This window comes from Lampetra fluviatilis, chromosome 51 (assembly GCF_964198595.1).
Source record: "Lampetra fluviatilis chromosome 51, kcLamFluv1.1, whole genome shotgun sequence".
NCBI lineage: Eukaryota > Metazoa > Chordata > Hyperoartia > Petromyzontiformes > Petromyzontidae > Lampetra > Lampetra fluviatilis.
Window position 1 is genome coordinate 2831590 of NC_136325.1, and position 55327 is coordinate 2886916.

At 49.5% G+C, this 55327-nt stretch overlaps 2 protein-coding genes across 3 annotated transcripts; both read left to right on the forward strand.

Annotated features, from left to right (window-relative positions):
* Positions 1-7532: 7532 nt before the first annotated feature.
* LOC144948861 (cysteinyl leukotriene receptor 1-like) lies at positions 7533-26015 on the forward strand. Of its 2 annotated transcripts, none has more exons than XM_078878537.1 (3): positions 7533-7642; positions 20618-21582; positions 24921-26015. In XM_078878537.1, the coding sequence occupies exons 2-3, from the start codon at positions 20654-20656 to the stop codon at positions 25060-25062; spliced, it is 1071 nt and encodes a 356-aa protein (XP_078734663.1). In that variant the 5' UTR covers positions 7533-7642; positions 20618-20653; the 3' UTR covers positions 25063-26015. The 2 variants fall into 2 exon arrangements, with proteins under 2 accessions (XP_078734663.1, XP_078734664.1); XM_078878538.1 differs by lacking the exon at positions 7533-7642 and adding an exon at positions 14256-14499.
* Positions 26016-41800: 15785 nt separating this feature from the next.
* Positions 41801-50546, forward strand: LOC144948773 (cysteinyl leukotriene receptor 2-like). Its single transcript, XM_078878421.1, has 2 exons — positions 41801-41933; positions 49200-50546. The coding sequence occupies exon 2, from the start codon at positions 49271-49273 to the stop codon at positions 50543-50545; it is 1275 nt and encodes a 424-aa protein (XP_078734547.1). The 5' UTR covers positions 41801-41933; positions 49200-49270; the 3' UTR covers position 50546.
* Positions 50547-55327: the final 4781 nt, after the last annotated feature.

The following is a 55327-nucleotide window of genomic DNA, read 5'->3' on the forward strand; positions in this document are numbered from 1 at the left end:
CTGCTAGTCAGTCGTGGTCTACTGAGTCAAAGGCTTTCTCGAAATCTTTGAAGCAGATGTACACTTCTTTCTGATGTTCGTAGCATCGCTGTAGTAGTATCTGTAGACAGAAGATTGCTTCTCTTGTGCCTAATCCTTTGCAGAAGTAAAACTGTGTGTTCTTTAATGCATTTTCGCATGTGGAGCGTATGCGCTGTTGGATCACCTTCAGGAAGACTTGTACCAATTAGTGAGTTGTCGTATGTTGTTGCTGTCTAATAGTTTGAGTAATTCTACATGGATTGTGTCGGGCCCGCACGCTTTGCCTGGCTTAGCTGTTTTGATTGCATGTTCTACTTCTGATATTAAAATGTGTAGAGCGTCTTTCGACTTCTGTTGGTCTTTTTCTGCAGGTGTTCTCGCGGCGCCAAAGAGCTTGTATATAGTTTGCCCAGGTGTCCATTTTTTCTTGTTTATTTAGGATTAGGTTGGTTGTTGGTTGGTTGGGGAAAGACAACACGTTCTACTTAATTAAATGTACTTTTTAATACATGTTTTCTCCTACAACATCAGAGTGCAGCGCCACATTAAATACGCACTACAATGACAATTGTTTAAAGCGATTTGAAGCATGTGTTTTTTTTTTGGGGGGGCGCAGAGCTTTGTGACGTCATATTTGAGGGGGGGTCTGACTTTTTGTGACGCCGTGTGACGAATGGGTGGGGGGGTCAAAAATCGTCAAAAATCGCGTGACGTCATTTATGGACGGCCTCTGTGCGAGCAATTGCAGGGCTGCACCTTTGACTTACCATCCGCGCATTAATGCTGCATTTTTTTTGCAAGCGTTGCAGGGGCCCACTTGGCGATGTTTATTTATTTATTAAAGACGTTCTACCACGTGCTTCCTCCTCGCCACTTGCGCCATAAATCAAGCAGTGTCGTTGTACTGCTTCGATGCATGCGCGCGCACACACACGCGGCACATCGCAAAGACGCAAGCCGACCGATCCGCAGTGCTTCCTTCTCACGAGGTAAGCGCGCTTGCACCACGCGGTGGGGGGGGATGGGATTTTATTCGCTTCTCGTGGTGGACGAGGCATCACTTTGGAGAGTTTTAGGCCGTTACTCGTTTGGAGCCACTGTTGCAATCGCACCTCGCAATCGCTTCCTTTTCCTCAACACGACGAGATATTTCACGTCCGACAGTCGACGTTCTTGAAACAGCCTCCAGCCTCCTGATTATTTCCAATGGGGGGCTGTCAACGATTCCGGTTCCTTACAAGACCCGCGTAATAATATTATACAGGGCGTAATCAATCGTGAAGGTCGCGCGAGCTGTTTGACCATACTTCACCACACTGGTTAGTCCGGGTTGGTGAAGTGGGGGTGGGTTGGGTGGGTGAGCGAACCATGATTTACGCAGAATTCACTCACCATTGATCTGTGCCGTGGCCGGGAATTGAACTCGGCGTGTGCCAGGTTCAGAGTGCAGTGCGGGAACCACATCACAGCAAAAACCTGCGTATACAGACTATCGTGGGTAAAAGTTGGCATATTACGCATGTGTCCAACTGCTACAACTGTCCACGTATGTATGCAGAACCTATTTCGCATCGTACGTCACCAAGCTTGCTAATCGGCAGTGCGGGGGGTTGGACAAACTAAACACAAGAAGCAGTTTTTAAAAAATTGAGTTTGGCAATTAGAGATGATTTAAAAGTGCATTGCTCCAGTGGATTCCTAATATGTGAAAGAAGAGCGTTCCAGACGGCTGCAGAAGCGCAAAAAAACGGCCGTTGAATTTGCCGTTCCGAGTGATGCGTCGTACAAAAAAATAATAAGCGACGCCCAATTTTGTTAATTCGAGGCGGCGTCGTGGTGTTCGTCCTTCCGCTCTCCGAAACAAAACGCGCAATCGGCAAAGTCCCCGCGGCGCGCCTGGCGACCACGTGCACGCGCATGGTGACCACGCGCGTGCACGCGCACACAGACCCAGGCTGGCATTAAAAAGGGACTCCGACGCTCGCCAATCTGTTCGGATTTGCACGCGACAGATCTTCCCCCCGCCCCACGCCCAACAACAATTTGGACAAAAATGTATTTGCATTTTTTTTGGTAAGAGTTCCTCGTTCGCCAAAGTTAGATAAAACGGTGTTTGCGCCGATTGAGGAACTTCTAAAACACACAGTAGCGCACGATCCGAGGGCTTCAGCGCCGAGTCAGCAGCTGCGTAGGTTTATTATAATTAGAGTGCCGTGGAACTCCGGTTATCTGCGCCCAAGCGGAGGACGAGCATTTCCAGATCCGATCGGTAAGTTTGCCAATAATGACGTCTCTATACGACGACAAAATCCCACCATCCTGCTTTGGCTCGGTTAAATTCAACGCCGTACGTTCAAGAGGTGGTTGTCACTCCCGTATATATGGCGTGACCACAGCGAAACGATGCTAATGTGTCCGATGTTCAATGTATGAGCTGTAATAAGCAATATAGAGTTTGATTGCACACGTGTCATTGCTTGTGTTTCCTGTATATGTGTCGATTGACACCCGCTTGAAGAAAAAAAAACTGACGATCATCTCAAGGGTGTATCCGTAGAACATAATTGAGTGGGGAAAATAATGCAATAAATAAATGAACTCGGGAGGAAAAAGACGATGGGAGAGAATTCTACGGCGGGGCAGTGCGAGGTGAGAAGCAGAAAGAGAAATGTCTCTACGAGACCCTTGCAGAGGCGTAGCTAGGGGGGGGGGGCAGGGGGGTACATGTGTCCCCGGGCGCCAAGGTAAAGGGGCGCCAAAATTAGGCTTACAACGTGACATTATAACTTATTGCGGCGGGCGCGGCAGCCTGAAACTACTGCACAAATCTACACCTCAACCTAAAAGTTTATATATCCTGCCACACACAGCCTACATGTCAAGTAATTACATTTTGGTTACGCGCGCCTATTAAGAACTTACATGGAAAAACGTCCCAAACAACAGTCAGGCGCAGTCTTTCAGCCTTAGTCACTGGCCTGTTTTTTGGTGGCGGAAACTACGACGGCCTATTTTTAGTTCTTATTAGTGACACCACCACGCTCCAGGCGGCTGCAGCAGCCGGAGCAGCCCACGCACGTCAACATAGCGTGGCCTTCATTTAGCAGCATTTACTACAAGGCTCACTTATACGTGTACGTCGCTCGTACCTTATATTTGAACTGACCTAAGAGCCGAGCCATGCTCGCTGGCGGACACTAAGTGAGAGTGTTACTGTGTTAGCTAGACCACCGCGCCACGACTACAAGCCACCGGACGAGCGTCAACCTCGGCGGGTAAGTCTATGCCGTTACATGGCCGTGTACGACCGACAGTATAAGCTTATAGGCGGTGGCGTCCAAAGCGGCGACCTACTTGAACAACAAGAGGTATGTTTTATGATATTTGTTGATAAATAAATTAAAAACATTTTTTTTATATAGAATACAATTTATTATATCGATATTTTTTAATATCTGCAGCATAATCTGCCTTTAAGCGTATACATTATGTACTTTTAATCTGCATGTATAGCCTAATTATTATAATTATTAGTTATTGTAGTAGCACTATGCCAGTACCACTATGTTATTGTCTAGGCCTACACATATTTTTTCCACTTCAGTGTACTCCGTGATATAATAATATATTTATAGTTTTTGTCAACCATGTCAAAAAGAAAACGAAGTGGAGCTCAATGTCGTAAAAGAAATAAAGCTGAAATGGCATCAAAAAAGTCAAGTACATTACTGGCTAGATTTTAAAAGAAAGCCAAGAAGAAAGAAGCTGAAGCTGCAAACTCCAACTCTTTAGAATCAGAAGATGGCGGCTATCAACCACCTATTTCAGAGCATGTAAACGAGAAGGTTGAAGACATTGAGGACTCGGAGAAAAACATGGTTCAGACAGATGTTACTGTCTATGCTGAGGAAGACTCCGAAAACACTAAAGACCAGGGCGTCGTCGTTGAACAGGTTCAACATGATGATGAACTTGTTGACAGTAACGGGGAAGATGAGATAGAAGAATCTTCTGATAGAGAAGCTGAAAATACTAATTATGATGCTGTTCCTGCTGTACTAAGGTTTCACGATGTTGGCAACTTAGAATTTGATAAAACGACAAAGCTATCGAAAATATCAGCCTCTTCGCAATGAAATGATTACTCTCGGATCCTTGCCTTTTCAGCACAGAGACAATCTATCATCAGTATCCAGAGAACGTTCAATTACATCAGCATGGTTTCAACGCCGACTAGCGAAAGGAGAGGAAGTGAATCATTCGTGGCTATTATATTCATCAATCAATAAAGCTGCTTATTGTTTCTGTTGTCTATTATTTACATCATCGAGTTCAAACTCAGGAGCTTCGTTTGAGTTAACAAACGGTTTCAACAAGTGGAGAAAGTCTTCTTGGTTCTTTCGGTAAAGTCACGTAGTAGGGAAGTAATAAAATAATAAAAATAAAACATAATAAAATAATTCTCACGACGTTTCGGCCACAACGCAAGCAGCCGTCCTCAGGTGAAGAACATGTCTGTCGATAAGACAGAGTCTAAATGACACGTCTTAGGCTTGGAGTGTCTATTTAAGCTGTGAGGGAGGAGGAAGAGAGCCTTGACAAAATAATTTGCATTTGAAGAGGAATTTAGCATATTTATGGGAAATGCAGGAATGCGAATAGTGCTAATTGTGAAATGCGTGGGAGGTGGGCGGGGGGTTTTCAAAGTCATATTATGCCCATGCATTATGCAGGATTAGCAGCATCAAAAGGGAGGGGGCAGGGGCAGCACCAACAAAGGGAAGGAATGTGAATAGTATGCAGCTGCAGCAACCAAACAACCACGTAAAAAACTAAAGTATAAACTTCATAGTATCATCAGTATACTAAATATACTCTCCAATAAGCTGAGCTACTAACAGTAAGTAATACATTACAATTCTATGTCGCAAAAAATATAATATGCTTCCAGCTAAACTTTTTTCCTTTACATCAAACAGGTCTACCCCGTACTATATGCTGCCATAGACAAACCCAACATTAAATTATATACTGTATTACTAAGCATATAAATGTTATACTATTTGTTATTATACACTGTACCATTGACCGTCGTGTGAAAGATACTAAGAGGCAGCAACGAAGTATGAGAATGGGAGAGTAGCAGAGCAAAGAATCCATTCCCTGTGGAGAATACAATGCTTAATACAATGTACAAAGTAATATATAGTATCGTAATTGTATAGTGAATATATAGCAGTGTGATATACATTAGGGTGGGTAGAATAATACATAGTGTAATATAACAATGTATAAGGTGGTGTATAGTAATACAGTATATCATTTAATGTTGGGTTTGTCTATGGCAGCATATAGTACGAGGTAGACCTGTTTGATGTGAAGGAAAAAAGTTTAGCTGGAAGCATATTATATTTTTTGCGACATAGAATTGTAATGTATTACTTACTGTTAGTAGCTCAGCTTATTGGAGAGTATATTTAGTATACTGATGATACTATGAAGTTTATACTTTAGTTTTTTACGTGGTTGTTTGGTTGCTGCAGCTGCATACTATTCACATTCCTTCCCTTTGTTGGTGCTGCCCCTGCCCCCTCCCTTTTGATGCTGCTAATCCTGCATAATGCATGGGCATAATATGACTTTGAAAACCCCCCGCCCACCTCCCACGCATTTCACAATTAGCACTATTCGCATTCCTGCATTTCCCATAAATATGCTAAATTCCTCTTCAAATGCAAATTCTTTTGTCAAGGCTCTCTTCCTCCTCCCTCACAGCTTAAATAGACACTCCAAGCCTAAGATGTGTCATTTAGACTCTGTCTTATCGACAGACATGTTCTTCACCTGAGGACGGCTGCTTGCGTTGTGGCCGAAACGTCGTGAGAATTATTTTATTGTTTTATTTTTATTATTTTATTACTTCCCTACTACGTGACTTTACCGAAAGAACCAAGAAGATGAATCCCTGCAGTCACGAAAGCTTTAAATCGAAATTTAAGTGGAGAAAGCCTGAAAAACTAAATTCTCATGAAAAAAATTCTAGCCACCAGTGTACTGGCAGTCTATAATGTAGACTGTAGCCTGGTTATTAAGCTGGGTGAGTGTACTGGCAGTCTGTAATGTAGACTGAAGCCTGGTTCTTAACCTCGGTGAGCGTACTGGCAGTCTATAATGTAGACTGTAGCAATGTAATTAATAACCATTGCTACAGTCTACATGACAGACTGCCAGTACACTCACTCCGATTTAGAACCAGGCTACAGTCTACATTAGTGTTTTTTTGTTTTTAACACCAAAAGCAGCAGAGCATGTTTGTGTGTGAGTTTTGCCGCAAATTCGTTCGTTTCTTAGTCCGCTTGTCCTGTTGAGGGTTGCGGGAGGCAGCGTGTTGAGTCGTGGCGGTCCACACCTCCCTTAGCTCTGGCGACAGACTCTAGCACTACTAAGCTATACATGACTACGACAAAGATCCCCCGTATAGTCTTATCAGACTGTAGGGCCAAGTGCTGTTAGCGAGCACCTATGAAGGCCGGAACGCTACACGAGAGGGTGGGTAGCCAGCACCACGCCCGACCGCCTTTGTCTCTCCAGAGGCGATGTTTACACCGCACCAGGTACTTATTTGTGGCTGAGTCGACCTAGGGGAGGCCCATGACCGTTTCAGTCAATCGTCACTGGTGTTGGCCGTGAGCGGGGATCAAACCCTGGTCGCCGGGTTCATAGCGCAGCGCGTTAACCACGACACTACCGCTCCCCACACTACACACTACTATACACTACACGATACACTACACAATACACTATACACAGACTCTAGCTCTTCCTGGGGAACCCCAGGCGTTCCCAGGCAGTTGAGCGACAGTCCTGCCAGCCCACACACTTGTTTATGCCACAAGCGTGTGTGTGCTTACTTCAGACTTTATGTCTTGCAACAGGTATCTATAATTGGTGCTTTAACATCTTAACACTTGGTTTCATTGCCAGGAAGGGTAAAGCCTTTTTTTCACTAGAGAGAGAGAGGGAGTGGTGTAATGCAGCGTTGGTTGGCTGAGCACGGTGGTGGATGAGACGAAACGCTCACTCTGGTCGAGCGAGTAGCGAACACGCGAAGGTGAAAATCAATAACTCGAACGATTGCCACGGCGACTAATGTCATCATTAGCGCGGCAGCATTAGTAACCTTGGCAGATAATGGCTCCAACACCCCGGGTGCATCTCTCGCCAAGAGCCACGGCGAACCAGTGGCACCGAGCAGAACACCACCCCCCTCCTCCACCCCCCCCAACAACGTCGCGCATGTCACAGGCCGCGCGGGTGGGAATCTTTCCATGAAAACGGCGACGCTGCGTTGCCGCTGTCTGTCACGCAAGGGCGGGGTGGGACCTCTGCGTGTCGTGCCCTCTGTTCTCTCGGTGGGGGTGGTGGGGATGGGTGGGCAACGTCTCACGAGCAACGGGACCGCTACTTTAGCCACCACCAACCACCACTACCACCGCCCTTCCTCCAAATCCCGAGCCCGCTGTGGGAGGGGGGGGTGAACATAGTCGATCCTCAAGCTTCATTTCAGCCGCCACTCGGCCACCCACGCACGAGACCCCCACGGCGCACGAGGAGGAACACGGTACGTGGCTCGCAAAGCGGTTCAGCGCATCTCCGTCACCGCGGGCATCTCAGCAGCACAGAGGGGACCACAGTAATACGACGAATATCGAAAATGACGTAAAATCGAAGCGATTTACAGGGTAGTTGGTGGGTGGTGGAGGCGAAGGCTTCGAGGCGACGGGTATCGAGAGAGTTCGGACGACGCTGTCAGCGACGTAAGTGTGGGGTGTGGGGTGTGGGGTGTGGGGGGCACGGTTGAGGCGACGCAAATCAGGTCGTGGTAATATTAACACCAACGCGACGACGTTTTTGCGAAACGACGTAGACATATTGGGGGTAATATCGGGAATGTGTCGTTCAATATTTCAGCGCGCTCAGTTGCTTCTGTCGGTGGCAAGGGGGTACCTGTTTGTACTCGGGGCGACACGCGCTTCGCTGTTGTTATTTTCGTCGTAGTCATCGTGTTGCTGTTGTTGTTATTAGATTATGCCAAGGTTAATAATATGCGGCCCCTGCTAGGGAGACATCTGAACGTCATCTGAACGTCATCTGAACGTCCTGTTCGGCCGTCGCTGTAGTCACTCAAAGAAAAACGATCACCCCTGTATCCTCCACCACCGCTGTGTACGTGGAGCATTTCTGAACAAAGGTTAAGGCGCAGCCCTACAAATGCTCGCTCACACCCCTGTCAGCGGAAGGGCCTCCACCAGACGAAGGTTTACATAGCCCCCCCCTCCCCCCTAAGAAATTGTATTTTGGCCTACTCTTCCACCGTGGCTAGACACGCGACCAAATGACGGGGGAGCGAGGGACTAGGAAACATTCAGCCGTGAGCCGTTTCGCAAGAATGAAAGACGCGGAGGACCTTGGTGAGAAAAATAGGAAGTTGCAACAGCGAATATATTAGAACGTCGCAGGCACTTAGAAGCAACAACCTTCTGAGTAAAACAACATTCAGAGCCACGCACCATTCAAGAAACAATGGCAGCAACAAGAAAGATCCCCCCGTGTAGCCTTCACAGACTGTTGGGGCAAGTGCTGTCATCGAGCACCTTTGAAGGCCGGCACAGCACACGAGGGGGTGGGTGGCCAGCACCACGCCCGACCACCTTTGTCTCCCCAGTGGAGATGTTTACACGCCGCACCAGGAACTCACTTGAGGCCGAGTCGACCTAGGGGAGGAGGCCCAGGACCGGTTCAGATAATCGTCACCGGTGTTGGCCGTGAGCTGGAATCGAACTCGGGTCACCGGGTTCATAGCGCAGCACGCTAACCGCTGCACCACCGCAAACCCACGCAGGCAGCAGCTAACACACGAACACAGCCATCACCTCGCGCGAGGGTTGGCTAACCACGCGTGCAAGAGACGAAAAATTGTACGTTTTAAAACAAAAAAGAGGAATTAGCAAGGGCCACGGAGCGGGGGAGCAGAGATTTAAGCCGAAACCACGAAAGAGAGCTCGTTCCAAAAGGCAGGAGGGGTAAGCAACGCCAGATGATTCCCGATTCCTCATCGCAGCCTCTGGGTTAACATTGGAGGGAGATGGAGAGAGGAGCTTCAATTAAAGAGGCAAGGTGATGAGGATTTCAGTGTGGGGGGAAAAAATGTAGGTCAGAGGTGAGGATGAGTGACGCCGTCTCGGTTGGCTCCGCACCGGCGCGAAATAAGTTCAACGAACATACATCAAGTATGGAAAAATAATAGGTTTTACCCTCTCTGGCAATAAAACAGGTGTTAAGATGTTCACACAAATAGAAACCTTTTGCAAGGAATCAAGTCTGCATTAACCACACGTGCTTGTGGTGAAAAATCAGAGCATGTTTGTTTGCAATAATATATGGCATTGTCTTTGAAACGGATTTACCTACACCAGAGACAGCCTTCTTTAGGGCACAGTCCCACCACTGTCAGACCAGAGAACGCCAAAAGGTGAACGGTACAAGGACAATGCCACCATCAGAGCATGTATAGCTCGGGGTGAGCAGCTACAATGTATACATCAAGCAGAGCCAGGTTTACGTTTAAGTCCAGATCACAGTGGCGCGTTCTGCATGGGGTGACGAGTGCCAAACGAAGGGCTGAATGGAATAGAGCAGTGGTGCTTAACCTGGCGTGCCTTTTCTAGGGGTGCAAGACACGGCCATAATTTTTAAGAAGGTAAATAATCGAAACACACATTAAGCATGGGCACGCAAGTACAACTGCAGTACTTTGTTTCATCAAACCGATGTATTTATGATTGAGAACCAAAGGGGGTGCAAGGTTGCAATAAAGTTTTAAGAACCGCTGGTATAGGGGGAACCAACGTTTTTAGGAGTCTCCGAGGCCACAGTTTCAACAACAGCCACGCCGGAAGACCAATAATTTCTGGGTATTTCTGCACATGTACCAGTGACGTAACGACATGATCAGATCTCACGGTGGTTGTCAAGCGGACCCCAACTCGTAGCTGTGGCCACCGGGGGAGGGGGTGTGGGGGCAAGGCACCCCCAGCCCCCACGCTATAGTTACGCAACTGATGTGTGTACACACACGCACATTATAATAGTCCTCCGACTTCTTGGCTCTCACGCGGAGGGCATCATTTTCATGAGTTACACGAATCGTGGAAGACTTTCCAGAATCGGCAACATTCCGATCTTTGGCAATTGCGTCACGGGGAAGAGGCGTCGGTTGTCGCAATGGGCAAGTTGCAACAAGAACTGCCTCGGGAACAGCAACTTCCCTCCCTCGTTGTTCTTGCACCAGAACCAAAACAAATACAAAGACCCGTCCCCCCCGTCCCCCCGTATAGCCTCCATCAGTCTGTCGGGGCAAGTGCTGTCAGGGAGCACCTATGAAGGCCCGCGTGGCACACGAGAGGGTGGGTTGCCAACACCACGTTTTCTCCCTAGGTGGCGATGTTTACTACACACCGCACCAGGTACTTATTTGAGACCCGAGTCGACCGAGCGGAGGCCCTGAACCGGTTCAGATAATCGTCACCCGGGTAGTGTTGGCCGCGAGCGGCGATCCAACTCGGGTCGCCGGGTTTGTAGCGCAGGGCGCGAAACGCTGCACTGCCGCTCGCCACTGCAAAGCCCTGGCACCGGTTGGAAGTAGGGCCAGATTGGGACATCGATGGGGCCCTCAGCCACGTGTCACGCTTAACAGGCCCCATCGAGATCAGACAACTTGCAATGCTCACAATTCCCCCCCCCCATCCCCCAAAACGGACGCAAGTTTGAACGCGACTCACGGGACACAGAGCTCAGCTCAGAGTGACTCAAGCCAGGCTTCCAAACAAATTGGGGCCAGAATGTATTTGTTCGTAACGTAGTCTCGGTATGATGTTGCTTACAATGGTTCTTTAAAAAAGCTTTAAAATCTCAAACACTACACTCCTCCTTTCATTGCAGTTTGGTTAACGTCCATGGTTTCACAGCCCCTACGTAGATATCAGGATTCTTGGTAAAGGAACGCAATGAATAAATAAATGCATATAATTCGCCTTCTTCCCTTATCTGTCCTTCCACGTAAAAACAAACACAAGTGTATGTTTACTCATTCGATCAACCACAGCCTTGTCGGTCCAACGCACGAAAACCCTGCACCGGTTTTGATATTCGGCTCCTCATCAGCAGAGCCAGGCTCACTTCAAAACAAAGGTGGTGAACTGCCAGATGTTTATATGCAAGGACCCTCTCTGGAAGATATGGGTTCTTTTTCGATAAAAAAAAGTTTTATCTTTAGAACTGCTTTGTGTTAAGTTTGTTGTCCTTACCCCCCACAAATCCGATTAGCAAGGTTGGCTACATAATATGTGAAAGTTCAACATGTATAATTACGTCCTGGCTCGATAATAAATAAAACAACTCTGTAAACCTCTAAATAAATTAGCCACAAATTCCAAATTAATCGCGAGCAAGTCTTGATACTCAATCCGGGCCTTCTTTATCGATAAAGGACGACTGCTGCTCAGAGATAAACACCGGTTTGTGATGCAATGCTTTGCTGAAAAAATGATACATTTGGGAGAGCCATTTTTGCAATACAACAGGGGAAGTTTCAACAAAACTAGAAACTACTTTGGCAAATGGACGAGCTTAACGAAGGCTGTGAAGCTTTCACAACGCGGTTAAAGTTGTAACGCGCCAAAAACAAGGGAGGTAACGATTCCAAAAAGACAGCTCATCTGTCACGCTCAAAGCAAACTGGGCAGCATACAACAGCCTCTGAAAAAACAAAAATCACATAAACCAAGCCAAGCGTAGCAACAAAAAACCCACATCTCAAGAGTAAATAATATGGAAGAACATGTTTTTGTCGATAATGTATTGTTACGGGAGGCTTGGGAGACAGAGGTCAGGGCCCATGCGAGGGAGTCCTCCAGACCACCCTTTCCCTCCATTCACGAGTCAATTTATAAAAAAAACACGACGTGTTGGGTCACTGGTGGAGCCAGTGGGAGTGTGGGATGGCACGTGCCCCCCCCCCCCCCCAATGATCCCATCAAAATCCCTAATTTCGATCGGATCATTGGGGTTTATTAGTAATAAATCGGCATATTGCGACCCCCACTACCACTGTGTAGCATATTATTACGTGCCAGGGTCTCTATGAGATGATAGGACAATAGTCTGAGTCCATAATTGGCAATAAGTAACGACAACTCATATTCTTAAAATTAATGAAAGTAAAATAAAATATTTTATTTTACTTTCATTAATTTTAATGTTTTACCTACGTGACTTTACCGAAAAAACCTAAGAATATGAATCCTTGCAGTCACGAAAGCTTCAAATCTAGAATTAACGACAACTCAGTTACAAGTGACTCAGAATTGTGCACAGTTGCGTATACAGTACACGACTTCCCTGAAGGCAAACACCTTTAGCGAGCGCGATGCCGATCACAACGCGGTTCGAATTCGACCCTCAATCGCCGCACACGCGTCGAATAAAAGCAAGGGAGAAGTCCTTACTTACTAACAACTCCTCTATCATTTGTCATTGCTGGAGGGCTTGCCCCCTCTACCTGAAAATCTTGGCTCCGCCATCGTGTTGGGTGAGGTGCGTGGGTTATATCCGCGCTCCGAGATACGGTGCCGAGACGGGTTGGTGGTGGTCCGAGTTCACTTTTAATAGTGCTCACAACCTCAGAGGCGTAGCTAGGGGGGGGGGGGCAGGGGGGTACATATGTTCCCGGGCGCCAAGGTAAAGGGGCGCCAAAATGAGGCTTACAACGTTACATTATAACTTATTGCGGCGGGCGCGGCAGCCTGAAACTACTGCACAAATCTATACCTCAACCTAAAAGTTTATATATCCCGCCACGCACAGCCTACATGTCATGTAATTACATTTTGGTACGCGCGCCTATCAAGACCTTACATGGAAGAACGTCCCAAACAACACAGGCGCAGTCTTTCAGCCTTAGTCACTGGCTTGTTTTTTGGTGGCGGAAACTACGACGGCCTGAAACACGCTGGAGTGCACGATCAGAAGCTGTTAAAGCTATCTATGAAGGACTGGATGAACTAGTATAGGGCAGCTAGACAAATTATCGGAGGATGTAACTATGACGTCTGAAACCAGAAGTGATGGAGAACAGTTACAGGCATGCGTATTAAATTTTTACTTCATAGTTTTATTACATTTCTGGAATGTCATTCTTGGAAAAATTGATCGTGTTCAGAAGCGCTTACAGGATCCTACTATGAATTTCAAGAAAGCAGCAACTGATCTTCAATCTTTGGAGCATGAATTTGTCAAGCTTCGTGATGATTTGAGCCAAGTTGCTGTAGAAAACGCCAAAACAAGATGCACAGCCTGGGGGATCGATGTGGACAGAAGAATTAGGCGACGTCGGAAGATGCCAGGAGAACTGGCAAGAGATGCAGGACTTTCAGCAGAAGTAGAAATTGTGAGCGTTATGAAGAGCGTATTTTATCGACTTCAACAGGAGATGTCAACACGGTCTTTACGACTAAAAGACCTGAACACAAAATTTTGATTTCTGCTGGACGTCAAAACTCTTCTATCCGACACAGATGTCGATGCAATTCGTCGAAATTGCACAGATTTTGGAAATTTCTATGACACCGACATCAATGGCCACGAACTTTTTCACGGAAATTGGAGATTGCAAAATGCTGCTCAGTAACCGGAATGAAGTTCTACCAGAAACTCCTTTGGATCTTCTTGGTTTTATTGTGTTTTATGGAGACGACATTTCCGAATTTGCAAATTTCACTGCAAATTTTATTAACAATAGCAGTTTCAATTGCAAGCTGTGAGCGGTCGTTCAGCAAATTGAAACTTATTTTGTCGTTTTTGCGGCTTCAATGGGACAAGATCGTCTCAGCGATCTTGCTCTTCTTAGCGTTGAAAGAGAAACATTGGAAAAAAACAGATGTTGATTACGTGATTGACCAGTTTGCGACAGTGAAATCAAGAAAAATAAATATTTTGTAGACTATGTCAACCAGTCTACGACAGTGACTGAGTGAGCCATGTAATATAATTTCTATAAATTTGCTTCTTTAAATACAATGTTCCATTAAAATTTAAATTGTTATTCCTTATTCGATGTAATAGGAAAATGTGATTAAACGGGGGGGGGGCGCCAATTTTATAGTTCGTCCCCGGGCGCAAAATATCCTAGCTACGCCTCTGCACAACCTCCACTCCTCCCCTGGCTAGTCCAAACTAGCAAGAACCCGTGGAACTTGCGCGAGGATTTTATGAGGAATAGACCGCTACTTATCAGTAAACTTCTACAATTTCACACGCACACACAAAGACAAACATCCCCCGCATTGCCCGAACAGACTGCTGGTGGCAAGTGCTGTTAGAGAGCAGCAAAATCCGAAGGCCGGAACTGCACGCAAGGAGGTGAGTAGCTAGCACTACGCCCGGCCGCCTTTGTCTCCCCATTGGCGTTTACACACCGCACCAGGTACGCTTGAGGCTAAGTCGACCTATGGTCCTAGAGGATAATCGTCAGAGCTGTTAATGTGCACACTCACTTTCACCTGCACACAGAGACCCCCCCTATATAGTAATGACAGAATGTTGGGGCAAGTGCTATTCGTGAGTAGCACCTAATGAAGGCCGGCACGGCACACAAGAGGGTGGGTGTCCAGCACCACGCCTGACCGCATTGCCTCCCGAGTGGCGATGTTTATACGCGGCACCAGCTATTTGAGGCTAAGTCCACCTAGGGGAGACCCAGGAACGGTTCAGATAATCGCCACTGGTGGTGGCCGTGTACGGGAATGGAACTCTGCTCGGTAGGTTTGTAACGCAGCGTAGCTCTAACAGCTCCTGACGTCAAAGAAAATCAAAGATCTCCCGTGTAGCTTTAACAGACTGTTGGGGGAAATTCTATTAGCGAGCACCTATGAAGGCCGGCACAGCTCACGAGAGGGTGGCTGGCCAACACCACGCCCGGCCGCCTTCGTCACACAAGGCTGTTAGTTCTAGCGCGATGCTATGGTCACACAAGGCTGTTAGTATTTGCGCAACGCTATGGTCGCAGGAGACTGGTGCCCGGTTTCCTCCCAGGAAACGCTGGAGCAAGACACCCAAGGCAGGCACTTGGGTGACTCTGGGCCACGCCCTTGGACTCCCCATGCTTGCTGCTTGCCTCTGCCCCTCAGTTGGCTCCCCCACCAGGCTCCCAGAAAACAAAGGGGGGTGGAGTGGGAACCCTATTAGGCTCTCCCACTACCCAGATACCCTCAACTTTTATAGTGGGTCTAAAGGTTTATTTACCGTCTCCTTGACCGATTCTTCCTAACATCCCAAAGCCTCTCTGCTGGTCGTTGTCCCCTGGTTGGCCACGCGCTGTCCTCCTGGCGCGTAGCGCTACGGCGTTCCAGTTGCTGGACCCTCTGTCCCAGTGATTCCTCCTCCCTGAGTGGACTTGTGTCTCCCGTGCATGCCTCCCCGGGCTATTCACCGCTCCCAGCCCATTGATTGATAAGACCCATTACCTGTGAGGTTCAATCACCCCACACCTGTGGAGACTATGATTAGCTCTCTGCATGCAGAACCAATCCGACCAAATTATCCAGCCACTGCATGTCCAATAAACTTAATATTGAGGAAACTAGCGTTCATAACTGTTTTTTTTTCTATAATTCCAAAGCACAAAGCCATTCTGCGCCCATTCCATTGCAGCACGCACATAGATTGTCTCCCACAGCTGTGTTTATTAAGCCCGCGACATGTATAATGTATCCTTACTCCGACAAGGTGCGGGGTTGGGTAGACATTCTAGATTTGAAGCTTTCGTGACTGCAAGGATTCATACTCTTAGTTATTTCGGTAAAGTCACGTAGGTAGACATGTCAGAAAGTAGAAATCGACAATGACCCGATAAGCTAATACCAATGAGGTGATTACAAATGTTATTTTCTTATATTGTTTACTGGGATTTAAACAATGGCAGTGAATCTATCTGTTGCACTCCCACTGCGTAATTATGCAGTGGGAGTGCATTCCAGTTTCAGTTTCATTTATTAGGTATAGCCCTGTGAGCCATGCGGCTCTTCAATCGGGTGCAACCACGACAAACAAAAAGCATGAACAAGGAACATCTTAAAATGACTACGCGCAACAGAAAATTTTAAGAAAAAACAGCAAGTCTTCCAGAAAAAGCACCGTTTTTCAACGCTGTGTGCAAAAATCACAGTGGGATGCAAGCAAAACAATAACAACCATAAGACAATTTAGAGTAAAGTTATCAGTCTATCTCTGTACTACAACAAACAAATATGGCTAAACCAAAACGTCTTCGAAATCACCAAAATAAAGCTATAAAAACAATGTAACAGTGATCATAGGAACTGTGATTCTAATTTAACAATAAACGATATACATAATATGTCCGACCAAACTTTGCAGCCATAGCTGGCAGCATGAGTCACTCCATTGCCATGTGATTCCAGGAGAGTGGAGGAAAAGTAAGCATTTTTGCACACCGTATTTTTTGACACATCTATTCCTTAAAATCCTGTATTCTCACCAGTCTTTGGCCAAATTACTTTTCTGAGCAGATGCCCAAGCCTTGTCCGTAGTTTTCATGAGTTTTGTAATCAAACCATGGTGGGCGGTTGTCTTTAATTTTAAATCTAACCAACGGAGCATGTTTGTTAATGATTTGGGGAAACGTATACCTGAATGTCTCCCAGCCGTAGTCAGGTTGGGGATATCACAAACCTTGTCAATATCCGAGTGAAGCACATCATTAGTAAATGCCTGTTTGCTGAAGTGTCTCATGGAGTGCTTATCAACCAATTTAGGGGGGGCTTTGGGTCTGGCTGACGATCTCACCACAAATATGAAGGAGTGATCACTAAGATTATTACCCAGAACACCAGTAAGTGGAAAATTGTGAGGGGCATTAGTCAATAGGACATCAAGCAGAGATGACTGTCCCAGACTTTTTAGGTTGGGTCTTGTGGGGACATTTATTAATTGAAATAGGTTAAATTCATCTGCAAAATTTGTGGCCACGGCCAGCGGGCTTAGCCAATTCCAATTCAGATCACCCATTAAAATTATTTCACCTTTAGGGAGGCCCCCAAGAAGCTCTCTCAGTGCAGTCCCAGCTTCAACATCCTTACCACTAGGTGGTCTATAGCAGCACACTACCAATATCTGTTGATTTTTAGGGAGAGTGATTCTGAGAGTCAGACCTTCAAAGCAATATTTTTAACAAGGAATGAGCTGATGAACATGCAATAGTACTACGAACATATATGGCAATTCCACCTCCTTTAGACCCTCGGTCAAGCCGAAAAAGGTTGTAGCTGTCAATCGTAATCTGCAAGTCATTGACGGATGGAGTGAGAAATGTTTCTGTAAGGCAGAAAATGTCCGGGTCCAGATACGCCACTTCTAGTTTTAGTTAACTTAATTTAATCACAAGCCCTCTGATGTTGACATGTAGAACGCCAACACATTTTCTGCCAGAAAAATCTACAGAATTAAATGAGTTCTTTACATTTGGGCCAGGGTGAAGCTCAATACCTCCCAGAAATAAGAAAAGTAGAATTAATAGTTTGCACACGTATTTTCTGTGAAAGGATGAAGAGCGGCGAACTTAAAAATGGCGACATTTTTAAGAGCAGAATGAAGTTAGCAAGGAGTGCTGGGGAAGTAACAGAGATAGGGTTTAAAAGGATGCAATGATGGAGTGTAGAAGTGGCTATGAGCTGTTTCACTAGCATGTGTAGTGGCAAATGGAGCATCAAGTACGGACGAGAAATAAAGAGGGCTGCCAGTGGTTGAATTGAGTTTGGCACTAGATATGGCCGGGAGGGACAGCAGTAGGATACCCAACAGAACAGCCATCTTTAAAATAACAAAGGTCCACAACAGTTCAACACACTAGTGAAAACATACAGGTAGGCCGAGCGCGAGAAATGTCTTGCCGCACTCGTCGCACATGTACGGCTTCTCGCCCGTGTGCTTGAGTTTGTGGTGGCGGTGCGTTGCTATTTCTCTACTTTAGCGTGGATGTGACTTAACACATCACTCTTTTTTCTCTCAAGGAGCATATTCGCGAACAGGGCAATAACCTGATCAAGCAAGTGAAGGGTAAAAACCTCAAGTAGCGGGTCAAGATGGTCGAGGGCTTCCTGCAGAAGCTTCGGCTCCTTGCTGACGAGGAGCGTTTCTGAGCAAACCAGGGAGCAGCAGCTCAGGCAGAACGCAGGGAGCAGCAGCTTAGGTAGACCCAGGTAGCAGCAGCTTAGGTAGACCCAGGTAGCAGCAGCTCAGCCGGTCACTGCGTTATGGGCTTGCTATTCGCATGAATGACGCTCTATAAAAATACTGCATGTGATAGCCACAGATCTTATGAGCTGTTATTGAAGAGTCATAATGTCTTGTTCCTTTATATCCAAGTTGAGTGTAATCATGTTACCTTGATGGTTTACCCCATGAAGGCCGAGAGCATATTATGTGCTATACGCCAACACAGTAGTGATTTGAGGAAGATCTCGTCAGGCTTTCGAGAGCTTCCTCTCGTGTCGGCATGAGGCAGTTGCAGGACTGCACCTTCAGCTCTGCAACATTCATGAACAGTTAGAACCATGATAACATGACAGATAATTAATCCTCAAATTACATTTAACAAAATTATTTATAGATTAAGGGGTGACATAATCTGCAATTTTATGGATCTCGGTAAAATTGTTACGTTATTAAACACCTTCAGTGAGTAAACAAATGAAAGTTTAAACACTCAGGCATACTAATCCGGTACTAGGCGAAGCCTGTGGCAAGATAATTGATCCTCAATTTAGTTTAAAAAATACTTATAGATTAAGAGGTGACTGATAATTTCCCATCGAAGGACCTCTGTAAAATGGTTAAGTTATTAAATACCGTAGATCGGGAACCAAATTAAAGTTTAAATCTTTAGGCCATGAGGCCTACTAACCTGTCATTAGACGAAGCCTGCGGCGTGAGAATTAATCCTCAAATTAGTTAAAAATGCACTAAAAGATTTAGGGGTGACTAAAGATCTGCCATCTAACGATCTCTGTAATTGTTAAGTTATGAAACACCTTAGTTGGGTAACCAAATTAAAGTTTAAACCGTTAGGCCTAAGGCTTGAGGCCTATTAACCTTTTATAGGCAAGGCATGAATCCTCAATAACATTTAATTTACTTTTCGATTAAGAATGTTCCATGAGAACATTTATTGAACATTATTTATTACCGGAGTGTTGATGATGGGTGTTGGTGATGAATGGTAATCATGATGGGTGAAGATGGATTGTGATGGATTGCGATGATGATGATGGGTGCCAACACACAGTGTACACACACAATATTCACACGCACAATAATGTTCACGTTGTTGTTAAGCTCACGCACCCAATCGATCTCTGTTCAAGGGAGGGAGCCATAGAAATGGAATCTAAATAAACTTAAATTCTAACCCTGATCTCGCTCTCTGATGTCACCACTCTTAGACCTTGGGAGACGCAAATGTGAGTGCTTGTCCGCCCACACCGTCTGGCGTTTAACTTTGGGTGAAGTGAGCCCCTCTAGGGCAAGGCGGATCAAGGAAAGGGCTCGGTAGGGAGCGGGCATCGGGAGAAATGTGAGGCGAAAGAGAGGCGGCGGATCAGTCCGTGCGGAATTTGTAAACAGAGGGCGCGATCTTAAACAAGATTTGAGATTTGAATGGGAAGCCAATGAATGTAACATACAGTCGAGAGCAGTGGTTCTTAACCTTTACTGCAACCTTGCACCCCTTTGGTTCTCAGTTGTAAAAAAAAAATGTTAATAAATACATTAGGGTTCATCTTCTTGGTTCTTTCGGTAAAGTCACGTAGAAGGGAAGTAATAAAATAATAAAAATAAAACATAATAAAATAATTCTCACGACGTTTCGGCCACAACGCAAGCAGCTGTCCTCAGGTGAAGACCAGGTCTGTCGGGGAGACAGCATCTGAAAGAACCAAGAAGATGAATCCCTGCAGTCACGAAATCTTAAAATCGAAATACATTAGGGTTGATTAAACAAAGTAGTTTTACTTACATGCTAGTGCTTAATTTGTGTTTCAATGATTTACCTGCTTTAAAAAAAATCTGGCCATGTCTCGCTAACCCCCAGAAAGGGCAATCTCGCACCCCCAGTTTGGTGCGTGGTACACACCAGGTTAAGAACCACTTGCTGTATTCCATTCTATTCGGATTTATCTAACGCCCTTTCCAGGGCGGTTTACTACGCAAGCCGATGGTGGTACACAAAGGGGCAGAAGGGGAGCAATGGGTGGGGTGGAGCGACTGTCAGTGAGGGAGGTGACCAAAGGGATGGAGGGGCAGGGGCTGGGAGTGGAGCCCTGTGATGTTGCACGGGTTGTGAAGGAGGAATAAGGTGGAGTGTGATGGTGAATGAGCGTGACAGATGTGTGCAACGTGGGTGAGAGTCACGCTACACCTCTGTACAGCCCATCGATAACCCATCACCGCATTGTTTGTTCAGCTCTATAACTGGTAGAGAAGCAGAGGCATCGTGACGATGAACTCCAGCGCAGCTCGCAATGGGACCGGTCCCTGCTCAATGGACGACTCCTACAAGTACCCCATCTACTCGGCTGTCTACGGCATCGTCTGCATCATCGGGATGATGGGCAACACCATCGCGCTCTACGTCTTCCTGTGCCTCACGCGGACCAAGAGTGCCAGCACCATCTACCTCATCAACCTGGCCCTCGCTGACATGTTCTTCGTGCTGACGCTGCCGCTGCGCGTCGTCTACTACGTGCGCGACGGCGACTGGCCATTCGGGGACGTGATGTGCCGCATCAGCTCGTTCGCCTTCTACGCCAACCTGTACAGCAGCATCTTCTTCCTCACCGGCCTCAGCGTGACGCGCTACCTGGCCGTGGTTCACCCCGTGCGCTCGCTCAAGGCCGTCACGGCGCGGCGCGCGGTCATCGCCTGCGTGTCCATCTGGGTCTTCGTGACCCTGGTCACCTCCCCATTCCTTCTCAGCGGCCAGCACGTCACGTCGAGCGGGAGGACTTTGTGCTTCGAGAGCACGGGCAGCAGCCTGAAAATGATTTTTGCCATGAACTACTTCGCCCTGGTGGTCGGAGTCCTCATCCCGTTTGCGATCATCATCGTCTGCTACGCGGCCATCGCCCGGACGCTGATGAAGACCCCGGAAGGCCAGCGCAGGGACTCGAACGTGCGGAAGCGCGCGGTGCGCATGATCGTGCTGGTGCTGACGGTCTTCGTGGTCTGCTTCATCCCGTACCACGTGCAGCGCACGCTGCTGCTGCACCACCTGGTCAGCCGCCACAGCAGCTGCGACACGAAGCTCTACCTGCAGAAGTCGGTGGTAGCCACCGTCTGCTTCACCGCCTTCAACAGCTGCCTCGACCCGCTCATCTACTTCTTTGTCGGCGAGAAGTTCCGCCAGAAGGTTACGGATGCCATCAATAGGTAAGTACTTGCTTGGTACTCAGGCCCGACTCCAGCTCCTCTCAGATATCAGGGGCCAGTAGATTTGCTTTGTGTAGGTGTGGAGGTGGGGGGGGGGCACCGTAATATCGATTCACTGCGAAGCGATGTTGGGTGGAGCCCAACGGACATTTAGTGGGGAAGGACCCCAGTGCCTGATTAAGCTAGTGCGGGGCCTGTAGCCCTAAATAAAAAAAAACACATTAAATATTAAAACACATACATTTCAAACTTGCATAGTAAAGTAGTTGTATTTTTTTCATTTGCTATACAGCCAGATAATACAACAAATCGCTAACCTTAAACACCCAGTCATTCATAAAAGTTGAAGGCAGTATAGTACTATAATAATAGAGTGAGTGCAGAATCACCGAACCGGAATTGACATCTTTAGCGCGGGGCCCTTGAAAGTGCGAGGCCCATAGCATATGTAGCTACTTTTGCTACTAGGATCATCCGGCACTGAAGGGCCCCCACACCACCCCGCGAACACCCTCCTAGCGTCAGCCCCGTGAGTACTTCGATCATCAAGTGCCACTAACACATTGAGCAACCTAAAGCCTCCACCTGTCATGGCCTCGTGCCATCATCACTTCGGAGCTCTTCCGCACGAGGCACCTGCAGTTCCTACATATATTTGCATTGGTTCCAGCCTCGCCAGCGCTGCTTTTCATTTGCCATTTTACGGGAACCCACGTAAAGGCCCCTCATGGAGCAGTGGATTGACTGAAGGTCTGTATATTTACGGGAAGGCCTGCTGCGCCTTCTCTCCAATGCCGTGACCGATGTGATCACTTTTGGGGCTCTTGAACTAAACTGGTCCAGAATCCCCAGGATTTCGGTGAAATTGCCAAAAGCTCAGTGAGCCCAACTAAGGCACGATAGCAATATAAATATACCATCGCGATAGACGAGATCCTCTTGGAGTTTGCGTGTTTCTCTCCCCGTGGTCGCGTGGATTTTTCTCCACGTTTTGAATCAATATCACGCGTTGAGAGTATTTGGCCGCTATACATTTCCAAGTGATAAGCCACTTCATTGAGATCCTTTGTGGCCAAGTCGCTTATGAAAAATAGCTCTATAGCTCAGTGGGGCCTTACCTGGTAAAACTTTAAACATATTGTTCAGGTTGTAGTGAGTGTTGTTCGCTACAGCATCCAACATTTTGGTCCATGGGCTGGAAGATTCTTGAGGAACTAAAATCGTCGGACTTCACAACCAACCAACATGCGGTCCACCCCAAATATATAAAAATAAAAACATCAGAGAGAAAAATAGACGATTAAAGTTCGCGTTGAGTGCTCCGCAATTATAAAGACTGCCGCTGAGCACGAAGAAGGGAAGCTGGCAGGCAACACATTTTAAGTTCGGCGTCTTCAACCTGCGGTTTTGTGGATGTGGTTTGCGGAGCTTGGTTACCAGTCGGATGAATATCACGTTGACCATGCTCTCTCTAGAGCTGGAGCAGTCTCACCGTGACACTGACCATGCTCAGATCTTTGATACAGCACATCCGGCGCTAGATTCGTGGAAAATATTTTTTTATTGAAAAACAAAATTTTCTGCACAGACCACGAACTTCAATCGCTCAATAAGGGCAGCAGGCAGCAAGAAAGCGGTGGGAAATGCGGCCGCTGGCTTAAGAGTGGAAGTTAAATGTGGCCCATGAGCAACAATAAATTACGTCTGATAAGATATTTCTGATGTTCAGCAAATTTTAATCTGGCGTCTATTCTTCAGGATCTTCATAATTGTATTCCTTTAAACATGCTTTGCAGGGGTATGCCTATCCAATTCGCTCTCTCGGAAAGCACCCGGCCTTGTCAGAAGCCCAGAAGCTAAGCAGGGTAGAGCCTGGATAGCGCTTGGATGGGAGATCACTTAACCCAATCAGGTGGTGATAGGTTGCATGGCTGCGTGGTGGACAGCATTGGGCATTGCACCAAAATCAATTGCTGTACTGCACTTCTGTGCTCCCGCGTCTAAACTCCCCGCTCTGACCAGCGTGGTGAAATATTTTGCTATTTTACCAGGTAAGGCCCACTGAGCTATGTAACTCTTTTTCAGAAACGACCTGGCAATCACAAATGATAGCTCAACGAAGTGGTTTAACACTTGGAAATGTATAGCAGCCAAATACTCTAAACGCATGTTTATAAATGTGGAGGGAAAAATCGGAGGACCCGGAGAAAAATCCATGTGACCACAGACAAAGAGAGACACACACAGACTCAGGGTCAGGATCGAACCCACGACCTCCTGTATACCAGGCGAGATAGTTAGTTAACATCTCGCCATCGTAGCACCCCCAAACAAAAATAGCCATGTTCAATCCCGAGTGAGCCTCCCCAGTGGAGGATTCACAGAACGGGCTGCGCTTTGGCTCGTGCGCAGACATACACATACCACACGTCTCGACTGGCACACTCGAATGAAAAGTGTGGTCAATGTTAAGAGCATACGGGCCTGACAGCCAACCAGCTAAGTGTCCTGGAGACATGTATGTATGTATGTTGAGCTACTTTCGCACCGTGCGTAGCCAACCGTGCTAATCAAAGGTGTGGGGTAGGAAAACAAACTAAAACACAAACAGCAGTTCTAAACACATGCGTTTTTAATCTAGACATCACAGAAGTTGCGTGTGTTTATACTTGATTGCGTATTCTGTTCATAATGAAGGTTTTTGGGTTAGATCGCCTTATTTATAAATGTGTTACAAGCCTCCACCACCCGGCATGGACAATCAGTAAAAAATGTGTCACGTTGACAAAAGACAAATAGTTCACTACTTTACCCCACCAGTGTGTTGAAGAGTGGATCCACAACATTTACAATTCGAGTAAGATGTTTCACTAGAAATTACATCCAGCATCTTCGGGCGATTTGCCAGAATAGTGAAGCCATTCACCTGCTTCCGGTCTTAAATAGTTCGCGATGACGTCATCATTGTTGAACCCCATCAGGATTCGAGATCAGAGGCGGAGGTGGGGGTGGGGAGGGTTGCGACACATTTACAAATAACGCGATCTAACCCAGAAACCTTTGTTATGAATAATACTGGTCGCAGAAGCCTACGTGTTAAACTGCTCAATCTGTGTTTTCGATGTCACTTTCCCACCCATCCCCGCCACCATAACCCCAACAAACTGTCATTCCCTCTCCCCGTGTATCCGTCTGTTCATCCCGAACCCTCCATCATCCATCCGCACACGAACACACACACACGCGCCCACACGCTCACACACGCACACATCACGCTCACACACGCACACATCACACACGCACACATCACACACGCGCACGCACCTTCTCGCACCTAGGCGATCCCGACGGAGCTCCTCGAACAGCTCCCTTCGATCCAGAGATTCCCTGCAGCCCAAGAACTCGGTCAAGTTGCAGATGCAGTCGGTGGACAGATCAGCCGAGGCGACTGGCAACAGTTCTCAAGAGGTTGACGAGTGACAAATCAGCAAGGGTCTCCCGGATGGTCTTAGATTTCCTTCGCCCCCCCCCCGCAACCTCTGATTAGCACAGTTGGCTACGTACGGTGCGAAAGAAGTTTAACATACGTACATACATCGCCAACATTTTCACATATTTCTAAGAACCCCCCCCCCGCCTCCACCCCGACCCATTACCACGCAATTTTTTGGGGTAGCAAAATCATGGTATTATGGGAGATGCGGCGAATGATTTTGGAATTGTCAGTTGGGGTGGACAAGGTACGGGGGGATGTCGAGGGTAGGTGGTGGGCAGGGAGCGAGGCCAGCTCCGATGAGCACGGTTGGCGACGTACGGTGCGAAAGAAGTTCAAAATGCACACGTGCACGGGGCGATTTTTGGAGGCCCTTGTGTGCGTGTGGATATTGTCAGCGTTCAGACTCGGCACCCCAACAGCCTAACTGCCCGAATGCGTCCCTTGTAGCAACGATTGTTTTGCAGCACTGCCTTCTGGTGACCACCGCTTTGCCATGCGGTGCCCCCCCCGCCCGCTCCAACCACGAATGGCTCACAGAGCTATACCAGATAAATGAAATGAAACTGAAACCTGATTCCACATTCGTTTCTTTCAGTTTGGACCATCGTGTAGTGTATAATGTACTAGCGGGAAACACCCGGCGGTGCCCGGGGGAAAAAAATGTTGAAAAACTTCTCAAAACTTTAAAAGATAACATATACCAATGAAAAAAAACACTTTGATCATTACCTCATGAATAAAAATTAAAATAAAACCCAACGCGCGGTGGAAAAAAAACTTTTGCTCGCGCGCCAAGATTCGATTCTTTAGATCGCGCAAAGGAATCGAAGGTTGTAGATTTCTTTAGAATCGGTCTATTCCCGTTTAATCGATACCGCAAACGCTCACCAGATATCGATTCTTGCCACACACTGCATGGTCATTTCGCCCCCCCCCCCCAAAAAAAATACCAAAGTTAAATGTTATACGTTTTACATTGTGTACAGCATGGGAGCTAGCCACATGGGATACACGGCCTACGCGGAGGGTTGGGGGGGGTGCGTTACGCTTCCACATGCGCGGGTCACATGGCAGATGTGACGTCACAGCTCATTTGCCCTGCAAAAAAATATTCATTATTGAGCCCCCCCCCCCCACCAAAAATACAAAAGTCAATTTTTATAATGTTTGCATGATGTACAGTCTGGAAAGTACTCACATGGCAAATTTCAAGTTTGTTGCATGTCGGGAAGTATGCTAAACATTTTGAACAGACACATAATCACGCATTTCCCTTATATATAGAGATTGTGTATAATTTTTTTCGCTACGCCCTTCCACCGCCGATTAGATTTGGTTCGTCAGCAAAACTGGAGGAGGAATGTTTATTGCACTGTTTGTTGAACTCCTTTCGTACCGTACGTAGCCAACCGTGCTAATCGGAGGTGCGAATGTTGAAAGTGCGAGCAGACGTTAGTCACGTTTCACAAGCGACGTTTCGATGGAGAATACAACCAGCATCATCAGCTTGCTGCCATTCCTCCCGCACCTCCGATAAGCACGGCTGGCTATGTACGGTGAGAAATAAGTTCAACATACATACGTACATAAGACTCACATAGAGACCGATAGTTTGTTGTCCCAACACCCACACCTTCGATTAATTATCACGGTGGGCTTAGTACACTGCGAAAGAAGTTCAACATAGGACATAAATATAGGCGTTAATAAAAACTATGCTCTCTTGCACAGAGGTCCAACCCAAAATAAACCCATCACGAACCGTAAACCCCGGTCGTGAGAGCCTATGGATACAATTCTCCAACACGTGCTTTAGATGCACGGTGGTGGCCCCATTCAAGCACCGTCAAGACACAACCCCAGGCTTAACTTCCGAGATCGACCGTGTTCCTGGTGATTTGGTCGAGGCCTATAAAACCCGCGCACGTCTCTGCTTCCCACCATCGCCAACCCGCACTGACCAACGTGGTGAAGTATGGTCGTACTATTCCCCAAGAGCCTGTTATGGCGATCCTCATGGTGCTGATCGGGTCCTTTTTTCAATCTATATCTGATCCGGTCGGTCACATTATTTAGGCTTTTTTAATATCAGTCACCGTTTCTGTGCCGATGACAGCCAACTCTCTGTACCACTCTTGACCCGCTCGAACCTAGTAAGCGACTCCTCTACTTACGAACGAGTTAGGTTCCAGATATCTGTTCGTAAGTCCAACTTTACTCCCGTCGATTCAAAACATGTTGTACGACATATACAGTAAACACGGGGAATGGTTTTAAAAGTTGTATAATTTCCTACAGATGTAGATGCCCATTGGTTCTTCATGTTCTGCAGATGTAGATGCCACTGGTTCTTCATGTTCTCCAGATGTGCCACCACCGCCATATTTTGTGCGGCGGTTGAACTTACGATTCTCGGTCAGAACAGGCAACTGGACATACGGGCAGGTTTGTTCGTATCTCTAAAAGTTCGTAAGTCGAATGTTCGTAAGTAGAGGAGTGTCGGTACTATCGTCTTACTCGATTATGTACGTCCAGTGTGGGCCACTCAGGGTGTTTGTAAAAGAGTGTCTAGACCAGGGGTCGGCAAACCTGCGGCTCCGTATCCGCATGCGGCTCTCTAAGGACTGCTGCTGCGTGACGTCATTTATTAACGACCAACGTCTTGTATTCACATGCATTGCCGGCTCTTTAAATAACACATTCCTGCGGAGGGAGCTGGTAGGAACGTTGGGTTGCTCGGTCAATGGCCAGGGTCAACGGCGGCGTGGTGTATTCCGCAAATATGCCCGACTGTGAGGGCGAGCACAAGCCGGCGTGAGTAGGTTAAACGTTGATATAAGGGCACCACGGGGTGACCAGCCCCTCCCCACCCAGCCTCATCCCTCCCTCCCACCCCCCACCCAGCCCCACCCTCCCCACCCAGCCCCTCCCCACCCTCCCCACCCAGCCCCTCCCCACCCTCCTCTCCCCACCCAGCCCCTCCCTGCACGACGGACACAATAATCCCCTGTGGGCTGGTGTAACCAGGAGGTTCCTACCAGTATTAAGTGTATATATAAATATTTTTTACCAAATTCGAAAAAAGCCTCTTCTTATTATTTGGTTCTTTCGGTTAAGTCACGTCTAAAGATAAAATAATAAATTAAATTAAATAATAGAATACGACGTTTCGATTGCAACACAAGCAATCATCATCAGGTATAATGAAATAGCGACATAATATCTAACCAGAAAACTATAGACAGACATATTAAAATTAAATAACCTAGTAAAATATCGAAATGTAATGTAATACAACACAGAGGGTCGGTCAACACACAATTAACGCATAGCCTGGTTGATTACGTATTTCAAAGATTGCTAAGTTAGAATTTAAGTGTGAACATTCTAAAGAGGACACAGGCAGATAAAACAAGTCGCCAGAGAGAGAGAAAAAAGATAAGCTTAAAACTTCCCCGTAGAAGTGGTTCAATCTTAATTTTAGAACTTTCGTGACTGCAGGAATTATTATTTGGTTCTTTCGGTTAAGTCACGTCTAAAGATAAAATAATAAATTAAATTAAATAATAGAATACGACGTTTCGATTGCAACACAAGCAATCATCATGATTGCTTGTGTTGCAATTCCTGCAGTCACGAAAGTTCTAAAATTAAGATTGAACCACTTCTACGGGGAAGTTTTAAGCTTATCTTTTTTCTCTCTCTCTGGCGACTTGTTTTATCTGCCTGTGTCCTCTTTAGAATGTTCACACTTAAATTCTAACTTAGCAATCTTTGAAATACGTAATCAACCAGGCTATGCGTTAATTGTGTGTTGATCGACCCTCTGTGTTGTATTACATTACATTTCGATATTTTACTAGGTTATTTAATTTTAGTGTGTCTTTCTCCTGATTTTCAGGCTTGCTTGCTGTGCCATCGTACTCGCAGCACCACGTTTTCTTTTGGACCACTCATTGATATGCTAATTTTTTCTAACCCCCCTCCCTCTCTCTGCCTCCGCCCCCCCTCTGTCTATTTAAGGCCACCCCACAGAGACGATCACCCCTCTCTGTCACCTGTGTTGCTCTCGCTATGTATGTATCTTGTGATATCTGTCTGCTAATATGTCTGTCTATAGTTTTCTGGTTAGATATTATGTCGCTATTTCATTATACCTGATGATGATTGCTTGTGTTGCAATCGAAACGTCGTATTCTATTATTTAATTTAATTTATTATTTTATCTTTAGACGTGACTTAACCGAAAGAACCAAATAATAATTCCTGCAGTCACGAAAGTTCTAAAATTAAGCCTCTTCTTGTTATTTAGGTTTGCCAAACCCTAGTCTGGACGTTACGTAGGCTCCCCCTTCTGAGGGTAGCGTTGTATACGTTCGGCCGGGTGGCGTTTGTATTTTTGTTTTTACATTTTGTCCACATTTGTTTAAACCCAGCTTAGAACGTCACTTGATGTTTTACTGCGGTATTTCCTCAACCAACAATGATAGTCGATGTTCCCTCCGCATTCCTTTGATGTAAATAGTCGTTCAATGTCTATAGGGTTAAGACGCCGCTGTATACATTTCTTTATAATCACTGTGTTGACATTATGTTTCGCAGTGTGTGCCGCTAATGCTGAGTTTAATTACCTAATGTGTTGTATGCTGCATGCATTGTGATATTTGTCAGTAACCCATGATTGGGAAAAACCAACAACCTTTGTCTATCAATAACCTGTTGTGCTGTATCCAATGATTAATTTCCAGCTCTTTTGTGCCGAAGTTACTCCTGGGGGTTGTGCTGGCTCACGAAGGCTGATTAGAGCTTTGGGACTAATGGCTGAGTGTGAACACGGCTGAGGGTCCTTTAGTGGGGCTACACGACATGCACGTTGGATGATTTTAGCAAATAAATGTGCAGATGTTTGTCGTGTGCTGCGTGCGTTATTCCATATCGTGAATGTTGACAAATCGGACACTTGTATCCGACTCATGAACTGTAAACTTTTTTTTTAATTACCAGGTAAGGTCCACTGAGCTGTGTAGCTATTATTCCGAAGCGACCTGGAAATCGCAAATGATAGCTCAACGAAGTGGCTTATCGCGTGGAAATATATAACAGCAAAATACTCTAAAACGCGTGTTTCTAAATGTGGAGGGGAAAACCCAAAGTACTCGGAGAGAAATATGCACGATCACGGAGAGAGAGAGAACATGCAAACTTCAAAAATACTGCAGGCGTCAGGGTCGGGATCGAACCCACGACCTCCACTTCCTGTACACCAGGCGAGGTAGTTAACATCTCTTCACCATGGTACGCCCAGGCATATTTTATAGAGACAAGTGCTGTAGAGTTGTTTCCGCGCTATAGATAATGTCGCTCCCTAGTCTAGACACATTCGTGACCAATCGCTGGTTGGTCACCCGGAGAGAACTCACGCGTGCGAGGGGGAAACACTCTATCCCACACGGACGGAACAAGGCGAGTCCACATTTCTTGCTGGACCGCCGTCTGCTGGCGAGCCAGGGTTATGACACCTCGCCGCCAAACAACGGGAAAATGTTACAGCGTAAATTGTCAAGCAAGGGGGAATCGTTTAAATGCAACTTACCAAAGGAAATGAATGTCGTTATTGCGCCAATGGTATCAGCTTCAGTGCTCACAGTGCTTTAGAGTTGCGACAATTCCTTGGCAAGGTAACCCGCGTGATCGCAGTGTATGTGCCAGGCTAGGTGCACCACTATTCCCAATCGGCAACGGCGTGTCCATAACATGGTGGGTCACAGGACTAGCCCAGATATTTATTCTCAAGGCCAATGAATCAGAGAAACAACAGATTTCACCTTTGGTGGCTCAAGCTCCGTGGTGCCAAGGGGCCGTCCATAAATGACGTCACGCACCTAGGGGAGGGGGGGGGTCAGACATTTGTGACGATATGTGACGAGGGGGGGGGGGGGTTAAGAAATGTGACGTCACATCAAAATGCGCAACTTTAAACAAATATAGACAACACGTTCTACTTAACTAAATAGACTTTTTTAATAAATGTTTTCTCCTACAACATCAGAGTGCAGCGGCACATTAAATACGCACTACAATGACAATAGTTTAAAGCGATTTGAAGCATGTTTTTTTTTGGGGGGGGGGCAGAGCTTTGTGACGTCATATTTAAGGGGGGGTCTGACTTTTTGTGACGCGTGACGTCATTTATGGACGGCCCCCAACGGCTTCGCGTTTGATGCGACAGCTTTAGAGCCAGGGCCATTCGACACGAGCGGAGCGGCGATTCATTGCTGTGCAATGAACCCCGCGGCAGCCTGGGTGAATTTCGCTACGTCTGTTCAGCTCCCGAAGAAGCACGCGGGCAGCGAAACGTCGAACAGTGCGCCGGGACGCACAGCAAAGCCGTTGCAGAGTGAATGACAAAGGTCTTTGCGATGCTGCTGCGTTTGGCAGTGGTGACTGAGTTCAAGCAACACCAACTCAACACACGAACTCAGCGCTCAGAACGCGAATCTAAAATTTAAAAAATTCGACGTTTCAGGCACTGGCCCTCCTTCCCAGCATCTGTCCGCTGTTTTATTGTAACGTAATACGTGATAAAAGTAGTCGTGTATGATCGGCGACGTTTCGGGCAATTCCCCTACTTCTGCATAGCAGACAGATGCTATACAGCAACAACCACATAGATAGTCTATGAAGTAGACCTATTGTCCGAAACGTCGCCTATTACAGTGGACGAAATAGGCCGGTAAAGTGCTGCCCACAACCCCGAGCACGCAGCACGCGTGGTACGCCCCCCACATCCCCCCCCCACCCACTTTGCACGACCCCCCACCACCACCCTATCCCAACCCCCCACTTTGCACGACCCCCCCCCCCACCACCGTTCCCCCCCACCACCCTTCCCCCCCCCCCCCCCACTTTGCACCCCCCCACCCCGCAGCAGCAGCGATGGGGAGCCGACCGACAACACTCGCACATCAAAACACATTCCTGCGGAGGGAGCTGGTAGAAACGTTGGGTCGCTCGGTCAATGGCCAGGGTCAACGGCGGCGTGGTGTATTCCGCAAATATGCCCGACTGTGAGGGCGGGCACAAGCCGGCGTGAGTAGGTTAAACGTTGAGTTTTATAAGGGCACCACGGGGTGTACAGCCCCTCCCCACCCAGCCCCACCCCTCCCACCCCCCACCCAGCCCCTCCCTCCCACCCAGCCCCTCCCCACCCTCCCCACCCAATCCCCACCCTCCCCACCCAGCCCCTCCCCACCCAGCCCCTCCCTCCCCACCCAGCCCCGCCCTGCACGACGGACGGACACAATAATCCCCTGTGGGCTGGTGTAACCAGGAGGTTCCTACCAGTAAAAAACAACGGCTTTAATAACAACTCCGTTTAACTGACGGTCGATAAGTTCGTCAATGGCGCCTGAGACACGCGGCACCTGCGTTTTGTGCGAGCCGATTCCACAGTTTAGGGACCGCGGCGTTTTTGACCTACACAAAAATATACAAATAATAAGGCGTCCATACAAAATGTAAATTGCTTTAAAGTAGCGAATTAATTGATTAATTGATGCCGATTTTGATACAGGCATGCATTGTCACCGGATCTGAATACGTGTGCAAAATGTGGAATTGATTTGACAACGGGAAGTGGACGAAATTCTGATTACAAGATTTGACCACGACCAACATAGGAGTCAAGTTAAGTAAAACCGTTGGAAAAAAACAACTTTATTTATTACTTCGGCCTTTAATCTTTAATTGAATTAACCTTGTCAAATGCAACACTCATTTATGTTATTGCTTCTTCTTCCCTCTCTCTCTCGTGCGGCGTTGTGAGAAGCAATATTTATTTCACACGGACTGTATTCTTATTATTAGTATTCGCAGTGTTTGGGGGCCGTCCGTAAATGACGTCAGGCAATTTTGGCCGATTTTTGACCCCTCCTCCCCCTCGTCACACGGCGTCACAAAAAGTCAGACCCCTCTCAAATATGACATCACAAAGCTCTGCTCCCCCCCATCCCCCCAAAACCATATTTCCATTTTGAAAATAAAACTTGCTTCAAATCACTTTAAACTATTGTCATTGTAGTGCGTATTTAATGTGGCGCTGCACTCTGATGTTATAGGAGAAAACACGTATTAAAAAGGCGTTGGAAAGCTGAAATTTAGCATAAAATTCACTTTAAAATATTCAACGTCTAACTAAAACTGCAGATGTTCAGAATAGCATATTGAAAGTATCTTATAATGAGAAAATATTAAAATGTATTATAACTATATAAAAAAATACCTGAAACATGGAGAGTACAATTGTAATAAACGACTGGACCACGATGTCTGGCTCAGTGTCCTTTATTATTCGGTTCGTGCTGTACACCCACACGGCTGTCTTTACTCTGTAGCTTCTCCACGGTGCTGACTCCAATGTCGGCCCGATCCCCTACAGCAGCTCCGCTGCTGTTTCTCTCACACAGCCCCCCTTGGCTGTACTCTCTGCTGCTCTTCTCCCTCCGCAGCTCTCACAGCTTCTTGCTCTCTCTCTCTCCCTCCGCAGCTCCTCCTGGCAGCCACACCGCTGCCTCTATCAAGCAGCCCCCTCTCTCTCTCTCTCCGCAGCTCCTCCTGGCAGCCACACCGCTGCCTCTAACTCGCAGCCCTCCTGGCTGTCTCCTCCCCAGCTGCACACCACTCCGCAGCTTGCTCTTATCTTCGGGGTTGGCTCCCGATCGCCGTCGGCGCCCCCCCTTCTCCACACTTGCCCGCGTGGCCTCACTCTTTTCCGCTCACACCCCGACTGCCTTCCCCTTCCGGTTTACCCGCTTAAAGCCCCGAACCTTACCCCCACGTCACATGACTCCACCCCCCGTGACGTCACCTCCGGAAGGTCGCTTACGCCCGCATTACACCACCCTCCCCCGTAGAAAAATCCCAGCCGACCTCGGCTGACCAATAGCAAATCGTAATGCGGCGAACCGAGCTTCCCCCCCTAAAGGACACTAAGCATATAATGTAACAGCAAGAACAACAACAACGCAATCAACATCAACGATCGTACAAAAGCATGCAATAAATACAACTGTAAGAAGAAAATAACAAGACAACAACACTCAACGAAACGTAAGCGATTTGGAACGTGTGCGGGTCGCCGGCCCGTCCCGGACGGTCGGCGGCCCACTCGCAGAACGGGAACGCGATGAAAGTCGAGGAACGACAGGGGGTAATCCCCCTGTCGCAGCTGGAAGTCCACCGCCGTCCCGTGTCTCTAAAGAGTTAGTCTTGGGCTTGTCCTGTGACCGTGCCCGCAGCTGGGTCGGAAGGGCTGCAGGGCTCGAAGGTCCCGCAGACCTGGCAGGCGTCCTCCGAGCAGGGCCCCTCGTCCCCCGCAATGTCACGGCCGGCCTGTCTGGAACAGGTACGACAGGCGCTCTAGCAAAATCAATGGACGCAGGCAGGGGAGAGTCAGCAGCAACAGACCCCGGCAAGGCAACATTGGGGGATGACGCATCATGTAAGGGAGCAACATATGGTTTCAAGCGCGACGTATGCACAACCCAGCGACGAGACCCAATCTGGACGCGTGCTGTCTGTGGGTTGGGAACCGCAATGAGGCGTACGGGACCATGCCAGGGTTTGTGCAATTTCGGCGAGGTCCCCGGACGTACCTGTGGACAATGAAGCCAGGCTAGGTCCCCAACCTTCCAAGGGCACTCCCCCTCAGACCGTCGCGCATATCGCTCGTTCCGGGCCTGGGCTTTGGCCGTAGCCACGCGGGCATTCTCCCGCGCCTCCGTGACTCGGCGAACCGTGTCCTGAATGTATTCAGGAAGTGGTTTCCGAGGTCCCTTCACCCCAGTTCCCAATTGCACATCCACCGGCGGCACGTTTTCCCGACCATACATAAGGTAAAACGGCGAATATCCCGTAGCCGCATGAGGCGTCATCCTGTACGCCGAAAGCACCCCGGGGATGTGCAGATCCCAATCTGATTGTTGTTCACTCACGGTATGGCAAAGCATGGCAGACAATGTCCTGTTCAGCCGTTCAACCATACCATCCGTCTGCGGATGGTATGGGGATGTCCGTACTTTCTTAGTCCCAAGGCCCGCGCACACTTCCGCCAATAATTTAGAAGAGAAATTCCTGCCCTGGTCCGTGAGGAGTCTCTCAGGCGCCCCCTTATCCATAATATACCCAAACAAAAAGGCGTCGGTAATGGCCGCGGCCGGCTGATCAGGCAACGGCCAGGCCATCGGCCAACGGGAGAGGTACTCAACCCCTACCAGCAAATATTTATTACCCCTCGCCGATGGTGGAAAAGGTCCCAATATGTCCAGTGCCACCAATTCATTGACTCGAGACACCTGAATCGACTGGAGAGGCGGCACGTAAGGATGTTTCGGCGGCTTACGTTGTGCACACGCAGGGCACGCGCGCACGTGCCCTACGACATCTGTCGCCATGCCGTGCCAAAAATAATGACGTTGCAACGTCAACAAGGTCTTCTGCACCCCTAAATGTAAGAGAGTGTCACAATGGAGGGTTCTAATCAACTCGAACCGCAAGGACGTTGGTACCACCAGGCGCCAACGTTCCTGGAACCCCTCCCGCCACATAAGCAGACCATCTCGGAGAGCGGTTTGCGGCCCCACAGCCGTACTCGGACTCCCATTGTCCTTAGCAGACCGCTTCCGCAAGGACACCAATGACTCATCCATCATCTGTTCCCGGATCCAGACAGACCGCGGCAGATTCAAAACCCCGTCAGCCGGTCCCGGTTCCATCGGAGTGTCCGACTTCTCGACGGCCAACGTGAGCGGCTGAGGGGGGTTTGGAATCGGCGAACACCTATGCGTCCCCGACTCACATTTACAAGGGGCGCGCCGCGGTAATCTGGAAAGTGCGTCAGCGTTCGCATGGCGCACACCCTTCCGATGTTGAATTTGGAAGGAAAATTCCTGTAGCGTGTCCAACCAACGTGCCAACTGTCCGGATGGCTGGTCAATTTTAAGGGCATATTGCAAGGCCGCATGATCCGTACGCACAATAAAAGAACGACCGTAGAGGTATGGTCGAAATTGCCGTAGGAAAAAAACAACCGCCAATAGTTCTCTGCGAGTGACACAGTAGCGGGTTTCCGCAGGAGACAAGACTCGGCTACCATACGCCACGACACGCTCTACACCCCCTTTAGACTGTGATAACACCGCCCCAATACCTGTGTCACTCGCGTCCGTATCAAGAATGAATGGGTGATCGAAATCGGGATAATCCAATGTTGGGGCCGTGGCCAATAGATCACGCAGACTCCGAAAGGCCGCCTCCTCCGGCTGTCCCCAACCAAACTTCCGTCCTTTACCCGTAAGGAGATGCAAAGGCCTCGCAATCGTCGCAAAACCCGGCACGAATCTTCGGTAATACGAGGCAAATCCCAAAAACCGCCGAACATCCCCCACGGTGGCCGGAGTCGGCCAATCCCGGACGCACGCCGTCTTTTCCGGATCCGTGGACACTCCCTCAGCGCTCACAATGTGCCCCAAATAGCGGACGGACCGTTGCAGTAGGTGACATTTCTTTGGTTTGAATTTCAATTTGGCAGAACGCATCCTCGTGAACACTGTCTCCAGCCGCGTCAAATGTTCATCGAATGTGCGGCTGAAGACAATGATATCGTCCAAATATATAAGACATGTCTCCCACTGCAACCCCGTCAAAACGAGCTCCATCAATCTTTGAAATGTAGCAGGGGCCGCATTCAATCCCATCGGGAGACAGTTGAATTGAAATAACCCCTGCGGCGTACGGAAAGCGGTTTTCTCCCGTGAGGACTCGTCAAGGGGAAGCTGCCAAAATCCCGAAGAGAGGTCCAGTGTGGAAAAGAACTTAGCCCCCGACAATGCGTCGAGGGAGTCATCCATACGCGGCAGGGGGTACGCATCTGCCACCGATATCTTATTCAATTTGCGGAAATCAACACAAAATCGCAATTTGCCATCCTTCTTCTTAACCAAGACGACTGGAGCGCCCCATGGGCTGTTAGATGGCGATATAATGTCCGCAGCCAACATGTCTTCCACTGCCCCCCGTACGTGTTCTCGCTCCGCAGGACTCATCCGATGCGAATTTAATCGAATAGGGGCAGCATCGCCCGTCTCAATGTGATGGTAAAGCAAGGAAGTGCGGCCCAAATCCAAATCATCGGAGCTGAACACATCGGAATATGTCAACAACAATTTACGCAGCGCACCACGTTGCTCCATGGACAGGGAAGAATTTTCGTCACATAATTGAGCAACCCAACGATCATCCGAACTCCTTGGCTCGGAAACCCCAGCAACAACTCCCCGGCTATGTGGACAATCATGGGTCGCAAACGCCGTAGTGGCATGTGCCACAACCGTACCGGCCGGGACACGGACGTTTTCTCCCCCCGCATTAAGCACCTGTAAAAACGGTAATTGATCCGGCCGGACGATGGTCTGTGCCCCCACTAACGCCAACCCGGTTGTTATCGTGGCGGACGGTGACAACAAGACCCCTACTGCTCCTAGCCGATCAGGCAGGGGCTTCCGATACCGCAAGGGTATAAGCATCTGTGTACCAGGTGGAATGTCCACAGATGCGACGGACAGCGCCTGCACTTGTACGGCCGAAGCAGGTCGCCCCCAGGGCGACGGCAGAAACGAGATTTGACGGCCCCCCGGCAGTTCAATACAATTCTCATTGATTTTGATCAAAATGGGCATCTTAGCCAAAAAATCGGTGCCTAACAAACAAGGAACCGCCAAAGATCTCGATATCAACACAACACCCGAGGCCGACACATCCCCAATAGATATCTTAGCATCCACCTGACCCACGATGCCCATGCTACCCCCGTTCGCAGCGACGCACGACCCATAAACCGGACGCACAGCCCCCGACGGAATGCCCAACAGATGGAAAATGACATCCGATATAATAGTCGCAGACGCCCCCGAGTCGACCAAAATGCGCACGTCCACACCTTGTATGGACCCCGGTACAGTGGACGAACCCGTAGCGGCCGCGACAACTCTCCGTGCCAATTTGCGCCACTGCGTAACTGAATGACAAGGCCCCGTCGATGGCCTTTCTTTAACAACAACAATAGGATCGCGCAACACAGGTGGTGGGTGAGGTGGAAAGCCTTGCCGAGTGTCTGGTGCGTGCCGACATGCCTGTTTCGGAGGATCTTTAGCCGACTTGACCGGTGCCGAGGCCTCCTGCTGCGGCGGAGCCGGGAAGCGGGCCCAGCAGTCTCTGGCGTAGTGGCCCCTACGCCCGCAGCGGAAACATTCGGCCTCGTTGCGCCGAAGCGCAGGCCTCGCCTCCTGACGGCCCCGTTCTGGTAGCATCGCGCGCGGTCTCGGCCCGCCGCGTCCCGTCCATGGAGCGGAGGCGGCCGTCAGTTGTTGAGGGCCCCGGTCATCCGGAACATAGACGGCCTGCGCAGGGTCCCACCCCAGCGCATCCCCTTCTTTGACGGGCCCCCCCGTCCACGCCGTCACTTGTTTCCAGCGACGGAGGTTGAATTGCGCATCGAGACACTTAGCAGCCATCCGGGAAGTTAGCTTCTCATGCCCACACACAGGCATGGGGATCCCTAGATCCCGAGACAACTCCAACATTTTCCCTAATATGAGAGGCTCAAGCAGGTCCTGTGGCGTCTCAGGATAAGCTGCCATAGCCAGCTCCAGCACCGCACCCCTGAACGCCACGGGCGACTCCTCTGGTGCTCGTTGTCGTTGAGCGAATCGCCGATGCGCATCATCTGGTGGCTCATAAGCATCGGCCATTTCTTGAAAAACACCACATAAAGTTGCCTTCTTATCGGTCGCTATGGAACGGAAGAATCGGACAGATTCGTCGTCCAGAAGAGTCGGCAACACCTCCAAAGCCTCCGCATCGGTCCATCTTGCTGTGCGTACCGCCGCCAAGAAGCGGCAGGCGAACGCGCTCCAGTCCCCACCGACGGAAAATTCTTTAACTGTTGTAAGGTGGCGACTCCGACTCCTCTTCCCGCCGTCTTCCAATGGTGGTGGTTGTGATGGCAAATTCAAAATGGCGTCGGCCCGCGGCGTGGCCAAGATGGCGGTTTGGCGCCACGGAGCGCGCAAAATGGCGGCCTCTTGCCGCGTGGGCAATGGCGGCGGCAGGACAGGCAACGTGGCGGCCCGCGGAGCACCACTTGCATCATCCATCGTCCCTGGCGCGACGAGATGGCATAGATGCGCCAGGACGTCCTGAAGTGCCTCCAGTTGTACCGCCATCGCTTGCCATCGTTGATCCGCGTCTGATGATGTCGACGGACCCGCCACCGCGCCAACATCCTCCACACCCGTTCCCGTGGTCGCCTCAGCCTGGCTCTCCTCCACCACCCCAACAGGATCCGTGGTTGGAGGGAGTTCGTCGTCGTCGGACGAAGAAGCCGATGCAGGCGCCGGATTAACTTTCTTCCTCACTTGTTTCGACATGCCGTTGCACTTCCGACACCAGTGTAATAAACGACTGGACCACGATGTCTGGCTCAGTGTCCTTTATTATTCGGTTCGTGCTGTACACCCACACGGCTGTCTTTACTCTGTAGCTTCTCCACGGTGCTGACTCCAATGTCGGCCCGATCCCCTACAGCAGCTCCGCTGCTGTTTCTCTCACACAGCCCCCCTTGGCTGTACTCTCTGCTGCTCTTCTCCCTCCGCAGCTCTCACAGCTTCTTGCTCTCTCTCTCTCCCTCCGCAGCTCCTCCTGGCAGCCACACCGCTGCCTCTATCAAGCAGCCCCCTCTCTCTCTCTCTCCGCAGCTCCTCCTGGCAGCCACACCGCTGCCTCTAACTCGCAGCCCTCCTGGCTGTCTCCTCCCCAGCTGCACACCACTCCGCAGCTTGCTCTTATCTTCGGGGTTGGCTCCCGATCGCCGTCGGCGCCCCCCCTTCTCCACACTTGCCCGCGTGGCCTCACTCTTTTCCGCTCACACCCCGACTGCCTTCCCCTTCCGGTTTACCCGCTTAAAGCCCCGAACCTTACCCCCACGTCACATGACTCCACCCCCCGTGACGTCACCTCCGGAAGGTCGCTTACGCCCGCATTACACAATTATAACAATCACATATTCATTCCACAGAATGAAAAGCCTTGGTAGGATCAGAATAAAATGTTTAATAACAATCATTCAAAAAAATTACAAAATGTTTGCTTCTCCATTCTCCCATGGAGAAGCAAAATGCTCCTTCATGGAATAAATAAATGGTGACCTTAGTAAATTAATAAAATCAAATAGTTAATAATGAAAATTAATCAAAATTAGTGTTGTTATAACATATATATTTAATTAAGTTTATTTAAAGTTTCGCATTTAGATGTGACGTCACATTTCTCAACCCTCCCACCCCCCTCGTCACACATCATCACAAATGTCTGACCCCCCTCCCCCCAGGTGCGTGACGTCATTTATGGACGGCCCCTTGCCTTTAATTCGGCAAAGTGTTATTGTCGAAAGTCTCGGGTTTGTTTGTGTCGGTCAGAGACGACACATGGTGTGTTACACCTGTGCCAGATGTTACACCCCAGGTGCCACTGTTCCAGGTGTTGCACCTGGCAGAGACGACACGTGGGCGTGGGGCCCACTCGCTATCCCAGCCGATGTCTCGAGCGCTTATCGTGCAATCGTCTCGCCCTCGGCTGGCGCGTCTTCCGTCACCTCCTCAAGATTATCGGGCACACCGCGCGTGTCGTGACGGGAACCCGCAAGATCGCAAAGTGTCCGTACGGTGCTCGATGTGACGCCTTGGCTTCCGCCGACGAACGAACGCAGCGTTATAAGGTCGCGCCCGTTACTCACAGTGCTTACAGGGCCGTTCATAAATGACGTCACGCACCTAGGGGGGGGGCGATATTTGTGACGATGTATGACAAGGGGGGGGGGTATTTGAGAAATGTGACGTCACATCAAAATGTGCTACTTTAAATGAATATAGACAACACGTTCTACTAAATTAAATAGACTTTTTAATATTTTATCCTACAACATCAGAATGCAGCGTCACATTAAATACGCACTACAATAACAATAGTTTAAAGCGATTTGAAGCATGTTTTTTTTTGGAAGGGGGGGCAGAGCTTTGTGACGTCATCTTTGAGGGGGGGGGTCTGACTTTTTCTGACGCCGTGTGACGATGGGGGGGGGGGTCAAAAATCGTCCAAAATCGCGTGACGTCATTTATGGACGGCCCCTACACACAACCACCAGCGAACCACAACGCCTCGCTGATCTCGCCAAGGATTATAAACTATCACGCGAACTGCGATCATCCTCGCAGCAGCAGCGGCTCCTGGCTGGCCCTTTGGACAAAGGCGGCGGTCACTGCATCGCGCGCTTTCAGATGCGCTTCTGCGGCCGTCTGGAACGCTCCTCCTTTCCATACTAGGAAGCCACTGGGAGATGTGCACTTTTAAATAAACTAGATTGGAAAACATTTTCTTCAGAACTACTTTTTAGCGTTCAGTTTGTTGTCCACCCTACGCACATCCGATTAGCACGGTTGGCTACGGACGGTGCGAACGAAGTCCAACATAGTAGATACATCGGGGAAGGAAGTGGTGTGGGGAAGAGCAAGGTGGGGGTGGGGTGGTCAGGGACGGGGAAATCCCAAGAGCGTGTGGCGCTTGCTGCGCCCCTTTTAACTCGGAATGACTCAAGACAACAGACGGCCCACGGGCACACGGAGAGAGCGAGGGGGAGAGAGAGAGAGCGCGCCTTGTGTTGTACGCGAAACACCGCGCCGTGGAAGTCGCAACGCAGCCGAGTCGTCTCGTCGATCAAAACGAACCACGCGTCTCGTCCGTACAGGTACGGATTCTATTCGCCGTTACCACCACCATCATCATCATCTTCTTCATCACCATCATCATCATCTATAGCGGGCATGAGCTATTTACTGCTGGATGAATGAATGCGGGGCATCGTCGCCATCGCTGAAGCGGTCTTGCGATGCCCCAGTAGCTCTCGTTCACGGTGGCTAGGAGATGTTAACTACCTCGCCCGGTATACAGGAGGGTGTGGATTCGATCACAACTGTGACGCCTGCTGTATAGTTTGAGTTTTCGTGTCTCTCTCTCTCTCTCCGTGGTCGCGTGGATTTGTCTCGGAGTCCTCCGGTAATTCCCTCCACATTTAGAACCAACAACTGTCGTTTCGAGTATTTGTCTGCTATACATTTGCACGTGATAAGCCACTTCGTTGAGCTATCATTTGTGATAGCCAGGTTGCTTCTGAAAAATAGCTCTATGGCTCAGTGGGCCTTACCTGGCAAAAAAAAAATACTGTACATTGAAGACAATACAGACGAGATAGCAAAAACGAGACAGTCCCAAACATCCAATTGAGTCAGTTGCATTAAAAACGACAAAACATTGAATCGATCCCTGCATCACAAAATCGTGGGGCGCAATTGGAATCGCGTGCGTGGGAACGTAGCGGTAAGTCCCAGATGTGCCGCGGTGTTAGTCGCAGGTAAGTCCCAGATGTGGCGCACTGTCAGCTCGGACACGCGCGACAACGCATGGACGTTGCCTACCACACAAAATGAGTTCACGAATAATTAACTACAACGAATTACCATTTATTTATTTATTTAGCCAGGTGAGCCTTACCTGGCTCATCTGGCTGTTGCCCTTCCTGTTCGTGTGTGGTTCCTCGTCATGTGGAGTGAGTCAACACTGAACGGCCACGTGATACAATGCGAAATAATTATTTATTGTTGTCATGAGTAGAATACAATGTTTGTTTTGACACCAAGTAAGGCCCACTGAGCTATATAGCTCTTCTTCAGAAGCGAACTGGCCACAAATGATAGCTCAAAGAAGTGGGTTATCATCGCGTGGATACTTACAGTAGCCAAATACGCTAAACACGAAAGCCTACGTGTTAAACTGACGCTAAACACGTGATGTTGATTCAAAATGTGGAGGGAAAAATCGGAGGATCCGGAGAAAAATCCACGCGCCCACGGAGAGAGACACACCGCAAACTCCAAGTATACAGCAGGCGTCAGGGTCGGGATCGAACCCAGGTCCTTCTGTACATCAGGCGAAGTAGTTAACATCGGTGGTGCCACGGTGTAGGTCAGGCGATCACCCCCCCCTCCCCCCGCGTTGCTGCTCTGCAAATGAACCTGAGAAGGTAAGACAAAGGGAGATGCGTTTGCTTGTGTGTGTATGTATGCGTGTGTATGTGTGTGTATGTGTGTATGTATGTGTGTGTGTATGTGTGTGTATGTGTGTGGTTGGAAACATTTAGGTTGGCCTGCCTACGATCCATCCTGGGTTTAACCAGGCTGGATTGTGAGGAGCTCACAAAACCTTGAAAGATCTGGTCAAAGTCCCATCGGTGAGCTCCTCCGGCAGGCAAGGCTGCGTTGGCTGGATGATGTAGCCCGCATGCCCAGCCACCGCATGCCTAAACAGCTTTTGTTCGGCCGGATCGAGGGGGCTAAACGGGCGCGGCACGGGCTAGAGAAGAGATGGAGTGATGTGGTACAGGAGGACGTGGAGCTGAGTGGACTTGCCGATGACTGGTACCAGCGGTGTCAAGATCGGCCTCAGTGGAGGAGGCTCGTGAAGGACGCTACTGGGCAGTTGGAGGCAGTCGCCATCCAACAACAACGGAGGGCGGAGGAGCGACGCTCACAACAACGAGCGGAGCGCCGGGTGGCTAAAGCACAGCAAGTTGGTACAGTAAGGGGCACAGGTGGTGCATCAGCCAGTGATCTCGGTCATCTCGGTCAGTCGACCCGTGGCACCTGCTGGGTCTGCCCCGTGACCTCCTGCCAGCGGGCGTTCGACACTTCACGTGGCCTCAAGGTGCACTTGGCCTGGCACAAACGTCGTGGTGACGTCACCGCCACTTAGTGGCGAATGGCGGTTGTTGTTGTATGTGTGTGTATGTGTGTATGTGTGTGTGGGAAGCGGTAGTGCAGAGGTTAGCGCGCTGTGCTACGAACCTAGCGACCCGGGTTCCATTCCCGCTCACGGTCAATACCAGTGACTATAATCTGAACCGGTCCCGGGCATCTCCTAGGTCAACTCAGCCTCAAATGAGTACCTGGTGCGGTGTGCAAATATCGCCACTGGGGAGACAAAGGCGGTCGGGCGTGGTGCTGGCCACCCACCCCCTCGTGTACCGTTCCGGCCTTCATAGGTGCTCGCTAACAGCACTTGCCCCTACAATCTGTCAAGGCTATACGGGGGATTTCTGTGTGTATGTCTGTGTGGGCAGTTGTGGAGAGAGTGGAGAGTTTCCCATACCTGAGCAGTGTGCTCATGACCGGCTCCCGTTTAACAGCAGAGGTCTCACTCAGAATCAGTCGAGCGGCAATATTTTTCATCGGTTGCGTAACGCTGTGTGGAAGCTACCTGGTCTGTCGCTCCGAACGAAGCTTCAGGTCTTCTCAGCCACAGTCATTCCCTCCCTTCTCTACGCTTGCGAAACGTGGACCCCCCTAATGGAGCATCTTCGCCGGTTAGAAACATTTAGGCTGGCCTGCCTACGATCCATCCTGTATTTAACCAGGATGGATTGTGTGAGGAGCTCACAAATCCTTGAAAAATCTGGGCAAAGTCCCATCGGTGAGCTCCTCGGGCAGGCAAGGCTGCGTTGGCTGGGTGATGTAGCCCGCATGCCCAGCCACCGCATGCCTAAACAGCTTTTGTTCGGCCGGATCGAGGGAGCTAAACGGGCGCGGCACGGGCTAGAGAAGAGATGGAGTGATGTGGTACAAGAGGACGTGGAGCTGAGTGGACTTGTCGATGACTGGTACCAGCGGTGTCAAGATCGGCCTCTGTGGAGGAGGCTTGTGTAGGACGCTACTGGGCAGTTGGAGGCTGTCGCCCTCCAACAACAACGGAGGGTGTAGGAGCGACGCACACAACGAGCGGAGCGCCGAGTGGCTAAAGCACAGCAAGTTGGCACAGTAGGGGCACAGGTGGTTCATCAGCCAGTCATCTCGGTCATCTCAGTCAGTCGACCCGTGGCACCTGGGTCAGCCCCGTGACCTCCTGCCAGCGGGCGTTCGACACTTCACGTCGCCTCAAGGTGCACATGGCCTGGCACAAGCGTCGTGGTGACGTCACCGCCACTTAGTGGCTAATGGCGGTTGTTGTTGTTGATGTGTGTGTATGTGTGTGTATGTGTATGTGGAGCGGTGGCGCAGCGGTTTAGCGCACTGCGCTACTACTCCGACGACCCGGCAACCCGAGTTCGATTCCTGCTCGCGACCAACACCAGTGACGATAATCTGAACCAGTTCTGAGCCTACCATAGGTCGACTCAGCCTCAAACGAGTACTGGATCTGGTGTGATGTGTAAACATCGCCACTCGGGACGACGATGATTGATGATGATGATGAAACAAGTCACGGCGATTAATTTTGATCATACTTCACCACGCTGGTGAACGCGGGGTTTGGTAAAGGCCGGGACCGTAGAAGGACAACAAACGGATGTTGCCGCACTGCCCCATAATCCACTGACAAGGTGGCGTGGGACGGTGACCTTCATCCAGCCGTGGATTGACCCATAACCGCACCGTACAATTACATGGAGCAAACAAGTCGTTAGGATGTGCAATGGTTATTTAAGCTGTCGTGAGCCCGTGGTGTTTACAGTGAGAGAGAGGCGGACTGCGTGCACCCGGAATTGAGTACACCGGTTTGATTTTGACTCTGATTTCAATTGGCGGAAGGAACTCACCCATCACAAGTGAGAGGAAATACACTCGAGAAATGATTTATGCAAACAATAGGATCGGTTCTCCCATGCGCCTTTGCGTTTTGTCCGCCAAACAACTCAAAGGGAGTCAGGAACGTGGCCGAGTTATTTATTTGGACGGCAGCAGGACGAGGGGCGCGGGCCTCATCTCATCCTCGGCGTCATCAAAATCTAATCGCGGAGTGGCAGCCCGAGGTCGGGAACTCATTCCGAGACGCACGTCCGCCGAAGGAGACGGAGCGATGCAATCGGCTCGTGCCCGGGTGTCACGTGACAGTGCTGCGTCAAAGCCCCAACGGCTCGTGGGGGCTTTAATCCGGCAGTGGATTGATCATTGGCTGATGATTTTGATGACAATCATTGTGGGAGATGCGACAGAATGGTGGAGGGAGGCCTTCATCCAGCAGTGGAGTGATCATGGCTGATGCTAATGCTGCGATGTGCCTCGTGCAGTTAAATTCTGCTTGGCTCGGTCTACTCCATCCCGTGACACGTGTGAGGCGGTACCAATGAGTTACGGGCGAGGCGTGGGTGCATTCCAGCACGCTCAGGGTGAGTGGGTGGCGGGGGGGGGTACTTGCCTTGGCTTTGGCTTTGTAACTCGGAGAGGGCCAAGTCTAAAGTGCAGAATTCGTTCAAGGCCAAAGTCAATTTCGCTTTTGTGATAACGTAATGAACCACAATGCCTTGCTGATCTCAAGGAGCATAAACCATCACACGAGCTCCGGTCATCCTCGCAGCAGCGGATTTTGGCTGCTGGTTATCGAACAAAGACGTTCAAAGCATTGCACGCTTGCAGATGCGCTTCCGTGGCCGTCTGGAATGCTCTTCCTTCCGATATTAGGAAGCAACTGGAGCGATGCACTTTAAGATCTAGATTGAACAACTTTCTTTAGAACTGCTTTATTGGTGTTTAGCTTGTTTTCATTCCCCCGCACCTCCAATTAGCACGGTTGGCTGTGTACGGTGCAAAAGAACTTCAACGTACTTACAAACCTTACCTCCCAAGTTGGTGTCTGCTCACGCACGCGTGTTTTCTAAATCGCACACGCTCCTCTGTCTCTCAAACGGAATGTCGAGCGTGCCTCGCTCCGTGCCTCCTTGCGCACCTTGTAGTTTTCATGAAAAATAATAATAATACTCGGTTTGACCCTGTGTGGCAATAAAACAGGAGGTGTCAAGGAATCGAGTCTGCATTAACCACATGGACTTGTGGTGAACAAGCTGTCTCTGGTGTAGGACAATCAGTTCCAAAGACAACGCATGCATTATATCAGAGCTTGTTTTGTTTGCATGTTCACCACAAGCAGGTGTGGTTAATGCACACTTGATTCCTCGCAAAGGGTTTCTATTTGGTGTTTGAACATATTAACGCCTGTTTTATTACCAAAAAGGGTAACAAACATATTCTTACTTCTCATATTTTTCTAGAGTGAAATGGGGACGTGACGTCAGGTGTGCCGTTCAGTGCAATGACGTCACGTCTCCTAGAGTACTTAAGGGAGACCCCGTGACGAAAGCGGGGTCACTGTGGGAGCGGGGAATGGTAGAAGGGTAGAGAGAGAACCAGGGGTAGAGGGATCAAGAGGTGAGTCTGAAGAGAAGCCGGTGGTAGCCGTAGACGTGCTTCTCTCTCCGGTCGGTGGAGTTGGCAGAGTCCCCGATCCGACACGAGAGAGAGAGAGACCGGAGCTAGCCGGGCTGGGACCAGACAGAGCAGGGTCGTGTGGTGAAACTCAGTATAGGACCCCTAACCCCTGGGAAGTTGTATACCCTGGTGTGTGTTATTGTTATATTCTTGATAAACCTTTGGCGGAAGCCTCTCAACTTACCTGCTTCTCCGAGTGCGTCCGTGGGTACTCCTCAACACTTTGATACTGGCATAAAAGTCCCATAAACTTGTAGCTTTTGTTTGCGTTTGACCTCGTTTTATCTCCACCACGATTCTGATGGTGACATCACGGCAGACAACTGCCTCGTGCACTTTGCTACGATGGTATGCGAGGGTTACGTCTCTTAATGGTAAATATCACGTCGCTCTATCCCGCTTACGTACAGTAGAACCCAGAGGTGTGGACTCGAGCCATGCGACTTGGACTCGAGTCAGACTCGAGTCATAATTTTGATGACTTCAGACTCGACTTGGACTTGCCTCATCTTTGACTCGACTTGACTCGGGACTCGAGAGCAAAGACTTCAGACTTACTTGTGACTTGCATAACAATGACTTTGTCCCACCTCTGGTAGAACCCCTCTTAACGACCACCAGTTAACGACGAAGCGCTTATCGACGGGCCTCCATAGAGCCCAGTGTGTAGTATATAGTTTAGTGTATAGTAGCGCATAGTTTAGTGTATAGTAGTTTATAGTAGCGTAGTGTATAGTAGTGTAGTGTGTAGTGTATAGTAGTGTAGTGTATAGTGTAGTGCCTCCAGAAAGCCCAATGTGTTCGCTTACCGACCGTTCCCCTGTTAGACAGGCTGTTGTATGCACAGTAAATATTAATTAATGCATTGATTAACCATGTTTATTTTAATATTATGTGTTTATAATAGTATTAGTATCTTTATGTGTTGATATTCATCGTTGAAATATTAGAAAGTACGTTTTCTGCGTGAAAATGGTAACCTTCGATGCTATCGGAACGAATTTAGCCTTTAACGTGTATTTCCTGTACTCGCTTAACGACCTAATCACTGAACTCTAATCCACATGGCATTCCCTCTCTCTGTCTCTCAAGAGCATTTGCGTAATTCCTTGACTTTGACAATGAATGACTTCTCGCATCACACCACTGGAATGGTAAACCAGGTCACAGGTCTTCTTGCCTCCCCCACGCGGAGCATTTTCTGTGAGCTGGCATTGATTGAGTTACCACGCGGAGGGTAGTCGGGGGCTCTATCTCTCGCTCGCTCTCTCGCTCTTAACACTGCAACGGGGAGGAAGTCGGCTTAGGACAATTGCACAACGCCGCCCGATGTTAACAGGATCGGGAAACGACCGTTCCTCGTCGCCGAGGGACTTCCGAATCCCTTCGGGTCAGAGTCGCGCACGCGCACACCTCGACACGCCCGTGTCCGCAGACGCGAGCGTGCGCACATTTCGAATCGAAGCGTTCGGCAAGCGCGTTCTGGCCCCGCGTTTATAAAGTACCGCAGCAACGTCTTCAATTGTGATTACACACACACGGTAGTAATATCCCCCACTGTGGCCACACGCCTGCTGCGTGCCACAACAAGGCGCCTGCCTTCGCGATGGCCTCGAGCTCTCGAGACGAGAGTGCCAACATCAAATGTACTAACTCGTTATCATCATCATCACCACCACGACCCACCACTACCCCCACAGTGGACGAGGCGCGAGGGGCCTAGGACGACCTGCGGCGGCGCAGGGAGCTCGAGCGTCCTCGCTCTGGGGTCATGACGGAAGGAGCGTGGAGCTTCGGGCCAGAGTGCTCCGGCACCGCCACGACAATCGTAAGCGACCTCGGCGATGGCCCCAACAACAACAGCGGCGGCGGCGGCGTCGGCGTCATTCTCGGCAACTGCTCGATGGGGCACGTGAACGTGTCGGCCGTGCTCTCGGGCGAGGAGTACAAGTACCCACTGCTGCTCGCCATCTACTCGGCCACCTTCGCGCTGGGCTTCGTGAGCAACTCGGTGGCGCTGTGGGACTTCCTGTGGCACCGGCGCTACCGCTCGCCCAGCTGCGTGTGCCTCATCAACCTGGCGCTCGCCGACCTCCTCTTCGTGCTCTCACTGCCCATCCGCCTGTTCTACTACTCGCGGGCGGCCGACGTGGAGCTGCCCGCCACCCTCTGCCGCGTCAGCCACTACGCCTTCTACGTGAACATGTACGGCAGCATCTACCTGCTCGCCTGCTACAGCGTCATGCGCTACCTGGCCGTGGCTCGCCCGATGCGCGCCAAGGAGCTGATCACGCTGAGGCGCGCCGTGCTCGTGTGCGCGGCCATCTGGATATTCGTGCTCTCCTCGTGCGCTCCGCTGCTCATCACACGCTCCGCCGAACAAGGCACCAAGTGCTTCGACCTGCAGAAGGGCTCCGTCTCCTTCCTCTACAAGATGAACGCCTTCGCCGCCGCGGTGGGGTGCGCGATGCCCTTCGCCGTCATCCTCCTCTGCTACGCGGGCATCTGGAGGTCGCTCGTCGGCGGCCCCGAGACGTCCCCCTCGCTGGTGTCGTCGTCGCCGTCCGTGGCGTCGTCGTCTTTGCCGCCGATGCTCCGGCTGCGTGCCAGCGGAGGAGTGCGCGCGGCCAGACGCAGGCGCGCGGCGCACCTCATGCTGGCCGTGGTGCTGGTCTTCGTCGTGTGCTTCATCCCCTACCACGCGCTGCGCACCGCCTACCTGCACCTGCGGCTCTGGCACGGGGGAGACTGGGTGGGGGTGCACAAGTGTCTGCTGGCCGCCGCCACGCTCACGGCGCTCAACTGCGTGCTCGACCCGCTGCTCTACTACTTCTCGGGGGAGATTTTCCGCCGAAGGGCGCTGGCGATGTGGGACTCCGCCGTGAGGCTGCAGTCGACGAGGAGCGGCGGCGCGGCCGGGGGCACCGCCACCATCGTCCTGCCCAAAAACAACAACAACAGCAGCAACAACAACAGGGGCGCCGCGTCCCCTGGCCGCGCGCCGTCACGCGTGGAGAAAGTGGCGACTTTGGACTGCCCTGTCTAGAGCAGAGGGGGGCGCGGACACGCTTCGGAAATTGGGGGGAGGTGGGGGATGGAGGTCAGTTCCATGCCCGGCTATAGCTCCTCTGGGATAGCGGGGCCACGAGAGAGCTGCCGTGGCTCTGGGTCACCACTGATGAGAGTGAACGTGGGGTGGGCCCAAGGGACTTGTCATTGGTGCAGAGACGAACCAGCAGCAGCAGCACCGGCCGCTAGAGCCGGCCCAGCCACGGTTTGTTCGTCAGACTACAGGGTGGGATGGCGTTCACAGAGTCCTCTCCCAACCTCGTCACGGATCACAGGGGTTCTATTTGTGCCACAGTTGTATTAAACCTTACGCAACCAGCCAACTACCGACTCAGTGCTGAGCGTACTGTTGACGCGCCGCTGCGTGTTGAGAAGTTCCATCATCAGGAATAATCGGCATGAATGTGACGTTACTGAAGGGGGGAAAGACAAGGGCATTCAAATGTATCACGTTCTCTGTACAAAACGTTGTCGCTGCCGCTTAGATATATCTAGAGACAAACTCGGGGCCCGGGACACACATTTTCAAATTACATTTTTGTTTATCCAAGTGAGAATGCAAGAAGCAAGTAGAGTCTTATTTGCAAGTGACCACGGGCATTGATCTGCCGGTGTACAGCGTGGCCCAGGTGAGTTGTGACCCCGCCCCATTTAATTATCTAAAACTCAATGTTTATTTTATTAAAGTAAGTTTTACTTTGATCAGAAATGAATATGCAAAGGGATTTTTTTTCATAGGGGTCAATTATTGGACATCTATGAAAAAGCTTTATAGCTCATCGGATTTCTCCAGTATAAAAACATTCTGCTAATTGTGAGTCTCAAGGCATGTGGACCACCCTGTATAACACAAATCGAGCCACGTACCTGGTAATGAATGTTGCAAATTCTGGGCGCAGGCCACCCACAGTGGCTGTGCCACTGGTCTAAGAGCCTTGGGGCACTTGCTGCGCTTGCCAACGTCTTGGAATTCACACAACTGCGATGCTCACAAACCGACCGCGGCTCGCACCGCCTCCCTCCATGCAGACGCCGAGAATTGGGCCATTGCGCGCCGCACGATTGCCAAACACCCAGCCACGTGGGCCACGTGACGTAGAAGCATCGGTAAACATGCAAAGGCGGCAAAGGGCGTGGGGTTGCGAGGATTGCGGTTCGTGAAGAAGCCCCGTTGGTATGGTGACAACGCCGTTTGCCGCGAAATCGGGATCCGCAAGGGACGCTGTGGTTAAAAAAAAAGAACTATCTGTGTAAGAGGACTGCACGACCTTTGAGTTCCCGTAAAGTATTTCATGTGGTTTTACTCACTGGGTTACCCGCACATCACTTGCAATTCGCAAATCTAGCTGTCGCCTGATGAAGCTAGTTGTAATTACTGGCGAAACGTCGTACTCAGATTGGAAATGTTGTGGATTTGCTCTCCAAAACACAGGTGTGCTGTACTAGTAACGAATTGGCATGTTCCGTTTACGTGACAAACCTTACTAATTGGCTGTGTCGGGTGGTGGCGGGTTTAACGACACATATATTTACACGATCTAACCCAAAATAACCTGTATTATGAATGCGCCCTATTGTTTTGCCAGATTTCGGAAGCTAATCTTGGGGTTGAGCCTGGGCATTGCTTGGAGCATAAACCATCACGCGAACTCCGGTCATCCTCGCAGTAGCAGCGGATTTTGGCTGGTCATCGAACAAAGACAGTCAATGCATCGCGCGCTTTAAGATGCGCTTCTGCGGCTGTCTGGAACGCTCTTCTGACATTAGGAAGCCACAGGAGCTATGCACTTTTAAATCTAGATTGAAAACTAATTTCTTTAGAACTCATTGTTGTGTTTAATTTGTTGTCCTTCTCCCGCACCTCCTATTAGAACGGTTGGCTACGTACGGTGCAAAAGAAGTTCAACACACACACATACATACCACAAGTGGTTTATAGCCTGTGGGATTACAAGGTGGACAGCAGAGGACAATGGAGCAAAATCTATCGTTGTACTGTATTTATATGTTCCCATGGTCTATGCTCGCTGCCATCACCAATCGGCACTATCGTGGTGAATTATGGGTAAAAATAAAAATCCACAGGACACGCACGGTATGGGGGACGCCATCATCCTTTCAGTGGATCGACACATGGGCTGTTACATCTACATGTGCATTAGTCACTGGTTATTTTATAAATGTATCAGAATGAGCAAGATTTATATTTATAGTAGAGATAATATTGTCTATGTAGCAATAGATAAATAATTAAGCAACGGATTAAACACTCGGTAAACGATGCATTGGCAAAACATCCCAACGCAACACCCTTCTGACGGAATGTTTTCAAACTCAGCGAGGCTTTCCTGGAAACATTCAACATAGCTGCGATTATTCTAAATCGCAACACCCACTTGTCAGTGAGACTATTTACCCACCGCGTGTCCCTTGGGAGGTCACAAAGCACGACTCCCGCAGCCCACGCGACCTTTTATTGCATCGAGCAAATAAACCCCGGCCGGTGCAGCGTAAAAGAGAAACTCAATTAGAATGTAAACTTTATAGTGGCCGAACGGGAACATGAAAGCGCATTGTGAACCTTTTGCTGCTCTGGTGATCTTTACTCCCCCAAATTCCAAGGTTCGTAATCACTTGAACCGTTGGGGTTTGTCTTAACCAACACACTATATAAGATAAGATGGAAACAGCAGGAGGAGGATTTCTCCACAACTGTCGCCTGATGATGTTGGTTGTAATTACTGCCGAAACGTCATGATACTCGAATTGTAAACGTTGTGGGTTTACTCTCCAATACACCGGTGTGCTGTACTAGTGTAATGCGAGCGTAAACGGGGTTCGCTGCTGGGCTCTGGCCCAATCATACGGCCCGGGGTATTGGGCGGCGGAGCCCAGTATGGGGGCATATGGGAGGGCCCGCCGTTCACCTCGGGTCCAATCGGAAGCGAGGTGAATGGGGGTGGAGCCAGCAGGGCGCTATGGGAAAGCCGGATCTGACGGTCCGGAAGGGGAGGAGACAGGATCACGTGGTAAAGGGGATATAGGTGGGAGCCCGGAAGGGCTCCGGGTCAGTTGTTGGAGTGAAGAAGCTGAACCACGTTGGGTGGCCGGAGGGGATCCGCGCCATCAGCCACGTGGCTGGAGGAGCTTCGGCACACCGTCGGCCAGCGGTGTGCGGAGTGGGGGAGCGGAAGGACTGACGAGGAAGCGCGTGTGGAGCGCGCGTGAGGAGACGCTGGTCCGCTGTCAGGACCAGCGGGGTGCGAGCAAGAAGCTAAATAAAAGAGCAACGGAGACCAGCAGTGTGTGACGAAGTCTTTTATTACACTAGTAACGAATTGGCATGTTTTCTTTACGTGACAAACCTTACTGATTCCCTGTGTCTGGTGGTGGCGGGTTTAATGACACATTTACACTTACGCGCTCTAACCCAAAAACCTCTATTGTGGACAATATTGTTGTCAGTATTGTCATTCGTGCTTTGGAGTTAATACCGCCTCTTTATGCATTGACGTAGGGTTGTTTACATGTTAGTGGTGCAACGGTTCAACTTTGTAATGTCTTGTTCACGCTCCCTCTAGTGGTAATTGTTTGGCCTTCTCTTCCACGCTGACCAAACGTCTCGGAAGTGGCTCGGGAGCATACACATTTTAATCCATTTATGATGCCGATGCGTGTGGTGTAACCAGAGCTTCATTTCAAGCCCAGTGTGTGCACGGTCAGCGACCCGGAACACCACATCCACAGTACTTCTCGCTCCACCAGCCCTTGGGGAGTGTACTCATTTCAAAACATTCAAAGTGGGACGGTGCATTCTGCAGTGTGGGTTTGCGTGGTCCTGCTGTTAGCTCTCTCAAATGTTTGTGGGGCGTACCCACGCATTGTCCGTCTATTTGTACGTATGTTGAGCTTCTTTTGCACCGTACGTAGCCAACCGTGCAAATCGGAGGTGCAGGGTGAAGGACCATAAACTGAACGCAAAAAAAGCAGTTATAAAGAAATTAGTTTTCAATCGAGATGATTTAAAAGTGCATAGCTCCAGTGGCTTCCTAATATCGGAAGGAAGAGCATTCCAGGTGGCCACAGAAGCACATTTGAAAGCGCGATGCAGTGACCATCTTTGTCCGATGGTCAGCCAAAAGCCGCTGCTGCGAGGGTGATCGGAGTTCGTGTGATGGTTTATGCTCCTTGACGAGATCATCAAGGTATTATGGTTCATTTGTGGCAAGCACTTTGTGCGTAATGAGTGAAAACTAATGGCCGACACCCGCTAGAAGCTTCTTTAGAGAATCAATTCTTTATGTTCACCATCATCAGCCACGATCTATACACTGCTGGATGAAGGCCACCCGAAGCCGTTGTGGTCTTGGCGATGCAACAATTCAGAGTTCCTTGCACCTGACGTCCTGTCGAGCATGAGCTCTCATCTGTTTACAATGTTTGTCAGAATAATTTTTTGTTCCCGCAATTTACACCACTACGCGAATAGTGTATAATGCAAGGGGTATAATTTGCACGACATAGGATGGAACGTGCAAATTTCACGTACATAACTGTATTCACTGCATTGCAGTACTGTCATGCAGTGTGTTGCAATAACCGGAGACAGAAGCAGGAAACCACAACCATATTCCTCACCACTCAGTTGACTGCTAACCGTATCAGTTGCGATAGTTTTGTTTCGGTCCCAAGCAAGGCTGGATTATGGACCGGGCCAGTGGGGCCAGTGCCCCGGGGCCTCGGACTGCCAGGGGGCCTC

Excerpts from the sequence above, each read along its gene's own strand:
- LOC144948861 (XM_078878537.1), top strand. The coding sequence starts at position 20,654 with ATGAACTCCAGCGCAGCTCGCAATGGGACCGGTCCCTGCTCAATGGAC. Across the intron at positions 21,583-24,920 it reads GTTACGGATGCCATCAATAG|GCGATCCCGACGGAGCTCCT; the intron begins GTAAGTACTTGC and ends TCTCGCACCTAG.
- LOC144948773 (XM_078878421.1), top strand. The coding sequence starts at position 49,271 with ATGACGGAAGGAGCGTGGAGCTTCGGGCCAGAGTGCTCCGGCACCGCC.